Raw genomic sequence first — 72,089 nt, 5'->3', positions numbered from 1 at the left:
AACACGGCTGGAGCGCTAAGCTAGCCACCGGTAGCATGCTAAGCTAAGCCTTGCTGGCATGCTAGCAGCGATAGGCAACGTACAATGTAAAAGGTTGAACTGTTAGCCGGAATAAATTGAATGTATTAATAGTGGAATTACGATTGTGTTCTCCATGAAGCGCTGTTACTAATTTAAATTATTTTATCCCCAGGTATGAACCCGATTACCGGGCCGGTAAAGAGTCTCTTATATTAGGGGAGATGAACTCTGCACAGACCGCCTGGAGGCAGCGTTAGCTCCTTTTATAAAGAGGTTTTCCTTAGAATTTAATAAAGTTTTCTCTCTTAATACTATTCATTTGGCTTATTGTCTTTTTATTGTCACTATGCTTATTGTAGTATCACTTCTGAACTAGTTAGTATGAGTAGATTTTACACTTTTATTTTCAAATGAATAAGAAATGTATAAAGCGTGTTTTGTTTTGTTTTATGCAACTGATGCATGGCTTTCGAAGCCTCATGAAAGTTCTGAAACAATGTTATGTATTACCAACACGTAAACATTTGAGTATAGTGGCCAATTCAACTTGTATAGAGATGTAAAGCACGGTGTCGCAATTAAATACATTAAATGATGAAAAAAAAGAATGTAGCTGTTGTGTTAAGTCTTCATAATATAAACACTTATATTGTAATAATGGATAATTACCTAAATGGATCGATATTAAATTGAACTGTGAATCGGAACTTGCGAGTCAGAATCAAATCGAATCGAGGAAATCAGTGGTGATTATCAGTGGTAAATGTATAAGTGATTTTCTTGATGTTCCATTCAACACTTTTTGTGCAGCTACTGTAAACAGTATGGTTGTTTGAATGGCATGCTGGAGATTGGCGTCATGCTGGGGTCTGCACATGCTCTCATTTTCCCATGAGAAGCCCATCAGAAAGTGACATGATTGCAATCACCTAGCCCAACTGAACACAGTTGGCTGAATGGCTCCAGTTTGTACATACTGTCGAGAAGCTACAATAATAATGTGGTCATATGCGTCTCTAAGCTCCTCTAAACGTGATGGGTTTGAGTAATGCGATTATGATGCTTCTCAAGGAGCACTGTATCCCACTCACACCTGTACTTTATACTGCACACTTATGATCACATCACCCTGGAACCAGGATAATACCAGGTGTAAACAGATCCACTGAGATCAGTGCATCTTCAGCCAATCAGAAGCACAGGCCTTTAGGTGCATACATGGATACTGTAGGTGTGTGTGTGTGTGTGACTGTTTCTCACTGGTATGGCTGTGGGGAATTCTGGGGAATTCTGGCTCCAGTACAGGTTCCTCCACCACACTGATGCTGTTGTTGTGCATGATCTCCTGCAGCATGTTGAAGATTTCCTCAGCTCTCACACACTTAAACGCAAAGATTCCTGCAACACACACATATACATTTAGTTTTAGCCCCGACAACTCAGTCTACAGCAGTTTAGCTCCACCAAATCAGCCTTAAATTAAGTTCAGTCTACAGTACTTTATCCCTGCACCTTTATTCCCCAACACTTTAGCCTCACCCATTCAATTCACATCAATTTAGCTCCGCCCATTCAGTCCATAGTACTTTAGGCTTTCAGAATCCAGCCATTTACTCCCACCCGTTGGTGAATTACATATACTGTATCAATAAACAAGACAAACCCTTACCCTGTCCGGTCTGGCAGCGCCGCCCACTCTCAAAAGAGAAGAGGTTGGAGTCATACCCATAGCGACGGAGGCAGAGGTATGGCCAATTCACCGCATCCCGTTTCCGAGTGTGCAAGATAAGCTCTGCCCCTGTCAGCTCCATCACGCCCGAGCCTAACTCATTACCATCATCATCCACGTTAATCACCTACATACACACACATCATGTTCAAACATTAAAGGAAGCTATTTTCTGGATAGAAGAAATGAGAAAAGACTATTGGTTAAACTCCTGGGACTGTCTGGAAAGAGGAAAGTGAAGAATACACTGAGCAAAATGGATTATGGATATTTTCTGTACACTCAGAATAAGAGGTAGACAGACTTAAATACCACTTCCAAACATGATAATGGTAGTTTCTCACTGTTACTGTAGCATAAGGTGTTTTCATACTAGCACTATTTACTCTGGTTGAATCAGACTCGATTTGGGTGGGATTTGAGCAGATTTTTGAGCAGGTGTGAAAATAACAATCACACTTAAATGCAGACCAAAACAACCGCACTGAGACCCACGAGAGGATGTGGCCTCAGCCCAGTCCCAAACCAACTCTTGAGCAGTTCTGATTGTGGTAAGAATGTGATCTGACCATGATCCGATCTGACTATCAAATTTACTCCTCAGGTATGAGCTGAATGGCTGTTCAGGTGCAGTTTAACCTGAAATATTATCCAGATAATTACTATAGCTATTAACCAATGCATCTCTGCTGCTGCTCTATGCTATGCTGGGTCCACACTGAACTTGGTATGTGCAGCGTGCGCCGCTTACATACACCCAACTCTCTTTACTGCACAGATATCTGCACCACACATTACATTAAAAACAGTGTGTTTTGTGTGCGGTGTAAAAGCGACTTCACACTGCATAAATGTGCTGGTCTGGAAGGCAGGACCCTCATGCTTCCGGCGCCGACGCGAGTGGCTGCCTGTTATATCTACCTATCTAACTAACTAACTAACTAACTATTTTCTTGTAGTAATGGGGTGGTCATGAGCAGTCCGGCTCCAAGAATTGGCTCTTTAAAGGGAACAACAGGTGATTGGTTTTCCCTGTTAAAGCCACATTTGATTGGTCATGTGTGGAGGCATCTGTAAGTCTTCACTGACTCGGAGGGGACGAGTTACAAATACACATAACATAGGGAGAAAAGGAGATACAGAAGATTTACAAAATAATTTTATGTACACAGAAACAGTACTTTACACAGATCAGAGACTGGACCTTTTTTCTAATTTAGATTTTTTTTTTCAATTATTTATTTTGTGGCACTCTGTTCCATGTTGAGTATATTATAATAAAACCATATAAATAATAAACATTTGATGTAATGTGTGTTTTTACATGTCCAGCCTGCATTCATAAATTACTTTAATCAACAAAATATCTGAGGAGCTGTGGAAGTAAACAGTCTTACCAGATTTTGAAATTTAAAAGCATTTGAATTTCTAGCACTAAATTATTTTGCATTGAATTAATACATTTTGGCCTCTGAATTAAACTGTTGCATTTTTCAAAATACAATTTTCATTTTCATTTTTTGTTCAATGTAAATAAATTCAAAAGCAAAAATGTAAGTAAAATAAATTTAGATCTGCTCAAATTTGACATGCCACAGCGCGGGCAATCAATGCAGTCATCAATGGAACAAACAACCAGCCAATCAAATGACGCCCGGATATCATGTGACAAGTTTCACAGACCTCCTACCTAATCACCTAATACAACAGAGCAGCTGAACATTACAGCTTTCTAATCAGCCCCTCTGCTTTGCAGCAGGTGAGCTTAAAACATGATTTATTTCCAAACTTCAAGCTGAAAACAGGAGATTTTTGTCACCAGTATGGTATAAGATATCGCTAGAATGGCCTAGAAATCATAACTTTAATCATGGATTTGCTCTGTTGTTTGTGAACATTGTATGGAATAATTGTATGGAAACATAGGTGTCTGTAGGGATTTTACCACATGCTTTGTGACTGTCACAGCACCCCCTCCAGTCTAGCATGAGTTGTACATAAATGTGTGACATACTATTGGTGGACCTGCCTTAAATTTGCTGTGATGGTTGTCTGCGATGTTTTCTTTCTGTGGACAACTAATACAGATACCCATGATCCTTCAGTACACCACAGCACTCCTGAAGAGAAAAGAATATATATATATATATATATATATATATTAATAATGTTTGATGTTCTACTTTCCAAAAGACACTGAACATTCTAGTCTGCTCTGCTTGTTTTCTTTAACTGGCCACACCTGCTGTTAGCCTAGTACGTGTACAGTAGCAGACATTAATCACTGTTCAGTGCTACAGTGAGAATAAGATGTATTATCAGTGTAGTTCTCCTGCTGGCCAGCAGAGAGTGCTTACCTAAATCCAGCCATCAACGCTGCCACGCCGCTCACCAACACACACCACCTTTACATCTCACCATCATTACAACCTGTGTGTGTGTTACAGTGGAGGCAGAGAAGCTGTATGTGAACTGCAGAGAGGCAGAAATAATCAGGTATCAATAATTGCTATAACCTGGATACATAATAATTTGCTAATAAATACATTATACTGTATATTACATAAACCATAACCAGGATATTAAATTATAAACAGTTTACTGTAAAGGAAATAATTATTTGATTCCTTGCTGATTTTGTAAATTTGCCCACTGACAAGGGTAGGTTAATTTTAACAGTGACAGATAGAATATAAAAAATTAAATCCAGAAAATCACATTAAATAAATTATATAAATGTATTTGCATTTTGCAGAGAGAAAAAAGTATTTGATCTCTCTGGCAAACAAGACTTAATACCTTGTGGCAAAATTCTTGTTGTCAGCAATAAGACATTTCTTGTAGTTGATGATGAGGTTTGTGCACATATCAGGAGGAATTTTCATCCACTTATCTTTGCAGATCATCTTTAAATCATTAAGATTTTGAAGCTGTTGCTTGGCAACTCGGAGAATCAGCTCCCTCCATTAATTTATTATGGGATTAAGGTTTGGAGACTGACTTGGCCCCTCCATGACCTTAATGTGCTTCTTTTTGAGCCACTAATTTGTTGCCTTGTCTCTATGTTTTGGGTCATTGTCATGCTGGAAGACTCAGACACGACCCATTTGTGACGTCCTAGCGGAGAGACGGAGGTTGTCACTCAGGATTTTACGGTAGATGACTCCATCTATTTTCCCATTAATGTGGTAAAGTAGTCCTGTGTCCTTATACAACGTTCCCTTCTTTAACAGGTGTTCCTTGGGTGACAGTCAGCATTTTTCTTCCTAAAAACGCGGCAAGTACAGTTAAGGCTCAATTTTTGTCTCATTTAATCACAGCACCTTTCCCAATCACTCTCAGAATCTTCCAGGTGTTCATGGGCAACCTTCAGATGAGCCTGCACATGTGCCTTCTTGAGCAGGGGGACCTTCTGGACACTGTAGGATTTTAATCCATTATGGCATAATGTGTTACCAATGGTTTTCTCTGTGACCGTGGTTCCAGCTACCTTGAGATCATTAATGAGACCCCCCCCCCCCACCCCCGTGTAGTTTATGGCTGATCTCTCACCTTCCTCATGATCAAGGACACCCCACGAGGTGAGAATTTGCATTGAGCCCCAGATCGATGTTGATTTTGTATTTATTCAATTTTCTTACTATTGCACCAACAGTTGTCTCCTCACCCAGCATCTTACTTATGTTTCTGTAGCCCATTCCAGCTTATGATCTTGTCCCTGACATCATTACAAAGCTTGTTGGTCTTGCCCATGTTGTAGAGGTTAGATTCTAACTGATTAAGTGTCACAGTTTAGCCCATGTCTGTTTTGTGTTTCTCCCTCATTTGGTCTCTTGTGCTCCTGCCCCTCTGTTTACCTGTCATGTGTTCCCAGCCATGTGCTATTGTTGTGTTTTGGTCCTGTCTCCGCCCTAGCCCCACCCTGTCATCAGTCATTTGTAACTCCGCCCCCTCATTACCTCCACAGGTGTCCCTAGTGTGTGCCTGTGTATAAATACCCCATGTGCTCCTTTCTTGTTTGTCGCGCTTTTTGTCTAAACTTGTCATGTTACTCTGTCCAGATCGTGTTTATCTGTTTTGTTTAGCCACAGACCTGCTGTGTTTGTCCTCAGTGTTTCAGGTTTGCTTTATTTAGTTTCTTTGTTTGCTTAGTTTGCTTGTTTGGTTCAGTATTTTAGTTTATCCTCTGTTTCATAGTGTTTTGTTTTAGTTACCTTTTCTTTATATACTCCCTAGTGTTCTTTTCTTTGTTAGTTTAAATATGGATAATAAAAAAGCCTCCTCCTCTTCGTTACATTAAGTCTGTGGACAGGATTTTTTTTATACAGGTGATTAGGAGTGTCTAACTCATACCTGTCAACTCTCCCGTTTTGGCCGGGAAACTACCGTATTTTACTCCTCTTTCCCGCCGTCCTCCCCTATTAGTATTTTCCCGTATTATACTAAAAATTAAAAAACTTTTTTATTGAGGCGACTGACCGCTGTGTGTTTCTTAACCAATCGGTGTGCCGGTTCAAGAAGAAAGTCCCGCCTTTCAGGAGAAACAGCCAATCAGCTTGCTGGTTTTGAGGAGCGCGGAGGAAGGTCAGTGTGCCAATAGCGTCAATAGTGTGCCAATGTTTGCCAACACCTGGGACAACTATTCTTGAGACAAGGGACACAATGGGTTTTTAATTTCTAAAAATAAAATTTAGATTTTTTCAAAATATATTTATATATTTTAGTTGTCCCAGATGTTGGCCTTTTGTTGCTGTGAAAATACAATCTCCCAGGTTTAACATAAAAAAAAAAGTCAACTCTGTAAGACACAAAGAAACATAAATTAATATATATATTTCCTTTATTTTTAAATCCAAAACTTGACAGGTATGGTCTAACTGGTCTGTAGGAGCCAGAATTCTTATTGGTTGGTTGGGGATCAAGTACTTATTTCTCTTTGCAAAATGCAAAAAAAAAAATGTATACAATTTATACAATGTGATTTTCTGGATTTTATTTTTGATATTCTATCTCTCACTATTAAAATTAATCTACCCTTAAAATTAAAGACTGTTAATGTCTTTGTCAGTGGGTAAGAGCAACTGACAAGATCAGCAAGGATCAAATAATTATTTTCCTCACTGTATGGTACATATTGAAGAATTGAGAATGGATACTGAATAATTCACAGTAAAAAACAAAACAATTCATGAGAAATGTATTGTGAATATGAAAAAAATGAACAGTGAATACTTTATAATCCATAATGAATTAATGAAGGAAGTTATGTCCTTCTCCAATTTTCTTCTATGGAGTTATGAGGATTCTGTTTGACGGTGATGATCTGTGTGAGAGTTTATACGTTAGTACAAAGATTTGAAACTCCAATCTCTGAAACTCCACTGCTAAAGCTGAGCAAAGGTTTCCTGCAAATGTTGCATTCCAAATGTTTAGTAAATGTTGTCGTGGCAACAGGGCTTTAAAGAAAGACAGCAAAGCAGTGCTGCAGATCGGTTTGGAGCAAACTCTCAAGGATGTCCTGATGTATCAGAACCCTGACCCAAGTTCTACAGACTGAAACAGGGCTGTCTCAAACGCAGGAGAGTGGTAGTTGGTAGGGTATAAAGCTTCTATTTCTTGTTACCTAGATTAGTTTCATAGCTCCTTCTATAGCTTCTGGTGCACATAACTATACACACATTAAGAATTTATCACAACTCTAGGCATAAAAAAATGCTCAACTCTATGTGCAACTTAATGTTCTGCTCAGCTTTACACACATCTCAACGCTCAACTCTATGCACAACTCAGTTCTTAACTTACAACACAGTTTTCAGCATAACTCAACTCACAACTCAATGTTTAACTCTACTCTTCACACAACTCAATGCACTACACTCTACACAGTACCCAATACTCAACAGGACTCTATGTGCAACTCCTACACATACACACAATTCAGTCCGACTCACACACAACACAACACAAAGCTGGGCTCAAAGTGGTATACATTTATGAAGTGGAAAGAATTTTATGAATGATTTAAAAACGATTTTACAAATAAAAACTGAAAAGTGTGGTGTGCAAAAGTATTCAGCCCCCCTGAGTCAATACTTTGTGGAACCACCTTTTCATCAACTCTGACCAACAACCCCGTCGCTGCTGAAGAAAAGCAGCCCCAGAGCATGATGCTGCCAACACCAAGTTTGACAGTGGGGATGGTGTGTTCAGAGTGATGTGCAGTGTTATTTTCTCCGACACACATAGCGTTTTGCATTTTTTTGCAAAAAAGTTCAGTTTTGGTCTCATTTGAACAAAGCACCTTGTTCCACATGTTAGCTGAAAACAGGACTTTTTATGCTTTTCTTTTGACAATGGCTTTCTTTCTGCCACTTTTCCATAAATACATTTGTTCAGTGCACAACTAATAGATGTCCGGTGGGCAGATTCCCCTACCTGAGCTGTGGATCTCTGCCTTTCGTCCAGAGTCACCATGGGGCTCTTAGTTTCTCTGATCAGTGCTCTCCTTGTTCGGCCTGTAAGTTTAGGTGGACGACTTGTCTTGGTAGGTTTACAGTTCTGCCACACTCTTTCCATTTCCAGATAATGGATTAAAAAGGGCTTTGTTCAAAGCCTGCAAAATCTTTTTATAGCCTAAGCCTGCTTTAAACTTCTTCACAACCTTATTACTGACCTCTCTGTAATATTCTGTTAACCAACCTATGAGGCCCTCATGGAGCAGCTGTACCGAGATTAGATTACACACAAGTTGGAGGTTGGAAGTTTAAACGCTGGGGGTTTAAACCATCTGTTCCTTTTGTGGTGATGGGGAACGTGAACACTCTAACCAACAAGACGGACAAACTGGTGGCGCTGGTTCGTAATCAGCGGCTGTATTGGGAGTGCATTTTAGCATTCATACTTCACAAAAACGTGGCTGACCAGCAACATTCCCGATGCTATTCACCAATATGAGAGCGGACAGGGACCCCAAACAGAGTGGCAAAACCAAAGGTGGGGCTTATGCTGTTTGTGACCATCAGATGTTGTAACCCAGGACATGTAACTATGAAGGTGATCATCTGCTGTCGTAATGTTGAACTGTTGGAGGTGAGTCTCCAACCCTATTGGTTGGTTACTTTCACACTTTATATAGTTTTGTACTTATATATTTATTTATATATTCTTCTTTCAGCATTTTTATTTTACTTTATTGATATTTTATAAGGTATAGTTAGGCCTGTCGCGATAACTATGTTATCGACTTATCGTACGATAATTAATTTAATCACAATAATTTTTGCAGCCATCGGTAAAATCTGCATGGATATGTTTACATGAGAGCGACTGTCAGACAGCGACATCTTTCAGTTAGGAACTGAGTGCACGCAGAGTTTATGCAGCAGGGAGGGATGGACGGACGGACGCATGCACGCGCGCACACATGCAAACGTGTGTGTGGAGAAATGTTAGCTTGCAAACGTATTCGGGGCTAAAATAACTTTCTCAAAACTAAACAGTTTTAGAGAACGTTTAGAGTAGTCTAGTCTGGGATGGGCTGTGTTTTAAAGTTGCGTTTTTTATTAGGCTTTAAGCCAAATAAGTGAGGAGAACCTATCAACGCGAATGAGCTGGTATGTTTATTTTATTTCACAACAGTAGCAACAAAAGCTGGCAATACTACTAACCTGAGATCTTATTTAAAGCACACACATCCAGTCTTATTTTCCGAGCTGAATATTGAATATGAATATTGTTACCCCAGAGAGATCCTGCCTCGAGCCACACACGCTAAACATGCTGGTGTTCCTTGCTCTGAATTTGTCTGAAAGTTAAATAAAAAATACATTTATAGCAAGAGGTCTGGAGTGCTGTGCTATTTGTGATCATATGGACATGCGTGTTTTGATCATATGGACATGCGTCTTTTTTGTTAAATATATATTCAGAAAAGAGAATCTGCAAGTGTTATGTCCAGAGTTAAAAAAAAAAAACTTTTACTTTAATTTGTTGTTACTTAATTTTTTATAAGGGTCTGTTTAATATTCTTATATATATTTATATATAAAGAGTCCCAGGATGGTTGTACTTTATTTGTTTTAGTTTTTTTTTTTTTTTTGGAATAAAACCATGCAAACATATATTGTTTGTATGGCATTAGTTTAAGCAGACTGTGTTTGTGTTTATATCTATTAGCAGTCATCAGGCAACTTCTGAATGCAATTGGTTGCACTCAGAGAAAAGGGGGCTTAGGCTAATACTTTTGCACACCACACTTTTCAGTTTTTACTTTGTAAAAATTGTTTTGAATCATTTTCTTTCCACTTCACAATTATATACCACTTTGTGTTGGTCTTTCACATTAAATTCCATTAAATGTTTGAAGTTGTAACATGACAAAATATGGAAAAGTTCAAGGGGTATGAACATTTTTGCAAGCCACTGTATCTTCACGCAACTCAGTGTGAACTTCATAGAGTGAGTGAGAAAGTGAGCATGACAGAGACAGGAAAAGAGAGAGAGAGTTAGAAAGAGAGAAGTTCATGCACTAAACACATGGTTCACTAAAAAGAGCTACTCTTTTTATCAAATGTTATTTATTATCTAAGACACATTTGAAGATTTTAGATTAGCACTGGAACTACAAGGTTAATGTGACTAACAAGTAATGGAAGCTATAGAACTCTCTAAAATGAACTCCCGCTTTAAGTGCTAGGGCTGTAATCATTTTGTATATTTGTGTCTGTTGGGTTTTAATTTAGAAAATCAACCACAGAACTAAAGACTTGCTTTAAACCTACAATTTAAGCTGAGTACACGACAGACCACCCGTCTCCAGAGAACACACACTAAACGAGGTCAGCCGAGGACGGAGAGGTCGCACCCGCTAATTAAAACAAAGATTTATATCAATGCCGTCTTATCACAGACCCAAACCAGCTAACGACAGAACCAAAGTAAAACCCAGAACATCCTCAGTGCAACTCAATGCACAACCAAACGCTACACTAAATTCACAGCTCAACTCAACACACAACCTAATGCTCAACTACACTCTACACACAGCTCTCCCATTGGTTCAGACTTCACAGGTAGCACTGAAGGTTGTGAGGTTAACCCCATCATATTAGTCCAAATCTGGCAGGGTTTATCTTTATGGTTAGTGCTTAACACTACTGAATAAGGGTGGTTGACATATTTGACTAAAAAATTATTTGACTAAAAAAAGGAAATCACTGGGTTATATTTTACCAGCTCTTACCCAGTGTTCTCAAGGTACCACGCCACACATGGTATTTCTCACACTTGCCAATCCATCGGCTGTATATTATAATGTACTCTCGTTGAGCCAATCAGAATATAGATCGCTCTGTTGTTAGGCAGACCTAGTCAAAGTCAATGTGCAAATATGTTACCTTTTGCATTATTTTTAGCTATTGTTAGCTACAGGAATTCTAATAATCTTTAGTAAATCATTGAACTTTTTTGTATTTAATGCATCATTTATTTTTAAAAAAAGATAATGAGCAAAACTGTGATGATCAGAAAGCTGTTGATGTATTGTTAAAGACAGTGTGCCAATAAACATGACACATTTGGCTTCTACTTAAAGAAACAAACAGAAGAACCATGCATTTATCATATATGCCTTTCCTGGTTTTGGGATGAAACTGGATGTTCAGATGTGCTACAGTGAACCACAACTGAGTCAGATTGAACTTTTCCTTTTGCGTTCAGGAGTAACTGAGTCTGAGTGAGTGAATCTGCATGAATGAGTGAGTGTTGCTGAATTAATATTACATTTGTGAATAATATACTATCAAAATGTGTTAAAAGGATGACATATTTAACAAACTTAACTATTAGCTCTAATCCATGTATCTAAGACACATGTGTCAAACACAAGGCCCGCGGGCCAAAAGTGGCCCGCCACGTCCTTTTATGTGGCCCGCGAGAGCTTGTAAAATCTTAGTGTCTATAATAAATAGGTCAGAAGCGTTCTTTGACCAAAAACTACATTTCCCACAATGCTTGTCGATTGTATTACCCGCAAAGTTACGGCTTACTGCCACTACACGGCAGTGTAGTCATTGATGTGGAAACCCTGCCGGAGGGAAGGTGTAACTTCGCGGGTGGAATTGAGACATGTTTATCCCATAATGTCCACAAAAAAAGAAGCTGATGCAGACGGACGGCTGTGCTTCAAGGCGAAAGACCGGTATGCCTTTTGTGTTACGAAGAGTGTTACTGACCAAAATAAACGCTTTTTAGGAGAGATATAAGTTATGTGTAAATATTTATAAGACAATACCTGACAATCTGTTTTAATGATGTTAATAAACATCACTGTGACCCAGCAAAGGACGAGGAGGTGAATCACTTATCTAACCAGCCTGTACTGATTTCTGCCCCCAATACCCTTTCAATAACCTCCAATAGCCTTTAATAGTCTTCAGGAGCCTTCTATAGTCTAACCTTGCAGCCGTGGTGTGTTCTAAACTCCGTAGTTATAAACATCCTGAGGTTAGCAGCGCGCTAACTGACCTGTTTATAATGTAATCCGAGCAGTGCCTCCGGGATGGCTGTTCTAACCTGCTGCTGTTAGCTGCTTGGGCTGAAAGATGAACTGTAGAGAGCTGTATTATCCGGTTAGTGCGGTTAAAACCTTTATTTCCTATACAGAAGAACTTTAAAAACTGTAAAAACGCTCCAGACTGGCTCAGCTGAGCCCTGTAGCCCGTGGCTGGGCTGTAGCTCTGACTCAGTAAAGACTGCAGGCTTGTGCTGCTGCAGCTCCCACTAGTGGTTGGATGAGGAACTGCTAAATCTGAGGAAATGCTAAATCTGTCACATGTTCTTAACAGCTCACAATTTTTGATTTTATATTTATTAAGCCTTATTTCAGTATTAAACGTTTTGATCAAAGTTAATATAACTTGTATTTTATGTCATTTCTATTCACTTGAATAGTTTGGTTCTTGATTGGTGGAGTTTTTGGATTTCATAACATGACAAATTAAAAGGATTTATGTTAATAGAGCAACAAGCAAACATTTTTTTCCATGCAACTGTAATATTTGATTGAATAAATAATATATTGAGAGTTATTTAACATTAAGGAGTAATTACATTAATTTTATATTACATCTGGTTACATTTTATTACATTTATAAGTTACATCTGGCCCTCAGAGGACAGCCAATATGCCAATGTGGCCCTCGGCCAAAATGAGTTTGACACCCCTGATCTAAGAGCATTATTTATGTATTTAAATGCAGTTCATATCATATAGTGTGACAAAATAGTCATATGGTGTGACAAGAAAACCCTGTCACACTGTATGACATTGTTACACCATATGACGTTTCATGTTATTAACATGACTCTAAGCAAAGTGGCTTTATGCTAGCATCATAAAACTAAGCTAACTACAATACGACAATATAGTGTTAAAGGTAAAATTGACTAAAAAGTAATTTCATTTGGGCATTTTTGTGTAAAATTTGTCACATTTGACAGTGCATTATGACAATGCAAAATGGAACTGAAGAAGGAGTGCTAGATATACTAGATTTTTCAAAAAGCATAAAGAGCGATAACACACCCTGTAACTTTCAGTGTCCTTCTGAGGTGTTGTTCTTCCTCCTGAAAGAAGGAGAACCCCCCACTCCCTAAAGGTCTCCAAACAATTATCCGAATATGGCGTCACACCATATGATATTCATTTTGGGGACAAAATGTTTTAGTTAATTAAACAGAAAATAAATGAATTTGCTTGTTTTTATTCAAAATCTAACTTTGTGAAATGTGATTAGGACAGTCACGCCATATGAGCTTTTTCTAGTTTGCTTGAAAATTTTGAAAAGATTAAATGTTAACTACATCAATGCTTTGTAAATTCATTAAAAAAACAGCACTTTTTGAACAATATCATCACAGTTTTTTTACATTTTCTTTTATTCTAATTTACATATATTTGACACACTGGACAATAAAAGACCACGTTATGTCAACCACCCATTAGCACTTTAAAATAAGGCTATTATAATTAAAAAAGCAACTGTTTACTGATAACACACATTAGCTAGCAGTGTTAGCATGTTTTGGTTATTTTCTGTCAGCAATATATTTAGTTAACATAATTAGGCAGCATTATCTTTGTTAGTTGACAGAGGGTCTGATATTCTTTTAGTTAGCAAAGCAAGCTCTTATCTGTTTCAAAAGTAACTATTTATAGTCAGCTAGCATTACTAGCATTAACAATTTTTATTAAATTTTACAAATATTATATTTCTAAATACAACATGAGACGTCAGCTACTTTTAATTGGCATACACCGTAGTAAGCTAAATATTTTTAGCTAACCTAGTATTTTTTATTACAAGAGTTTTTTTTCATTTAGCAGAATCTGCTTATTTTTAATTTATGATGGCAGAGTTCAGTAGATTTATTTTTTTCCAGGTAGCAGATTAACTCATCTTTGCTATTACTGTTTTGACTCTAGCTATATTCAGTTGGAAAAATAAGATAGCATTAATTATGTACAGTTTCAGCATTCATTATTTTAGTTTACAGAGGATTTGGATTTCAGTCAGCAGGGTGAGCTAGCTAGCATTAGCTATTAAAAGCATAATACTGCTATATACAGAAAGCAAGGTCAGCTATATTCATTTATCGTATGAAGTGTTTTCATTTAGGTGAGCTAGAGAGTCTGCTAGTCTTTATTCTTCATTTCAGATAGCAGGGTTTAGTGGCCTTAGCTAGTGATGCCACCCTGTACTTTTTCTTTACTGGCATTAGGTTTTTCAGCTAGCATAATATGCTAGCATTAATTATATTCAGTTAGCAAATTAGGCAGCATTATCTGTTTAGCTTGAAGAGGGTTTGCTTTTTTTAATTAGTTAGCAAAGGAAGCAAGCTTGCTAGCATTATCTGTAGCTTTTTTAGCTGGTAAGGATTAATAAGATTAACTATTTTTAATAAACAAAACATTATATTCATATAATTACAAAAAAACACTAGCTATTTTTGCCTGCAGAAGCATTACTATTTTTTTTCTAGTGGATTACATTCAGCTAGTGAAGTCGGTTCTTTTAGCTGAGGTGTATATATGGAACATATGGAATTATTTAGTAAACAAAACAAACCATAATAAGATTCTTCAAAGTAGCACATGGTGGTTTAAAATGCTTTATAAATGGAGTTTAAAAGGTTTATAACTGAAATGTAAAAGCTTTATAAATTGAGCTTAAAATATTCACAACTGAAATTTTAAAGCTTTATAAATGGGGCTAAAAAGATCCATAACCGGAGTTTAAAAGGTTTAGAAATGGGGTACAGACAATTTATCACTGTAGTTTTAAGGCTTTATTACTGCAGTTTAAAAGGCGTATAACTTGAGTTTAAAAGCTTTAAAAATGATGTCTGTATTGATGAAACATTTGATTTTGTTCTTTGTTAAATTAATTATTAAATATTAATAAACTGATTGATTTTGCTCAATTGCTCCTAATTAACCCAGTTATTTTGGTCAAACTAATCTGTAAAAAAGATTCTCAGGTGGGTATTCTCCTTTCTGTTAAGTGATTCTGTGTATGTGATTTCTGCCAGAGCTCATTACCCCCAACTGAACTGTCCACTGAGGGTGATAATATTAGCCTTCTATAGTCCGTTCTCAGTACACCCGCGACAGTGTGGCTGGAGCACAACTTCACAAATGGAACATCCCACCCAGGGGTGGAAGTTCTGGGGCCCCAAGCAATGTTTTTTTTTTTTTTTTTTTTTTTTTCGGGGGCCCTGATCAAATAGATTATTTTGTATAGCAAAATGCAATATTGACTCTGACAACCTAACTGTCTCATGTACCTCATCCTCGTCAGACGATTAATTTCTTGCTGCTATGAAAAAAATTTTACGTATACGTATAAGATATCTATGGTAGCCGCCCCTGATCCCACCCATTCATCTACACACACCATTAGACCTCGCTACAACTCCCATAATTCACCTGCACCCACTATCACACCTAGGACTGAACTACCACTTTAAGGACTTAGTTACATACCCTGAACAACTAAGTGTGTGTGTGTGTGGCAGAGAACTGCTGAAAAATACACTGAGAGTGAGAGTGACCCATACACACTCCCACACACTCCATCGCATGTTCTCACTCACCCACACACACTCTAAACACACACTGCAGCTCTGCTGACTGCCGTATTATACTTCAGCAGGGTTTCCTCACTGTTACACTGTATTAAATGTAATGTTTCATATCATGATATACAAAAGATCCACACCACCCTGACCCAAAACTGTACACAAGTATTACATACAGTAAAAACATACACCCCCTCTAAAAAAAAAAAAAAAAATAAAAAAAAAAAATATATATATATATATATATATATATATATATATATATATATATATACTCAGCTAGACTTTGCCTCCAAGTATTGCCTTAGTTTAGCATCAAAATATCTACCTACACATCTATCTGTATTTCTCGGTATTTATCACTCACTGCTGCTAGAGTTTTTAAACACTGTGTTCTTCACTCACTGTCCACTCTATTAGACATTCCTACCTATAGCTGCTCCACCTTGTAGATGTAGTGTCAGAGACAGAAGCTCTGAATCTGCACAGTTTGTGTTGGTCATCTTTTAGTCTTTCATCAGTGGGCACAAAACTCTGCTCACAGGACCCTGGGATGTTTAAAATCTCTTGTCTGTAATTATAGGACTACAAAGTATCCTATATGATCAGTGTAGTACCACAGAAACCCCTTGGCAATACCATCTAAACCTCCTGGCTGGGATACCACAGAAACCATTTGACATCTTAGATTAATAATGCCCTGAAACCACATAGTAACACCCAGTCAATGACCTTAAACACCACTGCAACCACACAAATACTTACAAATACACATATACACACAATACACATATACTCTAAAATACACAAATAATTACACCAAAAACACAGTAACACACACACTGCCAATAAGATCAACAAAACACTGTATACTAAAAGGAAATTCTCCATATTATCACCCTTTCTAATCATATTATTAACTAATACTAATAACTATAATAACTAATCGTTTCTAAACATCAGTACAGGAACTCCTGAGATTCTGCACAGATGGCTTCAGTTATATAATACAGCTTTAGCATGGGTTAGCTGCCGTGCTAATTACCGAGCAAAACATCTAGAAATCAGCTTTTATATCACTAATATAAAGAATAATCAGATACTTACAGTGCATTTCTTTCCATACCCGCGTGGCTGCAGATCCGGAATCATTAGTTTAATAACAATAGTGGATTTAAATCAGAAGGAGCCGAGTTAAATCCCTCTCAGCCCCAAAAACAGCAGATAAACTTTTAAACCTGATCATTATTAACCCTTATAAAAAGCCCAGGGCGGAGTACACTCCTCCTCGGACAGGAAAAATCCGGATTAAAGCTGTTTAATCTGTAAATTCAGTGTTTATAAAGCGATCATCTGCGCTGTAGTAAAGTTGCTCTCCTTCAGGCGGATTCTTTTTGTTTTTACACTCGTATTCCTGTTAAGCTCCGCCCCTCCGCTGCTGGCGTACCGCTGCGAGTTACAACTATCAGCCAATCACAGCGCCGGAGGGGCGGTGCTCACAGGAAAACGGGTGGGTTACAAACATAAATAAAGCGAAAGGGGGGACAAAGCATTAAAGTTCAACATTAACGAGAAAAAATGCTTTTATCTATAAAAATATATACTTAAAAAAACATAACATAAAAACATAATTTACTTTTTTTCATAATTTAATTTTATGATTAACAAATTTCAACAGATTTTTATTTTAACTGTCTTGCATTTAATTTAAAGTCAATTTAAATGTGCTTTTAATACAGTGTTTGTGGGGCTTCATGACCTAAAAACAGTAATAATTAACTAAAATACTTAAACCATCCTTTAAACAGGCTGCTGTTATTCCCAAAATATGGATAGTCCATACAAATGTGATTTGTTTGAATGGTTTGCGTTTATTCTACTTTGTCCCAAATCAGTACAGACTCCGTCAGCATGAAGTGTTGGAGTATGTGAGTGAAGGTGAGCATAAATGAGTGGATATGGATATGTTTTTTTTGTGTGTGTGACAAAGGCAGTGAATTTACAATGAAGAGCGAAAGGGGGCGTGGCTTAGAGCTTTAAAGTTATGTAAATTAACTTCTCGTGAACACAAATGTGAAACTGGTGAGCAAAAAAAAAAGAGAATTGTGTGAGCGCTGAACAGAATATCACTCTTGAGCTTAATTTTTCTCCTCTCTGGTGTTTTTTTTCCTCTCGAATTCATAGTTCTCCTCACGCGCCATGCAAATTACCTGCTGCTGTTTTTGCTTGAGTGAGTTTTTTGCGCTGGAGTTTTGAAAGGGGTGGTTTGGGGGCGGGGTCAGAGTCACCTACCTCAACGAATGCTATTGGCTAATAGACCACTGAAGTCGTGTGGTCATTTTGTAGTCGGGGCCATGTTGTTTATGCCTATATTTTGGGCTCCTTTTGGGTTCCGTGTCTAAGCCGTCCAAGTCAATACGGGATTTGAATGGGCTTTTCAAAAACTGGCCTCTGTCACATTCTGTGGTAAATAAATATGTTCAGAACCCTGTACGTTTTATTCTGTTTACATTTACCTCCTAAATATCACTGGATCCTCTGAATTTCAAGATCGTTTAAGGGGAGTAATCAGAAAAATGCTAACTTTAAGCTAATGCTTAACTGACATCACAGTACAGCAGCTGGAAATTTCCCCCTGACTGGATTCTGCACAACACCAGTGAACTCCCATCAGAAAGCATTTTGGATTATTATGCTTCTTCACAGAGGATCATTAAAGCATTTAAACAGGTGAAAACACTTTCAGTAGTGTTGAGCAGTGTAGGCTGTGTTAGAGCTTTAAAAGGCAGATAATAAGAGAAAATGGCTCTCAGTTCGGCAGCGCTTCCCTGCATGTTAAGTATTTAATCACGGTCATCAGTTTATACTAATTACAACACCTGACCCAAATAATCAACTAACATCTAACTAATCAACTAATCAACTAACTACCTGCCCTCACTGAGGCGAAAACAAACCAGAAACACACATTTATTTCACTGCATAATAAAGAGGGTAAATGTTAAAACTTGTTACCGCTGGTTCTGGAGTATCACTGACCTGTTTTAGTGATTTTATGCTGTATCACTCTTAGCTCTCCTCGGTAAGCGCAGTTAGTTCATTAGTTGGCTCAGCTGTGTGTAAAATGCTCCTAACTTACGGCTGGAGTTCTCTGGTGTTGTGCCGAAAACAGTCCCCGGGAGTTCAGTTCACTCCGCTGTAGCATTAGCTTAAAGTTTTTTTCTCATTTTCCTCATTATGACTCTTAAACGATCTCATAATTCAGAGGATCCAGTGATGTTCAGGAGTAAAATGTACACAGAATAAAACGTAAAGAGGTCTGAACATATTTATTTACCACAGAATGTGACAGAGGTGGGTTTTTAAAAACCCCATTCATTTTTCTCATAGGGAAAATCCGCTTAGACACGAAAGCCGTACGAGCACTACAGAATGACACACGACTTCAGTGGTCTATATCTCCAGGGTTTGTAATGGACCGCCTACCTCTAAGAGCCGGAGGAGGGCACAGAAAGAAATATCACTTACTGTATACAATGTCTGCATGAATGAGTGAGGCTAAACTGCTGTAGGCTGAATGGGTGGGGCTAAATGTGATGTTGGCTGAATAGGTGGTGTCAAACTGCTGTAAACTGTACGGGTGGCCCACACTGTTTGCTGGAAAGCTGGGGCTAAAAAGCATATTCTGAATATTCTGTTTTTCCATTTTATGTTTATTTGCTTTATCGTTTTAGTTAGTGAATATATTCCCCTGCAGAGGTAAATACTTTTTGGTGTTGGCTGGGTTGAATAGACCAGTGGTGGCCTATTTATGGCTTCATTTCCTAGTTTGTTACAGGTGTGGTTGGTTGACGTATGAGCCAATGTTAAGAAATTTAGGGAAAATGACTCCTTGTGCTTCTTTTTTTGTTTCCTTCAACTACCCTCACCTATAAGCAAGGTGTGACAAGGATGGATAGTTGGAGTTAAACGGCTGTAGGCTGAATAGGTGTAATTAAAAAAACTGGATGCGAAGGGCTAAACTGCAGTATGCTAATACATGAAAGAATGAAAAAAAAAACACTTTTATTAACACAAGAACATGTATAAAAATAAAAAAACACTAACCATTGAATATATTGTTAACTGCTATAAAATAAATGTAAAAAAGGTTTATTCTTCTTTCACTTTAAAAACAAAACAAAAATGACACCTCTGCAGATTACACTAGATTCTATATGTCTTGTATTAATTAACTATATAATGAATTATACATTCATTAATTGCAGTTAACTGGTAACACTTTACAATAAGAGTACATGAATTAACAGTACCATATTACCAAACTAAAAACATTGATAAATGGCTAAGTAATGTCTCATCTAATTATTACTAGTTACATTTTCCTTCATAATTAATAACAGTTAAAACTTAAACGTAATACAGTATAAATGTAATGCTAAATTGTGACTTAACTAGTGTCAATAAATACTTAGTTAAGATATTCTGTTGTAACTACTGTTAATTAATAAGACTTTATTGTGAAGTGTTACCCTAAACCATTATTCACTGCATTCCACTGTATTATCAGAGAGGAGTCATCTGTGAGTTTAGAGTGTGTTTGATTATAAATTCAAGAAATTGTGAAATTTTACACTAAAATCACTGATTTTACACTAAATGTACAGTACATACACTCATTTCAGATCAGACAGCAGTGCTGCTGGAGATTTTAAAAACTGTGTATACTTACTCAACTGTGTCCAATGGGCAGGGTTAAACAGATACTTAAACTGAATTCGACAGAGAATTTTGAAATCTGGTGGATTTCCCCTCCACACAGGCTCTTTTTGAATTATACAGATATGGTTTCACCTGGAAGGATGGTGATTATTTATATACCACTGTCCACTGTATAAAGAATTTTCCTTTCAAAAACAACAACAAAAACAAACACTTCCTCCGGATGAACAAGAACCCAGTTCCCACTCTCTATAATAAGAGTCCTCAGTGCTCTTTAATCTGGTCCTCCTCCTCAAGTTTGCGGATCTCCTCCTTCAAGAAGTTAATGTTTTCTCTGGAGGCTTTCAGCTTCTCCTTCAGTTCAGTTATCTCCAGACTCGTCTTTTTCTTCGACACCTCCAGCTTCTCCCGCGTCCGCATCTCCAGCTCTGCAACTACACACACACACAAAATACATTATCGATACATAGCTTAAAATATGGATATTTATGTTGTAACTCCCTGGGGCTCGCTTGACTACTTCATTACTCCATGTGGTGGCACTGATCAAATGAATATGGTAAACCTGCGTTGAGGAATATTGTGCAACTGAGCCCAATAAATCCATAATTCTGGTATTTTTTTATTTAGGAATATTTTATCCTCTTCAGTAAACAGATGCTGTGAAGTATCTTAGAGAATTGTCTTGTAATATATCAAGCATCACAGAATCACAGTATTGTGTTATCGTAGGCAACGTATAGTGACATCAGACAGTGAGATGCCCTGTGATATTTATCCCTAGTGTTTATTAGATCAAAGGTTCTACTCACACTCTGTCTCATGTTTATACGCCCCCAGTGTGAGCTGCCGGGTGGTGTTCAGAAGCTGCTGCATCATCGCTGTGGGGTCTTGGAAAATCTACAAAAACAAGAGATATCAAACACACCATATTCAATAACAATAATATAGTCAGGCCCAAAAATATTTGGACAGTGACACAATCTTCATGATTTGGGCTCTACATGCCACCACACTAAAACTGAAATGAAACAAATTAGATGGAACTGAAGTTTAGACTTGAAGTTTAATTCAAAGGGTTGAACAATAAATACTATGAAGCGTTTAGGAATTACAACCATTTCTCTACAAAGCCTTCTTATTTCAGGGTTTCATACGTAACTGGACAAATCGCCCTTTCTGCCCAATGTGCCCTTTTGTCATTTTTTTTGGTATGTGTATGTGTGAAAGTCTGTCTGTGTGGCCCAAAATAATAATAATAAAAAATAATCCAAATTTAGATCTACCTTCGGTGGGTCACGTGATCCACATAGACGTGCCCGCACTGCCCTAGCGTGCCCACACCACGTGCCCTGCAGCTAGACGCTGCTAAGCTGCTAGATAAGAAGAGAGTAGGTTTAGCAGAGCAGAGAGAACTACGGTACGTAAGTACTGAAATGCTGTATCTGTAATTTACTGAAGTATTATTTTTTCCTCCTGAGTTTAATACTTTTACTCTGATACATTTTTACATGCTGCCTCTTTACTCGTTACCAGGGGCATCGCCAATCCTTTTTAGAAGTGCAAAAACAGCCAATAATAATCTATGTTCTCTTTGCTGAGCATGCACACACAACATTAAACAGTGCACTTTATTCTGCAGTTGTCTGACGTGATGTCCCACTCCTGATAGGTCCTGTGTGCGTCAGGTGTGTGTGTGTGGCCAGTCATTCAGTAAGTCAGTTGTGGATATCATATTCAAGTGTAAAAAAAAATAAAATGGTATTTCATTGCTCAGTGTGTACAGATGTCATTACAAATCCATACTGAGTTTTGAGTATCTCTCCACTTTTAGTTGATGAAACTTCAGGAGGTATTTTTTTATAGAAAAATTATAAAATGTTTTCTCATAATCTGCTGAAAATTAAAAAAAAAAGTAACACACCTGCCCCCTGTACATCATAGTTTGTGGGTACCCCTTAAACTCTGATCCAAGAATCCCCCCCCTGCTCGTTAAAATTATAAAAATGTTAGGGATCATATCAAACCCACATTAATCACTAAAGCCAGAGCTTTAGCCAGAGTAGATGTTCTACACTGTCACCGGGTTTGATGAAGCTGCTCTAATCCCTTGGTCATTGACACCTTCAGTTGATTTTACAATAGTGATAGAACAACTAGTGACTTTTATGCTGAATATGTTATAGAGGCGCACTTTGCATGACAGGGCTTTAATATTGGGTTGTGACTTAATGTACTTTTAAGAGTATATATAACATCAAACATTAAGGCTTTGATCACTATTGGGTTCACTGTTTTTTTGCCATTGCACAGCCAAAGGAATTGTGAGTGTCCTTTATCCTAAACAACTGAAATAATATAAACAATATGAACTTTTTTTCTGTAATAACTACGCAACTCAATACTTGTACTTTTACTTTTAGTTCTTGAGTATTTTTTTTAAACTATATACAATATTTAAAATACCTTAGTACTTCTACCTAAGTATGATGCATAATGAACACTTCATCTTCTACTTTGCACCTTTTTTTTTGACAGGGTACTTGTACTTTTACTTAAGTCTGGATCTCGAGTACTTTATACATGTCTGTTGCAGAGGTATTTGTTTGTGCACGTCACGGTGTATTCTTGAATTTGAATTGTGAGTTTCTCAACTTTTTATTTAAACAAATCAGAACTTGTTTATAACATTTGTATACACACAAATTAAATATAATATGCATAAATATATTTTTAAACTATTTTTTTTCTTCCCATCATTCCAATACAGGTTGATATTAAGTTTTACCTGTCCACTTCCATTCTCAATTCTAAGATCATCCACAAACTGTTGTGTTCTGTGGACATGCAGGTCATGAGTTGAGTTTCTGAGCTCATCACTGTGCTATTTTGTCCCCAGAATATATGAAACTGTTGATTTGGCATCTGCTAACATTTACACTATCTCTCCAGTAGACTTCTTTTTTTTCTTACTTTTGAGCCTCTTAAATGAGGAGGCTTTGTAGAACAATTATGGTAAATTCTAAACGCTTCTAAGAATATTTTTGTTCAACCCCTTTAATTAAACCTAAAAGTCTACAGTCAACAGCATTTTATTTACTTCATTTTAAATCAAGTGTAGTGGCATGCAGAGCCCAAACTGTGTACAATGCTCAAAAGAATGGCAAATACTAACAATCGACTTGAAAATCTAAAACAAATTAAGTAATTAATTAATAATAAAATGACAAAATTCACACTGAAAATTAGACCTAATAGAGAAGTAAAAAGAGGGTGAGGACAGTGATAGGATTAGATAACTCTTACCATTTCATCATAAAACTCTGAGACTACAGTCTTCTTGGGCATGGCGCTGGAGTCTGACTGGAACAGCTTCAGCAGATGATACAGCGTAACCTGTAACACAACCTCACACTGATCAATCCTCAACCTCTAACCTCACACTGATCAATCCTCAACCTCTAACCTCACACTGATCAATCCTCAACCTCTAACCTCACACTGATCAATCCTCAACCTCTAACCTCACACTGATCAATCCTCAACCTCTAACCTCACACTGATCAATCCTCAACCTCTAACCTCACACTGATCAATCCTCAACCTCCAACATCACACCTTACCAATCCTCAACCTCCAACCTCACACCTTACCAATCCTCAACCTCCAACCTCACACCTTACCAATCCTCAACCTCCAACCTCACACCTTACCAATCCTCAACCTCCAACCTCACACCTTACCAATCCTCAACCTCCAACCTCACACCTTACCAATCCTCAACCTCCAACCTCACACTAACCAATCCTCAACCTCCAACATCACACTAACCAATCCTCAACCTCCAACCTCACACCTTACCAATCCTCAACCTCCAACCTCACACCTTACCAATCCTCAACCTCCAACCTCACACTGATCAATCCTCAACCTCCAACCTCACACTAACCAATCCCCAACCTTTAACCTCACACTAACCAATCCCCAACCTTCAACCTCACACTAACCAATCCCCAACCTTCAACCTCACACTAACCAATCCCCAACCTTTAACCTCACACTAACCAATCCCCAACCTTTAACCTCATACTAACCAATCCCCAACCTTTAACCTCACACTAACCAATCCCCAACCTTCAACCTCACACTAACCAATCCCCAACCTTTAACCTCACACTAACCAATCCCCAACCTTCAACCTCACACTAACCAATCCCCAACCTCCAACCTCACACTAACCAATCCTCAACCTCCAATCTCACACTGACCGATCCTCAACCTCCAATCTCACACTGATCAAACCTCAACCTTTAACCTCACACTAACCAATCCCCAACCTTCAACCTCACACTAACCAATCCCCAACCTTCAACCTCACACTAACCAATCCCCAACCTTCAACCTCACACTAACCAATCCCCAACCTTCAACCTCACACTAACCAATCCCCAACCTTTAACCTCACACTAACCAATCCCCAACCTTCAACCTCACACTAACCAATCCCCAACCTTTAACCTCACACTAACCAATCCCCAACCTTTAACCTCACACTAACCAATCCCCAACCTTCAACCTCACACTAACCAATCCCCAACCTCCAACCTCACACTAACCAATCCTCAACCTCCAATCTCACACTGACCGATCCTCAACCTCCAATCTCACACTGATCAAACCTCAACCTCCAGCCTCACACTAACCAATCCCCAACCTTCAACCTCACACTAACCAATGCTCAACCTCCAACCTCATTGAACATTCCTCAAACTCCAGCCTCACACTAACCAATCCTCAACCTCCAGCCTCACACCTTACCAATCCTCAACCTCCAAACTCACACTAACCAATCCTCAACCTCCAACCTCACACTAACCAATCCTCAACCTCCAACCTCACACTAACCAATCCTCAACCTCCAACCACACAATGCCCAATCCTCAACCTCCAACCCCACACTGACCAATCCTCAACCTCCAACCTCACAATGACCAATCCCCAACTCCAATCTCACACATACCTATCCCCAACCTCACACTGATCAACCCTCAACCTCACCCTGACCAACTATTAACCTCATACTAACCAACCCCATCCTCATACTGATCAAGCCTCAACCTCCAACCTCACACTAACCAATCCCCAACTCCAATCTCACACATACCTATCCCCAACCTCACACTGATCAACCCTCAACCTCACCCTGACCAACTATTAACCTCATACTAACCAACCCCCATCCTCATACTGATCAAGCCTCAACCTCCAACCTCACACTAACCAATCCCCAACTCCAATCAAAACACTGACCAATCATCAACTTCCAACCCCACACTAACCAATCTTCAACCTCCAACCTCACACTGATCAATCCTCAACCACCAACCTCTCACTGAACAATCCTCAACCCCCAACCTCACACTAACCAATCCCCAACTCCAATCAAACACTGACCAATCCTCAACCTCCAACCTCACAATGACCAATCCTAAACCTCCAACCACACTGAACAATCCTCCACCATCAACCTCACACTAACCAATCCTCAACATCACACTAACTAATCGTCAACCTCCAACCTCACACACATCTATCCTCAACCTCCAACCTTACAATAACCAATCCTCAACCTCCGACCTCAAACTGATCAATCCACAACCTCCAACCTCACACTGATCAATCCACAACCTCCAACCTTACAATAACCAATCCTCAACCTCCAACCTCACACTGATCAATCCTCTACCTCCAACCTTACAATAACCAATCCTCAACCTCCAACCTCACAATGCCCAATCCTCAACCTCCAACCCCACTCTAACCAATCTTCAACCTCCAACCTCACAATGCCCAATCCTCAACCTCCAACCCCACACTAACCAATCCTCAACCTCCAACCTCTCACTTATCAATCCTCAACCTCCAACCTCACTAAACAATCCTCAACCGCCAACCACACTGAACAATCCTCCACCCTCAACCTCACACTGACCAACCATCAACCTCACACTAACCACTCCTCAATATCAAACTAACCAAACATCAACCTCCAACCTCACTGAACAATCCTCAACCCCCAACCTCACACTAACCAATCCCCAACTCCAATCAAACACTGAACAAACCTCAACGTCCAATCACACAATGACCAATCCTCAACCGCCAACCACACTGAACAATCCTCCACCTTCAACCTCACACTGACCAACCATCAACCTCACACTAACCAATCCTCAATATCAAACTAACCAAACGTCAACCTCCAACCTCACTGAACAATCCTCAACCCCAACCCCACATTGACCAATTCCCCAAATCCAATCAAACACTGACCAACCCTCAACCTCCAACCACACAATGCCCAATCCTAAACCTCCAACCACACTGAACAATCCTCCACCCTCAACCTCACACTGACCAACCATCAACCTCACACTAACCAATCCTTAACATCACAATGACCAATCCTCAACCTCCAACCTTACAATAACCAATCCTCAACATCCAACCTCACACTGACCAATCCTCAACCTCCAACCTCACAATGACCAATCCCCAACTCCAATCTCACACATACCTATCCCCAAACTCACACTGATCAACACTCAACCTCACACTAACCAATCCTCAACATCACACTAACCAATCCTCAACCTCCAACCTCCCACTGACCAACCATTAACTCCAACCTCACAATGACCAATCCAAAAGTCCAAAGTCACACATACTTATCCTCAACATCCAACCTCACACAAACCCATAACTCCAATCTGAAACTGAATTATCCCCAACACCGATCTCACACTGACCAATCCTCAACCTGCAACCTCACAATACCCAACCCTTAACTTCAATCTCACACAGACCAAAGCCCAACTCCAACACTGATCAATCCTCAATCTCTAACCTTACACTAACCAATCCCCAACTCCAATCCTTACACTGACCAACCCTCAACTCCAACCTCACACTGAACAACCCTCAACCTCCAACCTCACACAGACCAATCCTTAACTCCAACCTCACAATGGCCAATCCCAAACCTCCAACCTCACACTGACCAATCCTCAACCTCCAAGTTCACAATGACCAATCCTCAAACACTCAGACAGTGTAACTAACTGTAAGGCTGTAATTTGAGAAGTTCTGAGAGATAGTTAGGATAGTCAGTCACTTACCGGTCTCTCATTCGGGTCAATAAAGAAGATCTTTATGATGATCTCAAATTCTCCCCAGCCCGTCTCAGTTATCTCATATGGGGGCTTGGTGACAACTAAAAACACAAAAAACACAGCACAAACAGACTTTGTACAATCACTACTGATTTTCTTATATATATATATATATATATATATATATATATATATATATATATATATATATATATATATATATATATATATATATATATATATAATAGCTAAGAGGTTAGAGACCTAACACTACTGGATCTAACTGTATTATACAGCTTATTCTGCAAGTCACTGTTTTCCAGATCAATTCAGTGGATATGTGGCTACACTACTTGATGAACATCAAACCAATTTAAATATTAGTCAAAGACAACACAGGTAAACACAAAATGCTATTTTTTAAATGAAGGTGTTTATTATTAAGGGAGAAAAAAAATCCAAACCTACATGGCTCTGTGTGAAAAAGTGATTGCCCCCTTGTTAAAACATACCGTCACTGTGGTTTATGACACCTGAGTACACTGTCTCTAGCCACACCCAGGCCTGATTATTGCCACACCTGTTCTCAATCAAAACATCACTTAAACAGCCTGACAAAGTGAAGTCCTTAAAAGCTACACATCATGCCGAGATCCAAAGAAATTCAGGAACAATTCAGAAAGAAGGTAATTAAGATCTATCCTTCTTAAAAGGGTTATAAAACCATTTCCAAAGTTTTGATAGACAGACAGACACACAGACACTTTACTGATCCCCAAGGGGAAATTTTGGACATCCAGCAGCGGGTATACAAAGTACACAAACGTTATTAAGGAAGGATAAGATAAAACAATACTTATACAAAAAGTGCAAATACACAGTTATATAATAATATAAATTTGCAGAGCAAGCTTGTGAAATAACTTAAATAATGTAATGTAATAGGGCATCTCAGAGTGTGTCTGCAGAGATAGGGGTTTGTACGTACCATGGAGAATCCAGAGAACCACAGTGAGAGCCATTGTCCACAAATGGCGAAGACATGGAACAGTGGTGAACCTTCCCAGGAGTTGCCGGCCGCCCAAAATTACCATAAGAGCGCAGTGACGACTCATCCAAGAGGTCACAAAAGACCCCACAACTACATCCAAAGAACAGCAGGCCTCAATTGCCTCAGTTAAAGTCAATGTTCATGCCTCCACCATCAGAAAGAGACTAGGCAAAAATCGCCTACATGGCAGAGTTTCTAAACAAAAACCACTGCTGAGCAAAAAGAACATTAAAGCTTGTCTCAAAATTTCCAGAACACACCTTGATGATCCCAAAGACTTTTGGGAAAATATTCTGTGGACTGATGAGACAAAAGTTGAACTCTTTGGAAGGTGTGTGTCTCAGCACATCTGGCGCAAAGAAACACTGCATTCCAGAAAAATAACATTATACCAACAGTTAAACATGGTGGTGGTAGTGTGATGGTCTGGGGCTATTTTGCTGCGTCAGGGCCTGGAAGACTTGCTGTGATAAATGAAAGTATAAAATCTGCTGTCTAGCAAAAGATTCTGAAGGAGAATGTCCGACCATCTGTTTGTGACTTTAAGCTGAAACGAACTTGGGTTCTGCAGCAGGACAATGATCCAAAACACATCAGCAAGTCCACCACTGAATGGCTGAAGAAAAACAAAATGAAGACTTTGGAGTGGCCTAGTCAATGTCCTCACCTGAGATGCTGTGGCATGACCTTAAAAAGGCAGTTTATGCTCGAAAACCCTCCAATGTGGCTGAATTACAACAATTCTGCAAAGATCACCCATAAAAAAACAAAATTCCTCCACAACGCTGTAAAAGACTTATTGCAATTTATCGCAAACGCTTGGTTGAAGTTGTTGCTGCTAAGGGTGGCCCGACCAGCTATTAGGTTAAGGGGGCAATCACTTTTTCACACAGAGCCATGTAGGTTTGGATTTTTTTTTCTCCCTTAATAATAAACACCTTCATTTAAACATATCATTTCGTGTTTACCTCTGTTGTCTTTGACTAAAATTTAAATTAGTGTGACAAACATGCAAAAAAAATCAGGAAATCAGGAAGTGGGCAAACACTTTTTCACACCAATGTACTTGAAAATAGCATGGGTATCAGAAGGTAATATATTGTTAATCCTACTGTTTCACATAAATCTTGAGGATCATAGAAGCATGGAAGGAAATTCAGTCATACCTCGTAAAGGATTCCCGTAGCTCTCGTGAAGCTTAAACTGGATCTTCTTGACATAAGCCGACATATCCTGAGAATGATAAAATACTGTATATTTATATATACACACACACACACTTCATATTTCATAAAGAGACAGAGACACAAAGATACATTTGAAAATATACACACGGAACAGATTGCAGTGCAGATTAGTTACAACTATGCATGTGATAAAATGATTCAGAATGAAACGTAATTACATTATTAATTATATAAAGTAAATTGTATTAAATTTTACCTCATTTCTGTATGGCTTTACATAAACAGTCCACTGGTGAGTGTGACCATCTTCCTCTCTCTTCTTACCAAAATACCGGGCAACGTTTCCAAACACGATGGGCTTCACAATGGTCACTCCCTGCAGATCATCACACACACATGTATTAATAAATAATAATTAAAGATTTATAAACACAGATTCATTGCTACCAGAGAGAAAGCTCTGATAACATTAATCTACACGTTAAAAGCTTAGAAATGAACCAGTCCGAGATGTAAATTAATAGCTGTTATTAATAGAGTGTATATTGATATTGCTTAGTTACTGAAATCCTACAGTCTGTAACTGCTGATAGCACAGGCAGCTAATGCTAACGCTAAAAGTTACCTTCACGCGGCCTCCTGAATCTGGACCGAACTCAGCCATCCTCTTAAACATAGTATAAACACAGAGAATATTCAACCCGGATTATTTTTTTTACCAGATTACGAATAAACCGCTTTAACAGAAAAGAGTGAAATGGCCATGAAGCACCGAGAGCTATCCCTATCTTTATTTCAGCCGGTCTACCGTAAGAGTCCTTAGACAGATTTCAAAATAAAAGCCCCTCACTAAAATTTCATTTCAGTAGGCAATTTATTTATTTACACATTAGCAGCATATCATATCAATGTATTTACACCTCAGTTATAAAAAGATATAAAATATATTTAAAAAATAATTTGTTAAAGTTTCAAGACATTGATGTATTATTGTACATGTGAATTGTAAGTTACCCAATGCCTAAATGTCCTTCAGGATCTCATCCCTGTGCGATGAGAAACAGGCTCATAAAAGATATGCCAGTAATACAAAATTGAACTTTTAAAATCAATAAGTAATAAAATTTAATGTTTGTACACTTGCATGAATAAATATACGTTTCTGCTAAACTGCGTTAAAACACCCTGTGACATGACTGTTATTATGAAATGCACGCTTCCGTGCTGTTTTTGTGAAGTGCGCGCCCCCGCGCTGTTATTGTGAAGTGCGCGCCCCCGCTCGGCTCGCTCCCGCGCTGCAGTGAGAGATGGCGGACGGTGTGGATCATATAGATATCTACGCGGATGTGGAGGAAGAGTTTACACAGGTAACCCCGCGCTCTCTCCCGTTCTGCACCTGCCCGTCTCCCCCACAGCCCTGCCCCGCCGGTGCTCTGCGGCTCGGTTCCGGGCCCGGTTCTTCTTTTTTTCTGACCCACAGAACCGACTGCGTGTTTAGCTAATGCTAATGCTAGGTGCTAATACCAGCGGGAGCTGCGCGTGCACCTAACAGAACCCAGAACAGACGCTATTCACTAATATCGATCAGCAATCGATACAGGGAGGCGCCCGTTCCGGTCCGGTCCGGTTCTGCTGGATTGGGAGAGTTTAGATACAGACGGTACCGCGGCGGGAGGGAGGAGGCGCGTGTGCGCGCGCACCCATTGTTTGTGCTGAGGGGTGCGTGAGGCATGTAGGCCTCAGTGATTTAAACTGTTAAACTAAACTTACAGTCTTTACATAAAAGTAAATTATAGAAGCTCACGCGTTACACTTAAAAGGCCATTACATGTAACGTCAATGGTATATATGTGTGGTATATGTGGTGTGCAGATCTGACGTAGGCTGCTAGTTATAAAACATTTTTTCCATTGTAGGACTTTTTTTTTCGCACCAAACATCAGTTCATGTGCAGATTTCGGCACCGAAAGTGCATGCATCAGGAAAAAAGTGAAACATACTTTCTGTTTTAGTACGAATTATGGTCAGTTTGATGTGAATGCACCATGATGCACACTTTGCACCATGTTTGTTAACATTTTTGCCAATATTCACACGATGGTACTGAATAATTTTCTGTTAATGCGTGCACTACAAGCAGACGTATCTTTATGCACACATTTTTCTAAGCATGCACCTGGGTCAAAGTATAAAGTCCTTTTGTGCATGCATTTCACTGGAAGTCACTGGATTTAATGTGAATTGTGTTCAGTTTGATCATTTTATTCACAATTCCACTAAGCTTGCAAACATGTTTTGTACTTTTTTGGTCTTTCGCATGATTGCTTTAATGCACCAAACAATGCATTTGTCCATACCTTTGCAACAACAGTGTTGACAATGTGTCTCCCAATAAAGTGCAGACATTTAACTAAATTTGTTTTCCATTTTTCCATTCAGTACATGGAATTTTGCATGTAAAATCTTGTATACTCCTTGTAAATTAAAAGTATCGTTGATGCAGCAATCGTCAGACATGGCATAGCATTCAGATAGCAAAGCTTTTCCCACCGCCTTGCCAATGCCAAATAATATCCTAGCAACCACCTGAGATGCAATAGAGTCAGCCTAGCAACCGCATAGCAACTATTTGGAACAGTATAGAAGCCTTCTAATGATTCAAAAGCAGCTTTTGTAGATAGAAACCACCTAGCAACAGTGTAAGTCTCTTGGAACAGCATAGCAAGTGCAACAACCTTGGCAACCACTAAGCAACATCATGTCACCTGTCTGAAATACCATAGCACTCACCTTGCCACACTGTATGACACACCTGGGGTCCAATTAAAACACCATAGCAACCACTTACAACCAGCCTAGATACCATAGCACCCACCTAGCAATGATCTAACAACACCATAGCAACACTACTTTAAAAGCAATGTTAACCACCTTTAAGAAATGCACTAACCTTTTTAATCGGACTGCAGTTGAATGCAGGGTAAAGAACGTCTTAACTGATTTTTTTAAAGCTGCATTTTGTAATAATCATTCCAACTTGCAATTTACGTAATTTTCTATTTTAAATTTCAGAAACTGAATCCAGAAATATTTTGTAATGCTGAGTGTTTAGCCCAGTGTTGTGTGTTTAACGTATAACCCAGCCTTATTAATGATCACCTGACTTAAGAGAGAGGTGGTTCTACAGCATGTTTTTCTCTCCTGTTAATGTTTGTTTTTGTTTTACAGGAAGCAGATTACCCCGTTCATGAACAGATAGACCTGTATGATGACGTCATCTCGCCATCGGCCAATAACGGAGATGCTCCTGAGGACCGAGATTACCTGGACAACCTGCCGGCCCCAGGGGGCTCTGAGGGAAGCAAAGGGCCCCCATCTAACATAGTGTTCACATACACGGGCAAACGCATCGCTCTGTACATTGGAAACCTTACTTGGGTAAGTCCAGCTTACACTTATCAATCAACTGATAGCGGATCAATCAGCTAATTATCTTTTCCTTAGTCACTATCAATTAGTGATGGTGTGATTTATTTATTTAAACACATTTTTTTACATTTTACATGTTTGTATTTTAGAGTTTATCTGCATTACTTGTTTATAGTCTTCTGTTTTGGGGCTTTCTACGATTACATTAAAGGGTTTTATTATCAGTCTGCTGGAACTCATAGATCTTGTATTGTAATTTTAAAGCACTATATGCCGGCTAGCTAAGCTAATCCCCCAATGCTAACCTAAGCTTATTTAGGTTATTAATGTTTTATCATTAATGTAAAGGTGCTGCTAAAAAGAAGCTGCAGGATTTAGTTTGGCTATGTGTTTAAGCACCTTTACCTGGCAACATGACACTTGAACATGTACTATGGTAAGCAGACTGTCGTCTTTGGTGGTGATACAGTGCTTTTTTTTTTTTTTTTTTTTCTTTACAGTGGACCACAGATGAAGATCTGACTGAGGCCATCCGCTCCATCGGTATTAACGACGTGCTGGAGATCAAGTTCTTTGAGAATCGAGCTAACGGCCAGTCTAAAGGGTAAGTGATCCTGAGCTGTTCCTGTGTTAATATGAAACATATTGTTTTCTCTGCTTGTTGGTCAGGGATTGATTTTGCGAAATGTTATCAGGAGTGCAGTTTCTTATCCTTTTTTAAATGATTTCCCACTAAAAATTAGAGAATAATCAGTAGTGCTTAAGGCTTAGTATTTTTATTTAGTATAAAGCTATGGCATAATAATCAATATATAGCAAAGTAACAAATTAAACTGTGTTAAAATAAATTGCACAAGTTAGGATGTTATCACCCAGCTCTGGTCTGCGCAGTGGGCACTGCGTACACATGAGCTCCTCCACTTGTCTGTGTTATGCTCTTGACTTGCAGTGCATAGTTTAATGCTGTTTTTGCACTTGGGCTATAAGCTCAACATAAAGTTTGTGTAGGAAGTAGGTGTCATGATTTCGATATTTTATCGAAATCGATCAAAATTATGGCTTGGTCTCGAGCCTCGAAGTCAAAAAGAGGATCGGTGATCCCTCCTGCACGCTGCTTAAATGGCGCAGCACGGTGCGCAAATGGCGCAGCACACTGTAGCCCAGGGTTCTTCAACAGAGAGAGAGCGACTGCATGAGCGCAGCCCCGCCCTCCGACAAAAAGTCTTTCAACCGCAGAGGAGAAGCTGAAAACGGTTTTATAGAACTGTATCACATTATAGAACATCACAGTGAGGTTGATTAAAAATCTTAAACTTATGATTGACTACAACTGTTGCTTCATTTAAATAAAAAAAACGTCATGGATACGCCCACACAGCGAGCCCAGTCATCAGGAGTTCTGTCGAGTTGTGCTACCCTGTCAAACCGTGCTACTCCTATGTGTATATTTAAAGGTAAAAATATAAAAGAAGCACAATATTAGAGCATGTTTCCAGTAAGTTCATGTACTATATTTTTAAGGCCTAAATCAGTTATATATATATATATATATATATATATATATATATATATATATATATATATATATATATATATATATATTTAAATAAAGGAAATCGTCAAAAGTAAAAAAAAGAAAAAGAAAATCGAGGATTTAGAGAAGCGTGACACCCCTAGTATAAAGTATATATTTTTAAACCATGTTAAATATATTAGATTAGAGGAAAGTCATTCAGACATCATTCTTGTAGCCTAATTTACCAATGTTTGAGCCTGTGGATCATTGTTGATCTGTTTTTAACATTTTTCTTAAATAATAGGTCTATGCTTTTTCAGTGTTGCAGTGTTAATTAACGGAATTCTAAACAGAGTTTGCTCATTCAGACAGCCTGAAAATGTTTTTAAAAAGCTCATTAATGTTCTACTTTGGGCCGGAGCGAGGCAAGTTTAAGAAGAACGTACACGGGTTGGGCCGAGTTCGGGCTGAATTTTTTTTGGGGGCCCGATCTAAGTTCTATGCTGCCACTCAAACAACTGTTTTAATGTGATTTTAAAATGGGGTAATGTAGTTTGTAGATGTTTACATTTTAGACATAAATAATTTTGCGTAAATCAATGGATTTTAAAGTAGCGCAGCCAGTGCCTACTTTTTGTAGTCGTGCGGGCAGCTTGGTCCTTTTCTGGCATACAGTAAATACGCCAGCAAGTATATCTGTTTGAAATATTGGACAAATTGGTTGATGGTAATTTCCATATCATCAAGCTTCTTCCCTACAGTCTACATATCACAGATTAATGTAAAATAAAGGATACTTGGCAGACATAATCTGTGTTAGATATGCAATTGAAAGTGAGAACAGGGGGGGGAAGAGTTGTAACATGTTTTATTTAGATTGGACGGTGCACATACTGTATGTCTTGTGCAGTTCTGCATGTGTTATAAGTATTTCAACAAAATACGTCCATAATGAAGAATGTGATAAACTGTCCCTCAGGTACAACCAAAACAATATAGAGGGATTGTAAATGGCTAAACTGGGGGAAAGAAACTAGATTAAACAAAGCTCACCGTTTAATGTGATGTGTGTTGTGTGTGTGTGTTGTAGATTTGCGCTGGTGTGTGTGGGCTCTGACTCCTCCTCCAGGAAGCTTTTGGACCTGCTGTCGAAGCGCGAGCTGCATGGGCAGAACCCCATAGTTACCCCCTGCAACAAGCAGTCACTCAGCCAGTTCGAGATGCAGTCACGAAAGAGTGAGGAGCGTTCTATACCTGGTGACAGAAACAACCGATCTCTTATTAATCAGTAATTTTTAGCTTTAAATTCAGCAAATTTACCAATTTTACCCCTCCTTCTTACCCTGAATCTGCCCCTGGTGCCACAGTAATTTACTATATATACTTTTCGGTACTCAGTTTTGTGGACCCCTAGTGTAAATACATAATTTCTGTACAATCAGACTGGAGTGGCAAAACTACAACATTTCTAAATATCTATTTATTTAATTTTAACATTTTATAATGCAGTCTGACTGAACTTTCTGGCCTATCAGCTCCCAGTTCTTTTAAACCACTGCAGTCTGATCAGGTCATGTATTGGTTCACAATTCAGACTCTTAAAAACTTATAAAAAATGCTTTCTGTATAACTGAACAAACAGTTTGAGAACAGTGAGGTATGGGAGAAAATTGGTGAATTTGAAAATGTAACTTTTTTTAGTTCATTTTGTCTTAATAAAAATAATAGTAATCTCTCAGTTGTATTTTCTGTACATCGGGTTCTGACCTGGTTAGTAATGCTCCTCTCCTCTCCGCAGGTACCCAGTCCGGACAGATGTCAGGAGAGGGTAAGGCCGGACCCCCAGGTGTGGGGCCCCGCGGTGCCTTCCCTTTGAGCAGGGGTCGAGGACGCTTTCCGGGGCCATCTGGGCCCGGAGGGGACCGCTTTCCTGGACCTGTCGGACCCGGGGCGCCCCCGCCACACTTCCCAGGTAGTTGTGATCTGTATGTTCACCTGTACGTCTCCCCTTAATTTTGTTCATCCGTTTTTAAGAATTAATATTAATTACTCTACATTGCAGGGAGTATGCAAGGGCCACCTCGTCCTCCTCCCGGACCCCCAGGTCCCCCGGGCCCCCCAGGACCGCCTCCCCCAGGGCAGGGTCTCCCCCCACCCCTCTCCGGCCCCCCAAACAGAGGCGACCGCCCCCCTCCCCCTGTCATGTTCCCTGGTCAGTTTGGTCAGCCTCCTATGGGCCCCATGCCTCCTGGCCCTCCACCACCAGGCTATGGGCCACCCCCTGGCCCACCTCCACCACAGCAAGGCCCACCCCCTCCTGGCCCATTCCCTCCTCGTCCCCCTGGTCCTATTGGTCCACCTCTGGCTTTGGCCCCACCTCACTTGCGTGGCCCTCCTCCTGGAGGTCCGCCCCCAGCCCCCCATGTCAACCCTGCCTTCTTCCCTCCACCTGGAAACAACAACATGCCCTCGTCAGACAGAGGTCCTCCACCAAACGACCCGTACGGACGCCCGCCTCCATATGACCGAGATTACGGCCCTGGCAGGTAAACACTCACCTGTCAGATTATCACTCAGTAATTCCTCTTATTTTGCCACTGTTTTCAGGTGAAGTAAAATCATGGAACCTGCCCTCATTATTCGCAGACAGCAGGGTACAAAATCCCATAATTAACTAATTCAGTGACACAGAGCCATCTACGTAAATCAGGAAAGACAGAGCCATATTTGAAATAATGACCCCCTGTTGTTGCCAGGCTCTCCTTAGTATGTCTGCACAATCTTCATAATAATCTTCATAATTGCCTTGCAATGATTGGACAAGGTCTCACCAGCTTCAGTTTGGGCAATAGAGTAATGAGATTTATCCACCAGAGGACATTTGTTGAGGGCAAAGGCTTCCTTGAGGAATGGGGATACATCATTGGAAAGTCTTATGTTAATGAAGCTCTGTTTGGATTTTGGAATGGTGCTCTTTTAAGAGACTGAAGTGCTGCTACAACAGCAGTAACCATATTTAGATCTTAGCACTACAGTGTCTAATGTGAACGGCGGAACAGCGTAAGCTTCTCTGGGAGAAATAGCATGCATCACAAGGCCTCGAGGATGAAGCTTGTACAGGACGCTGCAATAGAGACTGCGTTGAACTCCATGCTTTATTTACTTTTGGAGGCATTGCAGCATAAAAAAAATCAACACAATTATACATCAGGCTAATGAACAATAATACAAAATTAAAAATGCAAAGCTTTCAGAAAAAAAATCTTAGCTCCACCGGCACCTCCAACGCATGTCTATTCCATGCCAAGTCAGACCAGACGTTTTAAAATTTTAAATAAAATAGCCAAAATGATTTATACCAATAAAGCATGGTCCGTTAACCTCAGTTGTTCGTACGTTTTCAGTATTTCTGTTTATAAATATATATAAATGCCTCTCTCTCTCTCTTTCTCTCAGGGATATGGATGCCCCTCGGGTTCCTCTGAGTGAGGCGGAGTTTGAGGAGATAATGAATCGGAACAGAGCGATTTCTAGCAGCGCCATATCTCGGGCTGTTTCAGATGCGAGTGCAGGTACCCTTGCTTAGTTACCCACTACTAACACTTGTACAGCAGGTCATTAGAGGATAAACAAGTATTAAATCAGTTTAACTGCATTTTAAAATCATCTGTGTGAATACAAAAAAAGAGCTTGAATAAATATTATTTTTTGAATTAACATAAACCTTAACGTTGTTTAACTTGAATCTTATTTAACAAAAATAGGTATTAGCTTTTGGCCTAATCATGTAAAGTTAACATTTTGACTCTTGTTTTGCTTTATTATGTAATAGAATTCTGTTAAAGACCATTTATTAATCATTGGTTATTGCTGTCCGTTGCAGCGGATTACGGCAGCGCTATCGAGACTCTGGTGACGGCCATCTCGCTAATTAAACAGTCGAAAGTGTCAGCTGATGACCGCTGCAAAGTTCTAATCAGCTCCCTACAGGACTGCCTACACGGCATCGAGTCCAAATCCTACGGCTCTGCCTCCAGGTACCCTGCTGCACCACACCAGGCCTCATCACCACAGGAACGGTGATGATGATGATGATGATGATGATGGTTGACTAATTGACTACTCGACTAATCTGTTGATTATGTTCTGAATAGTCATGAATTACAGCTGTACTATGCAGACGCTTGCCACGTGCAGCTGACTATTATATTGAGTGGTAAGTTTTGTGAATGTGTAAGAGAACAGTGTTCTGTGTTTATCAGCAGGCGAGAGCGTTCCCGGGAACGAGACCACAGTCGTTCTCGTGAGAAAAGCCGGCGCCACAAGTCCCGCAGCCGTGACCGCCATGAGGACTACTACCGCGAGCGCAGCCGAGAGCGTGACCGCCACCGCGAGAGGGACCGGGACCGCGAGCGAGACCGGGACAGAGAGAGGGAATACCGCCACCGCTAGGTGGGAGAGAGAGGTGCGTATATTCCTGTTTACCTGTCTCTCTAAACATTAAACCAGGAGAAGATCTGGCCCGGCTACTGCTGTACTGGTACCAGATTCACTCAGTGAACCAGGTGAGTATGCAGGTAACGGTGAGTCAGGTCACACATTCACACACACACACACCTTTTTTATTTTATTTTATTTTGTTATTTTTTTTCTCTTCTGATCCATGTTATGAGTGTTTGTGAATTTACCGTAAATGTTTCTGTTGCGTACTAAAGGTTGCCACACCCTCAGCTGGAATTGATTACTTTGTATTGTACACAAGTCCCTTTAAAACCTTTTTAACAGTGTTAAACTGGTTTAGCTTAGGGATGCACCCAACAGCCGTGCTTTTTCAGTAATGTTATGCTAATCATAAATGTACCTCAGTAGTTTTACTCTAATTACTTTAATCTTTAATATTGCAGCGCAATTTTAGTCATACATTTACGTAAACATACCATCCATGTTATTTTAAGTTTACCTCAATAGTGATGCTTAAATCATGGAATTACCTCAGTAGTGCTATTCTGATCATGCTTTTCTGATCATAAGTTTTTTTTATTCATATATTTATTTCAGTGGTGCTGTTAGAAAACTTAATATTTAAAAAATATGACTTAAATCTTAACTAGTCATTGTTCTGTGTAAATTTTATTTTTGCCATATTGCCAATTTTCTTTTACCTAATCACTGTGATTGACAAACATTAGGTGCGTCCCTAGTTCAGCCAGTGCTAACTCCTACTTTGGGTTTGTGTGCTGGGTCCTTGGTTTACAATTTTGATGAAATTGAAACTATAATAGTAAATAAATTCTATTAAGATAGATGTATTTGTGTTTCTTGAACAGTATTTTCTTGGTTTAAGCTGTTTAAAGGAGTGTGTTTTGTGTCAAGGTTTCAATGTATGTGTGAAACTGACGGACTGACAAAAAGTGAAACGTTTCGTTTTAAGTCCAGACATTGGGGCAATTGTGTAGGTCTTCTCCTTGGGAAAAGGCATATGTCTCAAAGCAACATTAAAATGTTGGCACAGAAAGGTCTTAAATGCATAAAATTAACAAATGTCCATCTGGAATTTTGAAATGAAGTTGTTTATGCCCTGTCTGGTGTAAAATTATTCCATATTGTATAGTTTGTAATTAGTAAGTTAATATTGTTGTTGAAATTCTAATTCTGTTTATCAACACGATCACATATTTAACTTTATTTGACTTACTTCAGTTCGTTTACATTGTCAAAATGGTACAAAGGTAAAGAGTAGGTAAATTATTTTAAGAGAATTTAATCTTTAAATATTAAATATTTTAAGATAAACAGTATTTGCTTTATTGGATCTTTCTGACTGTTGTGTTGTGTGTTTCCTGTGTTTTCCTTGACCCTTCTGTATAATAGACACTGTAATATATATTTTGTCGGTTAGCAATTTTGTGTTAACAGTGCAATGAAATATTTTGTTTTGTATTTAAACTTCCAGAATTGAGAATTAGCACAGTTGAACTGAAAGTGTTTAATTGGGCTTGTTCAGAGATACCTGTAGTTATTATATATGGCATTTCTCTGTTATTACTACATTGCTGTCACACAAAGCCCATCTACTTTCTTTACAGGAGAATGGCAATTTTTTTTATTATATTGAGAATTTCTGTTTGTCTGAAATTCTGTTAGAATATAAAGTACGAACATTCACATTATGGAGAAAAATTACAACAATGGTGATAATGTTTTTTGTGTGATTGCAATAATATATTGTACTCTCAAAACAAACATGTCAAACCTGACACGAAGCTGATGAGAATTGAAAACCAATTCATTTTGAGTTTTAGACCGTGTAGTCTTGATTGTTGAACCTGTGGTTAAGTTCTGGGTTCACCATATTAGATTGATTAGGTTTTTAATTTGTTTGTAATGCTGCATTCAAGTGGTGTTTGTTTTTTCGGGAAAACAAGGTTCCAACCAGGAAGCTCCACGTGAACTTCTCTAAAGTGGGACCTTAAAGTCAGGCACATCTACATTTTCAATGCAGCTCGAACAGACGTGACATAAATGCTTTCAAACATGATTGGGCATGTGAACAACAATACAATCAAATATTAACACATGCTCTTTGTATTTTAATTTTAATAGTAGTGTTTTGATCTATGAAAATGTATTAAAGAAACTAAATTCAGTTTAAATTTTCATTCATTAACTGAAAGAATGTGCCTAGTTCAGGTGACCGAGAATTACCTCGGTAGAAACATACCACCTGACATGCACTTGAATGCAGCATAAGCATCATGTTCTCCTGTTTTCCTTTTTTTATGTGAGTAATATTGAAATTATTCGTTCTTTTCAAACACATGTGATTCCCTTTTTATTAATGTAGCTTGTTGTAATTTTTGTGAGTTTTTTTATAGCAGTTGCCCCAAGGCAGTTTAGATCAGTCATTTTTAGTATCTGATTCTAGGTTGAGTAGCAAATCTAAATTACTACGATTTCTTTAGATTTTCTTAATTGCATATTACTTCATACTTTATTTAGTTCATAGATGGTATGAAGACTTTTCAAATTGTACTTTTTTCAAAAAATTTAACCTTATCCATTAGTACATCAGTACAGAAAAATAATCAGTCATCACCTATCAGATTCCTAATAATCATACTTTAAACTCTGTATTTTCAAGTTTCTGTTGTTCCATATATTGTAAAGTTCTGACCCTGCTGGTGGGGGGGGGGATTTTTCCGTGCTGTTTTGCAAAAAAATGATTGCTTTATATATGGCTTGTGGCAGCTTTAATGACCAGTGATTTGCTGTAAATTATTATAGGTGTAATATTGTTTACGAAATTGTCCAAATATTGTAAGCTTTTTTCTGTGAAAATTCTGAATTAATTTAAGTAACTAATATTTAAATCTCAGTACACTGACAGCAAATCAACTGTAAGAAAAGGATGTATTTATTAAAATGAATTCTTTTTGAAATCTAAAATCTGTATATTTGTCAACTTCTGCAGACGTTAGCAAATTTGCTGTTATACTGAACATTTTTATTTTTACAACTTGAGAATTCCACTCTTACTCTTACAAGTAAATTCTTTAAAATTGTTCTCTTTAAAAACATTTGAAAATGGCACATATGGTTCTTGTCACAAACAAACTTAAAGTAGTGTAATGTGTCGTCAGCTGGCCCCAGTAAGATTACAGTATCAAATCATATTTCTGGCTTTTTTTGTGATCTAAACTGCTGAAGCCAAGGATGGTTTTGAGTCAAGTTGCTTCTTTTTCGTTTTTTTATTTATTTATTTATTATTTAATTTCCTGGGTTTTGTTTTAACCTTGCTGCTACACACATTCATAGGTTTGATAGTTTTTAATTAGTTGATCATTAATATTTTTTTAGTCTGTGTGGAAAATTTTTTCCTGTAGGGAGGGAGAGTGTGGTTTCCTGAGGGTTTGATATTAAACAGTCTGGGTAGTTTAATCTAGTCCTGGGCGGTATACCGGTTCATACAGAGGGGAATTTAAAATCGGTATGCTGTTTGTCGTTTTTTTTTTTTTTTGGCCAAAAAAGCAGACTAGCAAAGCTTGTTAACTAACACTGTCCTGCCTGGAGAGCTTTTGCTGCTGCTCCTTACAAAATGAATAACTATAGCTCTGTTTCAATATATTAATACTGTAGAGCAGGGGTCCTCAAACTTTTAAACTAAAGGGCCAGCTCACTGTTTTTCAGTCTTCTGGGGGGCCGGACTAAAAATAAACATTAAAAACTATTTATCATGTGATACTGGTTGCATAATATATGCGATATGTGTAATTCACAATGCAGACATTTTAATGATTTATTAAGTAATAATTTCCATTATCCTGCCTCATACAGTGCTTTTCCATAAGTTAATGTGAACTGTGAGCCTGCTTCTGGCTGACAAGACCGTCAATGTCAGGTTCCATGTTTGTTACTGTCAGTCGTAACAAGTGATGCAAATGTTCATCAGAGAGTCTGGATCTCGTTGGACACTTGAGCTGTTTCATCCTGGAAAAAGTCTGCTCACAGATGTAGGTGCTCCCAAAAATTGTTGTCATTTTGAGTGCGTGTTTTTTTTTAGATTTGGGTACGTCTCACCGGGAAGAGAGGCATAGAAATCAACCAAAGTGCTGGACTTGAATGCGTCTTTAAGGCTGTCAAAATTTTGTAGTTCAGCCAGTTCCAGCTGGTAAATTGGATCGATGCAGTCAATGTCTGCAGCAAAGGGATTCTGGAAAAGACGAATGTCTTTGGCGTGGGCATGAAGCTCTTGAAATCTCACCTGAAATTCGCGTTGCAAATTTTCCAAGGCCTCCGCACATTTTTCAGTCGGGAATCCAAGTGAAGGCTCCTCAGCTGCCCGTTTCTGTGTAGTGGGAAAATGGCAGAAATTTTTCTCCTTCACATGTTTAAGGAGGAGACCCAGTTTTACTTCAAACGCCTTTACATACGAATGCATGTCACTGATGAGTCTTCCCTTGACTTGGAGCTGCACATTAAGACTGTTGAGTAGGTCGGTTACATCTGTTAAGAAAGCAAGGTGCCATTTCCATTCTTCATCGGTGAGTTCTGGCACAGCTTTGTTTTTGGACAGCATAAACGCGTTGATCTCGGGGAGCAGGTCGTTGAAACGTTTCAAAACTCGCCCTCGACTCAACCCGCGGACCTCAGTGTGGTACAGCACATCTTCGTAATCAGCATTTAGCTCAGACAAAAAATCCTGAAGCTGCCTGTGGTTAAGAGCATGAGCTCTGATGAAATTAACACAGGACACCACAATTTTCATGACAGAATCCCACTTAACTGCTTTACAACAGAGTGCTTGTTGATGGATCAAGCAGTGTATGGCGATCGGACGAGGATGGCCGCGTTCACTTATTTCTCTGTTGATACGCGCTATCACTCCTTTCATAGAACCCACCATGCTCGGCGCACCATCCGTGGTCACACTCACTGCCCAGTCCAGATCTAAATCCGCCACCGTTTGGTGAACTTTCCTGTAGATGTTTTGATGCTTTGTAGTCCATCAAGCTCCTCTGTGACTTCGAACTTATCATTAGTTCCGCGGATGAAAATCAACAGTTGCGCCGTGTCACGCACATCGTTGCTTTCGTCAAGAGCCAGTGAAAAGGAGCAAAGTCTTTTTGTCTGAGTTTGCAGTTGAAGGTGCAAATTGTCGCCCATTTCTTCTACTCTCCGTGTAACTGTGGGTGCGGATAGACTCACCGCGCTGAACAGGTCCGCCTTTTCTGGGCACATCTCCTTGACAACCGCCGTCAGGCACTGTTTTACAAACTCTCCGTTGGTGAACGGCTTTCCACTGCTAGCTATTAGCTTGGCCACTTGAAAGCTAGCTCGAACTGATGATATATTTAGGTGTTTTTGCTTTATAAAAGAATTTTGCTGAGTCTCCAACACATGTTTCAGTTTTGCTATTTTGTCTGTCCTCACTTGCCCCGTCAGACCGCCGAACTTGTCTTTATGGCGCGATTCATAATGGCGGCGCAGGTTGTATTCCTTAAACACGGCAACTGACTCCTGGCATATGAGACAAAGAGCCTTTTCTTTACATTGCACAAAAAGGTAGTCACTCTGCACTCATGGTGAATTTACACTGCTCCAACGCGAAAACGCACATGGTCGCACTACCCCCCTCCAACCGGTCGCATGTGGGCGTGGCAAAGGCTTTCCCTGCGTTGTCCAATTAAATCGTTTTAATAAATGGGAAATGCTTTTTATATAAGCTATTATTATTTCCAATACTTAATAAATATAAATGTGTCTTTATAGATATAAATGTTTGAATGAGCTTCATTACACTGTCTAGTGAGCAGTATATAAGCTGAAAAAAAACTTTTCCAATTAAATTACATATTAATATTTTAAAAACCCACCAGAGACTCCAACAATCACAGCAGCCTTTCTCCTCGCTGACAGAGTCCCTGTGAATCAGCAGGGATTTTATAAAGAACAGGGAAGCTTGAAACTTCTCTTCCAGGCTTCTCTGGACGCTTGAAAGCGGAACTAAAATGTTTTCATGCGCTGCGCTGAGGACGCGTTACAGGCCAACACCTGCTCTCTGATTGGATAGACGCATTGCGTTGGACGGACTCATTTGCATAAAGTTCAGCTCGGCTCAACTTTTCATCGCATCGCATCCCCCGCTCTCGACGCGTCGGACCAATGATGCACCGCGCGACTGCGTCTGATGGATGCGGCGCTTCCCATTGAAAATGAATGGGATCCGTCGCTGTGCGTTGACGCGTCGGAGCAGTGTAAATTCACCGTCGGAGTTGATTTTTCTTTTCCTCGACATTCCGTCAGATGTGAGTCTCAGAGCTCATGCGAACAGCACAGAGCAAGTGGTAGTATGTTGTCTGATTACCGTGGGAAATAGCCTTCTGTTTTTTTTCCTCTGTCTATGGAGACTCTCGATGGCCAATTGTCTTTTTTTTTTTTTACTTTTTTTCCCGTATAGCTAATGCTGCTTGCGCGAGGGGCCAGGGAGCAGGTACTGCTGTTGTAGCTAAAGGGGCCGGTCAAATGAGCGCAGGGGGCCGTATGCGGCCCGCGGGCCGTAGTTTGAGGACCCCTGCTGTAGAGTGTAATACTGTAGATTATTAATGCACACTGAATTTAATATATTTGTTAACTAGAGAAACAAGATAATTGTGATGAACTGATGAACAGCTGCTAAAATACTTTAATCTCATGGCTTCAGTAATAACATATTGTAATTTGATATAAAACTTGTGCAATAGAGCTTTTATACAAAGAAATATCTCTTTTTGAATAAACATTGAGTTTTTTTAGGTCCATTTATTGTGTTTATGGTACTTTTTAAAATATTTAGTTTTGTTAATGAAGCCGTTAAGTTGATGTCGTATCTCTTTTTAAGGTCTATTTTTAATGTTCTTCAGCTGTTTTTCTGCTAATGAAGTGTGATTTCTCATATTTTGGGTAATTTTGTGGGACAAAGTAAACCCAATAATAAATTAAAAGCCTTAATTTAAAGCTTTAGTGTTTTATATATGTACTCTAAACAGTACGGTACATCACAAACCTATATTTAATAATAATATACCATGAAATTTGCTAAATTCTTGCAAAAATATCATGATATGCATTTTTGGTCATACCGCCCAGCACTAACTTAATCATTCCCCCCCCTCCCCCCCCCCCTCTTTCTATCGTTTAAAGTTTTTTTCTTTTCTTTTTTTTTTGGTAGAGGGTTGGCTAAATTACGCATTTTTGTTGTTTTGTTTTATAACAAAGGACTGCTCTGACTGAAGACCTAGTACAGGTATTAATTTCTGTTGTAATTATGAATTTATGTCAGCAATGCATTTTAAGTCATATTTACCTCAGTATAGCTATTTCTAAAATGCCTCAGCAGTGCAATGTGTTATTTTACATGCTGGATACGCTGTATATCCGTAATATTAGTGTTTAATTTAGCCTTTTTAAATGCTTAACTTTTATTATTTTTTTAACTCTATATAGTAAGTGAGCCTACTGCCTATAAAGTGATTTTTGGGTGGGGGTCATTTGTCCAGCCCTGGTTTCTGACTGAATTGTTGGGACAGGTGCATCTCTACATCAAACATCTCACTTTCTTATCATATCGTTTTATACATTTTTAAATAATGTTACCATTTCAGATTATACACTTTAACATTTAAACATAATATCCACTGAAACAAGGTAAGGGCATTCTGACAACAGTACTGTAGGTACTTCTTGTCTGTTGATGTTTTCTGATTGTACCTTTTAAAATTTTTCTCTGAATGTGTGAAGTTCATGGATGAATTTCAGGATCAGGTAAATGAAAAAAGATTTAATCTTGCTTTCTGAAAAGGTCATGTCCAAACATTTTAAAATTGATTGGTAACACTTTACAATGAGGGTACATTTAATTAACAGTACTTAAGACAATGTCTCAACTAATAATTAACTCGTTAAGACATTATTAATCATTACATTTTTTAACTAATGTCTGAATTCATTATTATTTACAACATTCTTAAGCATTGAAATAAAACAATGATTAATAATGTCTTATCTAGTGTCAAATAATAAGTTGACATTGCTTAACTATGTAACAATGTTTTGCTGTTATTATTGACCCTTATTGTAAAGTGTTACCAACTGATTTGCATATTTTTGATTTTAAATTTGAAAAGTCAAACTTATTCTGATTGTCTGTTAATCTGATTGACTCTAACTTAAAAAGTGACTTCATGTGGAAACAAGTTAAAACTTTTACATTAGTTCAAATAACTTAATTTCTCTGAACCCATTTAGATTCTTGTTGCTGCATGAAGTCAGAGTTTAGGTTACTGTTTCTTCTGTGTAGTAAGATGTGTGTTGAATTAGATTTGTAAATAATGTTTTTGAGGAAAACAGTTTAATGCAAAAGTTTGAGCACCCTAAACCAAATTACAAATTTTTGTTTTTCTATGTATAAATTATATATACATAAAAAAAGTGAGCATAACATTTTATTTAGTTAAGTTTTATACATTTTAAAAATTTCAGTGAACATTTTTTTTTTTTTAATCTAAAATGTTCATTTTCTGTAGAGGAATTATTGACTGACTTGCACTTGGAACATTTAGCATATTTTTTTTTGGTTAGAAGTGCTCAAACATTTGCTTGCAACTGTAATTGATTAAGGGCTACACTGATTTTACCAACTTCACATAAAGATAAACCTCTTCATCATGAGCTTTTAGTAAAGTTCCAAAACAATTGCCTGTTTAACTGAGCCATACTGAAATATTCATGTTATAATGATGTTTGTGTTTTGTCTGTAATTTTACTGGGTATGCGATCAAATGCAGAAGTTTGTACGTCCCTGGTTTAACTCCAGTGTTCTTGTTTGCAAATTACCTCTACAATTAAATTTACATAAATCTATGGTTGTTTCCGCAGACGTGTTATCAATGACTAGGCTTAATCTCTGTTTGAGAAACTGCCTCTTAGGGTTTTCAAATATTTAGCATTTTAAAACTAAAAATGTAGACTAGATTTGTTTATTTTTTTGGTCAGTCTGTTCAGTAAATAATTAAATTTGCATTTAATTTTTCTGTAGAAGATTTATTTAGATATTTAAAGCATGGAAAAGTACTCTGGAGTTGATTGGGATGACCAAAGTTTTCTTCTTTATATTTGCAATTTACAGTTTTAAGAAACTGATGTGCAATTTCTGTGCTGTATGATTTCCTCATCAGTGTGATATGTTTGTGTGATGATGCAGCTGCAGATAGCTCTGATTTATTCATAAAAAAAAAAATAATTCAAAAAGATTCCAAATCAGGTCATTAAAAACAATTCATGTTCGCTTCAGTGCACTGTACAGGGAGTAGTAGGAGGAGGGTCAGGTTGCCACTTATTGTGAGTTTAAAACTTTTAGCATATTGGTTGTGTTGTCTGTTCATGCGACCCACTCTTTTACGCTATAAAAAAAATTCAAAGCGATTTTACAAGATGTCACTAATTTAGCATAAAACAATGCCCTCCGGGTAACAAGTGTTAGTGCAATATAAATGATATTGTAGGGAGGCACAAAAAATATATTTTTACTTCAGTAGTGCTATGCTTAACATAAATTCTAGTTTTACAGCAGTGCTGCTTTTCTGACGACATATTTTAGCTCAATATTGTTATTCTAATCAAATTTATCCCAACCATAGTATTCAGTTCCTTAATTTTACATCAGTGGTGCAATGTGTTATTAATATACTTCAGCAGTGCAGGTGGTGTAGTTTTGCACTTTCTGCCTCCCTGTTTAGTGTATCTGTATGTTTTGGCATTTGGCACTTTGGTTATTTACATATAAACTGTGCTGTAGGTGTAAATGTAGCTCTAAATTGGTTGTAAGTTTGTGAATGTGTGAGAATGTATGCAAGTTGGGAAATAAGGATCTGTGTGTGTTTCTGGGTTTAAACCCCCAAACCAAACTGCCCCCTCCGTTCTGACACCTTTCAGCTGAACGGAAGAGGATGAGGAGGAGAACCATCGCAAGCGACACACACTCATCCATCAGCACCCTTCATCCTCCATCTACAGGAGGACTGGATTGGCGGATGCCGGACGGCGCTGCGGTATAGGTGTATATAAAGGAAGAGAATGCGTACACTCTTAATCCCACAGCTTTTTTTATTTTTTGATCTTTTATTTGAGGAGAAATGCCTGTGTGTCCTGACCCCATCTATCCTCTGCCCACATCCTGAACTGTAGAATGTAATCTGTCACACTTGTTGTTTTTATAGGAACTTTTGGTTTAAGCCCCTCCCCCTTTACCTTTCCCTATGCAGTGTGTAAGTGTTTGCTCTGATTTATTAAATAGAATCTGTGTTGTAATAAAGTGTTTACTGGGGTCGCCGTGTGTTTATACTCTTATTGATGCTTCAGCAGCGACTCTACAGTCGAGTGTTTTGGGTATGTCTTACATATCTAGCAAACACTGTAGACAAAATAATAATTGCCTAATGCCAGGTTTACACTATGCGTCATTTACCACACACACTACATGGCTTGTAATGGGAAATGTTTGAGTGGGCGTGGTTTTCATGTTGCATGACTGATTTGCAACACAGGTTGCAATATTTTAGCTGGAGGAATACACGATAAGTCTGTGTTCTCTAAAATCCCTTTTCTTACAAAACGCAATTCACCTTTAGAAATGGATGTTTAAGAAACTAGCAATTGTCCCTGAGCTGATTTGCAACAAAAACACACTGAAGAAAAAGAATAGAACATGCATTTTATTGGTTTCTGATTTCAGTCCTACATTGCTGGATTTGGAGTGGCCGATAGGTTAGCTATTTATTGAGGGCTTATACAGAGCAGGGCAAAATCGTAGTGTGAACCTGGCATAATGGCATTCCAGCCAAGTACACTGATGCGAGTTGTTTTAAATGCTACATTTTGTATTTGCATAAGCACTATGTTTATATCAAATATCAAGAACAAGAATATAAATATCAAGAATATTCCATTTGATTGCTTTTAAAATGAATAATCAGAAGTTGTTTAGGGACCCAAAAGTGGTTGTTCTGTTGCAATATTGTTTTAAAAAAGTATTAGTTGAAAAGCTTAATACAATCCAGGGCAGATTTGTCCATCATTCCTCAAAACAAAATTCTCACCTATTAAGTTTTTTTCTTGCTTTTGTATGTTTATTTGTGTTTTTTTTTATTTATTTAATGCAGTAGCAATACTACATAGTTCACATTCCCTCTGTGTTTGGTATTGTATGAAATAAGTGTATGGGGGCAGCATGCTTGATCAGACACTTTGCTGTACAAAGTGTACCAGTATTTATGAGCTGTATGTGCTTGAGGTTGGGTGCTGTGTTAAACAGTTTGTAGGGGTCCAGAAGCCTTAAATGTGAAATGTGGAGCATGAGAAAAGTGGCGCTTTAATGTGTGGCTGCCCACACGAGGGTAACTTGAATTATATTTTTTATAGAAATTTGGACAAAATGTGTTTTTAAAAATGTGCTAAATTTTTCACATTAGTTTTCAATTTCATTTGTTTTTAATATTTGTCAATAACTTGATGTACTCTGGGTATATTATCATGGTAGGTGTAAGTTAACATTAGGAGTATATGCATAACAAATTGTTGAAGATCCATTTTTTAAATCAAAGTTTTCAGGTTTATGTTAGAAGTTTGACCCTGTAATGTTATTCAGTTTCTTGGTTATGGTTCAGACATCAGGTTTATTAACAGCATGTGCGTGTACTAGTCTTCACATTTATTTGTAGGTTTTAGAGGTTATAATGTAGCAGCAAAATAGTGATACTTCATGAGGACTTGGTTCAGGTGTGGGACATTTGTAATTCCAGTCAAAAAACAGTGACACGGTGTAACAGCATTTTTGTTTTGTTCTTTTTACCTTGTCTGAGCAGTGTGTACTACATTTCTGACTGGTGCCGAGAATCACCTGAACATTTTCACCTAGTAATGTTAACAGCTGCTAGAATTTTAATTGAAAATTGCAATTTGGGCAGGAATTAAAAAAAAAAAAAATAACATTTGCAGACAAAAGTTAAAGTCTTTACACCGGATTTGTTCATGAATTTTAAATGCAGGCTTTTTTGTATTCTAATTTGGTATGTGTATGTAATTGACTTTAATCTGGACAACAGTTTGTAAATTTTGTGACCACTTTGTGATTCACTGGCCCGAACACAGAGGACACTGACTGTGATGTTTTTGTATGTGTATGGATTTTAAATATTCATATTGAAAAAAGATGTCCTTTTTTACTCTGTGAGGATGTATATAAAGAGAGAGAATTTGTGTTTTGGACAAAATTGATCCTTTATAAAGATAACTTAAAAGGATTGTTTTCCAGCATTTGTCCAAATTATGTCATGCATGCTGTTTGATATTTTTAAATACATTCAGAACACTTCTGTTTTGAAATGCTCAGTTTTTGTTTAAATTTATGTATTAAACATCTTGAAGTATTTCCATAATTTAATTGAATTGCCTTAAACATCTGATGGGTAGTTGAAAATTGTCATTTGGGACTTTTTATTGGACGACTGATGGCCAGCTGAAACCGAAGGCAGAGTGTGGAGGCTGTTCACTCGCCGACATCCAGGAGCAGGAGGTAAGTTTGTTGTAAAATTTAAATTGTGCTGAAATCATAAATTTAGATTAAGTCATAGTGTGTGAACAAGTACTTAATAACTGCTAGTTGTCTAAAGAATTTGAACTATAATTAAATAATTAGAAATAATATTAGTAACTTTTATTAATAATTCATCAAGTTTTTTTTACACTGTAAAGAAATCATTTTGTATTAAGTAATTGAACTTGATTTATTCAACTAAAAAATTAAATCTAAATATTTTGACATTTAAATTTTGTAATTAAAGTTGAATAAACCTGTTCAGTTGCTCATTAGCGTATGAACCACTTTTTACAGTTTAATTATGATCAGGTTTTTGTTCTTCTAAAATGACATTAAAATCATTAATTGTTTTGTACCTATACATTTTGTTTGTTTTCTGAAATTTGTGACCTAGCTGTTTTCTGAGTCGTCAATAAATTTTTCTAAAACATTTTGATGCGTTTCTACGTTTTTTTTTTTTGTTTTTTTTTTGGTGTTTGCATGAAACTTATTTAATTCACGGCTTTCTGATTTTGAAATATGTGACTTACTTTAAGCCTTCATTTCTAATCTGTAATTCTCTTCATACATTCCAAGATGTAAACACTAATCAGCATTTATTTGTCAAATCGTACAGTTAGCTTTTTTAAATATATTTTAAGTAAATCCTAATTGAATAGTTAATAAATAATGCAGTTAGGGGAAAAATATTGAGTTGTGTTATTAAAAAAAAACATTCATAAGTTAACTGCTGTGTAAACTGCATACTCCGATTTCTAAAGAGTAAGGTATTTTGGGATGTCTCAGTGTGCATACACTGGATATTCTGGAATATTTCATTTCATGTATACACTTAATCGGAGTATTCTGGAATGTTTCAGTTCATGTTAACTCCTAACCGGAGAATTCTGGAATGATTCAGGTTATGTATTTTCTTAAGCCAGGCGGACACTGTGCGATTTTAGCCCGATTTTAAGCCCGATCTGGTCGGATGCGACTGAATTTCATAATCGGGCCGAATTTTAGCTTGATCGTGCGTCGTTTGTCGTGCAGTGTGAGAGGGGAAGCGATGTCCGATTAATTGCCCATAGGAGCTGCGAATGAGCAGTCGGACGCGACCAGGGATTTCTGACATGCCAGAAATTTTGGTCGCTTGTCTCACAGTGTGAGCTGTTTTGCGGGCCGATTTCTTAACGTCACGACCTGTTTTCCCAAAAATCTGCACAGTAACTATAATATAATTATTAGTCATATTTATTTCTGTCAGTTATAAGGATTTATATTTATGTTCGGTACACAGACTTATAGCTTAATATAGCAGACACAGGCATTCTGCTGTTTAAGAATTTCAACAGATGCTTATTCTCAGTCAATAGCTGGAGTTTTTGAAAAGAAAAATTAAAAGAGAAAATATCTTCGACAAACATAAATTTATTTTATTTCACTTTGCTATTATATCTGAAAAATAAAGCACATTGTCAGCCTCTGGTGCTGCCCGTCAATTATATAAAACTTAAAACATGCACAGAAATATAAAGCTATATTTTATAATTCGTTTCTTTTCGCCAGGGCAAATTTATTAAAATTATAAATATGTTAATTTATTAATTAAAATCTCATCCAGTGCTCCAGAATATTAGCCACGCAAAGCCAGCTTAGCGCAGCGCGTGGCATTGCGCGCGGCATTGCCCGCATAACCTCTGTCTTCTAAAATAAACGTTTTAATAAATAAGGTCGGAGAAGTGTAGTAAAATTAGTGCTATTAAACTTACTAAAGCTAATAAATGTACTGATAATTAATCAAGATAAATCAGACAAAATGCGCTGCGCCTCTCTCTCGCTCTCTTTCGCAGCGCGGAGCTGAATTCAGCGCGAGGCTACAGAAACTCAGTTCAGTTGAATAAAAATAAGTAAGGGCCTGTAAGTACAAGCAAAGGACCTGTAAGTAAATATAGTCAAATATAAAGAATAGTTTGAGGTTTTGGTGAGCTGTTTTCATGATTTGAAACTGAAACTAACTGAAACTTTGATTATTCTGCAGAAAGCCTGGGTTATTTTAAACGAATTTTTAATGAGTTTATATTTTATATTTTTTATTTATTCATTTAAATTATTTTTCTTCTTTTATTAATCAAATCATTAAATATATATCTTCATAAGATATAATTTTTTTCCCTTTTATGTCAATTTTTATGATCTTTTTTAAGGTCCTATTTTTCCTTTTTTACGTATATATTTTATTCGTCTATAATAAATGTCAGTTTTTATTCCTATTTTTTATATATATTATTAATCCCTTTTAAACTGTTAATGCTCAGCGGCACTGTAAATGAGGGTCCCTATCCAGTGTGAATAACCGATTGCTTGTTTAATATTCAGTGTTGCAAAACCAGTTTTTACATAAACAATAAACAGAATAAAAAATAAAATTATTTTATTTTATTTAAGCTGCTGGTGTTTCTTTCGCAGCCTGACGCGCAGTCATTTTTCTATGCGCTCTCCTTCTGTAAAACGGACAACCCGTAGAGTCCACGTCGCCTCAGCCACCTGCGAGTCCATGTACGTCTCTTCCGTGGACTTTCAGCGCACAACAGGGCACAAATAAGCAAAGCTAAGCGCTTTCTTTTGCAAGGCGTTGTGTTGAAGCGAGAGTTTGTACGCAAAGAAAGCTCCGCCTACGGGCTGCGTTTAGACGTGCAGTGTAAGCTCCCCAGTCGCAGCAGGTCAGTCGGACCGTACAGTGTGTGCAGATGAATCGCAGGCGTTGTTCATACACGACAAACGATTCAAACGTGCTGTTTGAGCTCTCCAGAACGCATCCGATTAAAAAAATCGCACAGTGTCCGCCTGGCTTTAACTGGAGTATTCTGGAATGATTTGGTTCATATATATACCTTTAACCGCAGTATTCTGGAATGTTTTAGTTCTATACTCAACTGGAGTATTTATGGAATTATTCAGTGCGTGTATACTCTTAACCGCAGTATTTATGTAATGATTCGGTAATACAGTGTGGTTTGTTTACATGACCAGTTTCATTACATTACATTTGCATATTTTAGAAAAATATAACGTGCATGCCTATAAAGTAGTTTTTGTCATAAATATCAATTATTTGAAAATGCAGTCAATCATTTCTTTCAAATAATTTCTTGAGTTTTGATAACAGGACTGAGAAAATGGAATCTTCGGATTAGAATTAAAGTAAACTACAGCTATAAGGATCCTTAAAAAGCAGCACGCCCTGGAGTTAGCATATGGCATCACATCTAGCTCACTAGAGGGCTCTGTTTACAAATTAGTGTTATTAATCACTTATCTCAGGATAATTCTTAAACAGCAGCAGCTATTTCTTATTCCTTTACACTTCTGCAGCAATGTAATCATCCAAATATCACAGATAAACTTAAATATTCATGATTTACTTTCATTTATACACTTTCCATCAAGTCATACTCAGAGTATGATCAGTTTAATTATTTTAAATTTTTAATTTCTAATTAGGTGCTTTTGCATGGTGAGCAATCAAAGCTAAATCATCAAACTAAGCTACGTTTCACACAATAGTAAATTCATACACAGCTAATATATGTTTACCTTTTAGTTGTATAAAACAAAACATGCTTCATAAATGTCCTATTTATTTGCTGATAAAGGGTGAAATTTACCCATATCCACTAGTTCAGGAGTGATACTACAATAAGTGTAGTTACAATAAAAACACAACAAGCTAAATTAATAATGTTTAAAGAGAAAACTTTATTAAATTTAAAGGACAGTTCTTTATAAAAGGAGCTAACGCTGCCTCCAGCCGGTCTCTGCAGAGTTTATCTCTCCCATTATTAGAGCCTCTTCCCCGGCCCAGTATTCGCGTTCATACCTGAAGACAAAATAATCTGAATCAGTAACAGCGAAAACACTAGCATAATTCCTATAATAAACTATTAACACTTTAAATTTAAAACTTTTACACTGTACGACTGCCTGACACTACTAGAGGGAGTTACCTTTGCGCGTTTGGTACTCTGGCTAACATTTTAGCTTCCCTGGTGAAGCAGCTAACCTGCCAAGCTAATGGTAGCTTCACCCAGTCAGGTCTTAATTTAGATTAGATTAAATTTTTTGCCTTCTTTAATTTAAACAGTGTTAAATGTATTAGTTTGATAAACACAAGCAGCAGTGAGTGGTAGTGCTGTGCGATATGACGATACATATCGTGGGGACGATAGAAAAGTGTCTATGGTGCTACTTTCCTTCTATTGTCCCTATCGTTTCTACAGTAATTTCATCAATTATTCATGCAAACATAGAAAGTAGGCTATGATGAAATGTATTGGCACGGTCACTTTGCATGAACTTGGTTCATATAAGTGATAAAGTAATCTTCACAAAAAAAGCTTCATAATGTGGTTTTGCGACACGATGCTGCTTTACGTTATTTGACAGACGCGCCGGGACGTGCTTTACTTCATAAAACTCAGGAGAGCTGAACAATGGAGACGCATTGTTCTTTTGAAAAAAATAGTTACTGCATCTACCCCATCTATTTTCATTTGATACATATACATTGCTGCATTTAAAGTTAGTAATTCTCATTTGTGAAAGTTGGGTTTGATGTCACTTTGAAATAAAGTTGGAAAAAAGTAAGCAATTATATTATTTTGTCATATTTTTCGAAGAATAACTGAAAACATACTTAAATGTGGTATAATGGGGTAAAATAATAACCCTGCCCATGAAGGATCATATGCTGCCTACAGAATGGGACAGTCCTTTTCTCAGAGCGTGAACATGCCTCCTAAAAATGCTGTCCAGCTAGGCATCTGCCTTTAGAATGGAACACAGCTATTGTGTAAAAAGATATACAGTGTTCTGTTGGTTCTGAAAAGGGTCAGGATATTTCGGAGAACCACATGTGTGTAAATAACACTTTTGCTAGTTATTTTGTCTGGTACTATGTTTGTGTTGCAAACAGTAACGGCCGAGAGCTGACTTTTTATTTCTGCTCCTTACATTTTCACACAATTATCTGAACTTTATACTCTTTACATTTTAAAAATTGTTTTCATTCTGGCTTCTCATCGTTTAAAAAAAAACGCCTAACCAGATAAATCTCTCCATCCAGATAAAGTACATTTGAATTTCCTAACGGTCAAATGACGGCATAATGCCATTACGAAGCAGCCATACAGGTATTTGAAGCTGCTGGTGCCTCTGGAGGTGTAGGATTCTCCACGTTGTGCATAAACCTATCCCATGATGAACATTGTGTAACCCTGGATGGTCCAGATGGGTGAAGTAGTGGATGGTTGGTGGATGGATCCAACTTACTTTTGTAGTTTTTCTTTGTTTTTGTGTTTGTTTGTCACTCTTTTTGCACTAAACGTTGCTGGCATCATCACCTATGACCGACAGACACTTCTGGATATCAGATCGTTGATCACTCATCGCATTGTGTTCCACAAAGCTGCTATTTTGTTTGAAACATTGGAGAACCTCCATTCACTTGGGGCGCCTGGCCATGCACGTGCCGGTTTGACATATCCAAAGAGCTCTCTGGGAAAAGCAAGGGAGGTGGTGTATGTTTCCTGATCAACAATGCTTGGTGTGATCGGATTAATGCACATTTCATTGAGTCTTTCTGCTCGCCGGAGCTGGAATATCTGATCATCTCCTGCCGGCCAGCATGGTTACCCTGCATGCTTACCCCTATGCCGTCTATGTACATCCGCTCACAGACTAGGATTTCGCACTCTGGAAGCTACACGAGGCCACTAAAAAGCAGATGACTGTGCACCCGGAGGCTGCACTGATTGTTTCAGGGGACTTTAACCGGACAAACGTTAAAACTTTTTGTCTAGCACTATTTCAGCACATAACATGCTTTACACGGAAATGCCGGACACTGGATCACTGCAACACAAACATCTGGGATGCCCTCCCGTGACCCCCAATCATACGCTACGCTTCAGGACAGTTTTGATCACGCGGACTAGAAAATGTTCCGTTATTCATCAAGCAGCATTGACGAGCCTTTATTCTGAAGCATGTAGATGACGTAGTGCTCTCCAGATCAGTGTATGTCTACCTCAATCAGAAGCCTTGGCTGAACTATGATGCCCGCTATGCTCTCAGCATACGCAGTGCCACCTTTAGATCTGGGAATACGGTATAAGCAAGCCACATACGCTCTCTACTACTTCTTCTTCTTCTGTGCCGTTCAGACGCTTCTCTGCTTAGCTCTGCTATCTTTCATACTTTTCTTTATTTTTAGATATTTTCGAGCTAAAGTGTCTGAGCTCATTATTTAGATTAGCACTAGCACTACCATATTTTGTTTCTTATTTTATTTTTTTCTAGTTTCTTTTGGACATTTTATAGTAGAGCCATAGGCACAGGAATCAGAAAAGTTCCTGTAGAGTACTTAAGAAGAAATCTGCAAGATGCCTCCTTGTGTGGGTTCAGAGCACCTGTGCTGCCAGAACTGCTACAATCTTCTACAAAGAATGACTGTTTTGGAAACAAATTTTCGGTCCTTGTTATCAGAGTTTAAGGACTGGCATTTCTGCGCTGTTCGAGGACCAACGGAGTGTGGGAGTGCTGCCAGCGGACAACGGGCAGGGATTTTAACGGAGCAGCGAGCAGTGGAGACGAACAGAACTGGACCAGCAGATCATGTGGACATCCCTAATGTGAGTACAGCTGAAAGATATGGGCAAAACCAGCAATGGGTTCGCATTGGAGCTAAACCCAAATGCCATGCCACATACAGCTCTGTAGTATCCTCCACTCCTGCTAAAATAGCACATCTGGCTAATGCTAATGCTAAAGCTATTGCTCGGAGATCAGAGCACAGAGCCAGAGGAAATCAGTTCCAGTCACTTAGTTTGCAAAATAGATTTGAGCCACTGCAAGACCTCAATGACTTTCCTAATACCAGCCAGTATGATACAGAAAGAACCAGAAGATTCAGCCATTCAAAACACCCCAGGAGAGCCACAGGGCTCCAGGCTGGGGCCACAGCAGACACCCTTGTTTTGGGGGATGACTCTGTTCATGGCATGAACAATAATCAGAAACTCATTGTTCGATGTGAGCCAAACATCACCGTTTCTGAACTGAATGAGAAGCTTCCAGCACTACTGGCTGAATACAGAACAGTGAAACGGATCATTGTTCATGTTGGAAAGAACGATACAAGGAAAGAGGAGTCTGAGGTGTTAAAAAGGGACTTTAATGATCTTTTTACCACACTGCGCAAGTTCAACATCCAGACATTCATTAGTGGTCCTCTACCTGCAAGAGGCTGCAATATGTTATCTAGGCTGTTGGCTTTAAACATATGGCTTCAGAAAACCTGCAGGTCAAACGGACTGAACTTCATTGACAATTTCAATCTGTTTTTTTGGGAAGAGAGAGTTTTTCAGGAGAGATGGACTGCACACCAACAAGAGGGGAGTCAAATTCCTGTCAGAGAACTTAATTTTTTCTCTGTGCAACTTCTCTGTTCCCACTGGTGAAGACACGTCAGCTTTAACACCCAAGGACACTGTCTGCACTACAGAGACACAACATCCTCCCCCCACAGAGACTGCGGAGTTATCGGACGGGAGCCATGTTCTGCTGTATCAGCTGCCGGAAACACCGCAACTGCATGAACACTCCACACCATCCTCCATATCCACCTCATCATCATCATCCTCCATCTCCACCCCATCATCACCCCACCTGAACTTCCCAGCAACCATGGAGAAGCTGGTATCTGCAGGGACAAGACTGACGCTTTCTCTGTCAGCGAGTCCTCAGGTACAGCGGAAAATCAGCACAACTTCTCCTCCACAGTCACCTACTGCCTCACGGACCCAGCAACCCCCATCCTCACCACCACTACACTCCCCAATCAAGGAGTTAGAAAAGTGGACCAAAATGAAGCCCAGTGAACATGACCTTGAGGAAGTATTAAACAAACTCCCCCCACAACCCAAAAAGAAGAGACAAGCTCCTAAACCACCGGACAGACAGCTCCGCTCTCGACTTCTTCACCAGCAGGAGCCCCTCCCACCTCCCTCCACCATAAGGGAAGAGGCCGCCACAAGTAATCCAGCAAACTGATATATTTTGGGTCCGTGCTGCTACAATGGTGAAGTCAGCAGTACATGTTTTCAAAACAAGTACGGACCCTGTGTGCCAGTTATCTCCCCCATTCCAGTTCTTATCAGAAGTAGAAAGAACAGAGAGTATAGGTCACATGATGTGAATATATCCAACTTGCAGTATATAAATTGTAACCCACAGTCTTTGGAACAAAATGCACAGGTTATTAAGTTAGCTCTACTAAATATCAGATCTCTTACAAACAAGTCCTCTCTAATTAATGATTTTATTACAAATTATGGGCTTGATTTTCTGTTTTTAACAGAGACATGGCTAAATTCTTGTAGTGCTGAAAGTGTATTAATTGAGTCGGCTCCACCAAACTTTAACTTTTTAAATGTCTCACGTACCGGCAAGAAAGGTGGAGGTGTAGCTATGCTGTTTGATGATACTTTCCAATGCAAGCAGTTATCACTTGGTGATTTCACATCTTTTGAATATTTAGGTGCAGTTTTAAAAGGGACACCAAGAATATTACTAATAATTGTCTACAGGCCTCCAAGGTACAATGCTGATTTTATTGATGATTTTACAGATATGCTGTCTTTTATTTCTACTGAATTTGATCATTTTATTATTGCTGGTGATTTTAACATTCATATTGATAATTCCAAGGATAATTATGCCAGAGAACTCTATGATGTATTTGACTCTTTTGAACTCTCTCAGCATGTGACTGGAAGCACACACTGTCATGGTCACACCCTGGATTTGGTTATTTCGAAGAGTCTCAACATATCAGCCTCTATTAAGGATGTTGCACTGTCAGATCACTACTGTGTCTTCTTTGAAATGTGGACTTCAATACACAGTGAAACCAGACAGATTAGGTACAAGAAAAGGCAGATAAATGACATGACAGCTGAACTTTTTGTGAGCAAAGTGTGCTCTGCACCATGCAAACCATCAGACTCTGTAGATACTCTGCTGGATAGTTTTAACTCAAAAACTGCTAGAGTTTTAGATGAGATTGCACCAGTTAGAGTTAAAACCATGCCATGCAAGCAGAAAGCACCATGGAGAAATGATGCTGCAGTTCAGCTCCAAAAGAGAGAATGCAGAAAGGCTGAGCGCAGATGGCGTAAAACCAAGCTTCACATTCACAAAGAAATTTTTAAAGATAGATTGCGTGATTACAATAAAATAATGTGCACATGTAGACAAACCTACTTCTCCAGCATTATTAACAATAATATTAACAATAGCAAAGTTCTTTTCACTGTGGTTGACAGACTAACTAACTCACCTATATATATGACCCCTGAGCTAGTTTCAACTGAGAGATGTAACGAGTTTGCTAAATTTTTTAATACTAAAATCCACAATATCAGACAAGCCATCAGTACATCTCTATCCACCAAGGAGCCCATGTGCTCTCCAAAACCATGCAAAAGCATCATAGTCAACATGTGCCAGTTTAGCACTATTAATGAAGAAGTTTTAATTGATACAGTGAGTCACCTCAGATCATCCACTTGCAGTCTTGATACATTACCAACCAAGTTTTTAAAGAATATTTTTTACTCAATATCAGAAGACATTCTTCAAATTGTAAATACCTCACTCATGTCAGGTGTTTTCCCAAATGCATTAAAAACAGCCGTTGTGAAGCCTCTCTTAAAAAAGAAAAATTTAGATACAAACTTATTGAACAATTACAGACCAATCTCTAATCTACCATTCATTGGAAAAATAATTGAAAAAATTGTCTTCAAGCAAGTTATGCACTTCCTGTCCATAAATAACTGTCTAGACCAATTTCAGTCAGGTTTCCGGCCCAATCATAGTACTGAGACTGCGCTAATTAAGGTTATCAATGACATTCGCTTAAACACAGACTCAGGAAAAATGTCTATTCTACTACTGCTTGATCTCAGTGCTGCTTTTGATACCATTGACCACAACATTCTCATAGATAGACTTGAGAACCGGGTTGGAATTTCTGGAACTGTCCTAAAATGGTTCAGTTCATACCTTCAAGGAAGGAAATACTTTGTGGAAATGGAAAATAATGTTTCTGAGACTGTGCCAGTGACCTGTGGTGTACCCCAGGGTTCAATTCTTGGGCCACTCTTATTTAATTTATATATGATTCCTCTGGGGGAAATCATGCGTGACTATGGGATATCTTACCACAGCTATGCAGATGACACTCAGATCTACATGGCCCTCTGCCCAAACAACTATGGTCCCATTGACTCACTGTGTAAATGCCTTGAGCAGATAAATAAATGGATGGGACAGAACTTTCTGCAATTAAATAAAGATAAAACAGAGATTATTTTATTTGGGAATAGTAATGAGAGGCACAGACTAGCTGCCTATCTGGATTCAAAAAGCCTGAAATCTAAAGAACTAGTGCGTAATCTTGGTGTACAAATGGACTCTGATCTCACTTTTAACAGTCATGTCAAAGCAGTCACCAAATCAGCATTTTATCACCTCAAGAACATCAATAAGATCAGAGATTTTCTGTCTAAATCAGACCTGGAGAAACTCATCCACGCCTTTATTTCTAGTAGGATTGATTACTGTAATGGACTCCTAACTGGACTCCCAAAAAAGACCATCAAACAGCTTCAGCTGATTCAGAATTCAGCAGCCAGAGTTCTGACTAGGAGTAAAAGAAGGGAGCACATCACCCCCATCCTTAAATCCCTACACTGGATACCAGTATGTTACAGAATAGACTTTAAGGTTCTGTTACTGGTGTATAAATGTGTTAATGGTGCAGGACCAGCATATTTATCTGATGTGCTCCAGCAGTATGAGCCGAGCAGAACTCTCAGATCATCAGGAACTGCTCAGTTAGAGCCGCCTAAAGTAAAAACTAAACACGGAGAGGCAGCGTTTAGCTACTACGCTGCTCTTAAATGGAACCAGTTAACAGAGAGCATTAGAAGAGCTCCAACACTAAACATGTTTAAATCTAGACTGAAAACCTACATGTTTGATCAGGCTTTCAGCTCAGCTTAAAACACTGCAGCTCCACACACTTTTATTCTGTAACGGCACTTTTATATTATGTTTTATTCATGATTTATTCTTATTAATTCCTTGTTGTTCTTTTACATGTTTTTAATTTAATCCTCTTTGTTTTAATCATGTTTTAATCAATCATGCTTTATTCTTATTTTAGTTTTTATTTCCATTTTTACTGTTAATCTTTTACATGTTTTTTTTTATTTGATTTCTCTGTGTATTTTCTAACTTGTAAAGCACTTTGAATGACCGTTGTGTATGAAAGGTGCTATATAAATAAACTTGCCTTGCCTTGCCTTGCCTTGCCTCTGTAGGACCATAAAAGCAGCCAAACGTGGGTACAGAGAAAAAGTGGAAGCACAGTTTAACACAGCCAACACCCAGAGCTTGTGGCAGGGCCTGAACATCACTGATTACAAGAGAAGCTCTCACACTCTGACCAGCACTAAGCTGCCGGATGAGCTGAACCATTTCTACTCTCGGTTCGAGGCAGATCACCCTGCGTCGCTGGAGTGTGCCCCGCCCACCACTGATCCCAACCCACCCTTCATCGCCGACGTGCGCAGGGTCTTTCAGCGGGTAAATCCACACAAGTCAGCTGGTCCTCACTCTCAAAAACTGGCCACCATTGTGCCATGAGATGAGATGAGATGAGATCCCGAGGGGAAATTCTAGGAATATCCTTAGGATGTAAATAACATGCACACTAGACGTGTTTAGTAGCACAGATACGATAGATAAACGTAAAAAAACTAAAAAAAAAAAAAACACACACTAAGAGACGGAGCTACTGGAACAGGCAGCCACTCGCGTCGGCGGAATCAGCCCACACCACCTATCTGAATGACTGGCGTTAGGGATATCATCTGTTCCTCACTGCCTGCCACTCCAGACCCACTACAGTTTTCATACAGGCAGAAAAGATCCACTAATGATGCAATTGCCCTGACCCTGAACACTCTCTTTCCCATGTAGAAGGACACGTATGTGAGAATGCTGTTTTTGGACTACAGTTCAGCGTTCAACACCATCGTTCCTTCGAGGCTCGATGTCAAGCTCCGGGATCTGGGTCTGAACAGCCCACTCTACTTCCTCAGATGGCTGCACTTGCACTGTGGAAAGCATCCTGACTGGCAGCATCACCACCTGGTACAGGAACTGTACTGCTCTGGAGTGGAGATCCCTGCAGAGGGTAGTGCGTACAGCGCAGTACATCACCGGGGTTCAGCTCCGTAACCTTCTGGATTTATACACCAACCGCTGCCTGAGGAAATCTAGAACAATAATAAAAGTCCCCTCCCATCCAAGCCTCTCCCTGTCCTCACAGCTTCCGAGTGGAAGAAGGCTCAGAAGCTTAAAGACCAGAACCAGCCACTTCTTCCCCCAGGCGACCAGGCTGTGGACCAGCCAGTAGAACAGTGTTCTGCCCAACCCACCCCACTGTCATCTATACAAACTCTGCACCCTGCACTTTACTTTACACTGCACCTATCAGACTTTCCCATATGATCCTACATACAGCATTCTGCCCCCTGTACTTCCCACACAACTCATTCTGTACCTGCACTTCACTCATAATTACTCTGTCACCTATTGGACTATTTCCTCACTTCCGCGCACACACTCTAGATATCTGCACATCTATATAGCATCTTATATTTATATATTCAGTCTTACTTAGCATATTTCTGTGCAATACCATTTGTCAGTATGTCTATAGTGTAAGTTATTGTGTGTACTGTTATTGTGTATACTGTAAAGTTATCTGTTTATTCTATTTTATTTAACTATTCTACATGTTGTAAATACTGTTTTCTGCACAATTGTGGGAACCTGCATTCAAGTTTTTTCACTCACATCTGTACTCTGTGATGTGACAATAAAAATCCTGAATCTTGAATCTTGAAAAACTTATGTTCAATGTATGCGAGAATTGTGAAGGTGATATCAAATAAGTCGTCCTATGTTAACTTGTAGCTTGGCCTGTTACGATTTGTTTGTTTAAAATAGATAAAAAAAATTAAAATAGAATATTTTAATGCTTAATGCTGCAAAAAAACACACACACACACACACACACACATATATATATATATATATATATATATATATATATATATATATATATATCAAAATATGAAAAATGAAAGTTAATGCAGATGGAAGTTTACTCTTATACAAACAAAACACATGTTTATGGTAGGATTATTTTAGCTTAAGAGAGACAGAATATCATTAAAAAAAATTCAAACAGTTTTTTAATGTTTAGTTTTGTTTTGCTTATTTTATTGTTCTGGCTCAATACGCGTGTTCGTGTTTAAGGTGGAGAGAAGTCAAGTCACACAGTCTCCACCTGCAGCCCATGCAAACTACAGCAGATCTTGCATTGTGGCTCTTATAAAAAAGAAAAACAAAGTAGAACTTGATTTTGTTCTGATATTATAGCATTAAACTGCATGGATATGAACTAGAATAACAGCATGGATAACAGCAAGGTTACTATTAAGGTTACTATAAATATATATACATATATGCTTGATGGTACTGGGCCCAACGCAACCGTTTCTGCTTGTGAGCTCTGGTTAGTGGCGATCGAATAGTAGGCTTATGCACCACAGCAAATCTTTGAAGGATCCTACACCTCGAGGTTTGCGGCACTCCAGAGGCACCAGCAGCTTCAAATACCTGTTTGCTGGTTTGTAATGGCATTTTAGCAGCTGCTCTCTTAATCTGATTAACTTGCCTGGCAGAAACCTTCCTTATTGTGCCTTTATCTGCACAAACCCGTCTGTAAATCAGCCACAGATCTCTTCACAGTACGATGATCACGCTTAAGTTTTTGTGAAATATCTAATATTTTGATACCTTGTCCAAGGCATTGCACTATTTGATGCTTTTTGGCAGCAAAGATAATTTTTCTTTCCCATGTTGCTTGAAACCTGTGGCCTGCTTAATAATGTGGAACATCCTTCCTAAGTAGTTTCCTGTTACAAAAATGAAGTCAAGGAAAAATAATAGATAATAAGAATGGATATATCTCACAGTGATAAATATTAGGTAGAATATAGAACACGTCATCTGTTACTGAGACATTTGAAAAGCTATGTTATGAAAAGGTAACAAAAGGTATAGTTACTGAGCAAAATAACCAACTTTACTATATCCTGTCATAATCACCCACATAGGCGGAGTCTTCCTATACTCAACACTGATTGGTTTGTAGCATGTTGTCAATTCAGTGAGTTGAATGGTAACTAACTAAACACGACCTTAAAATATAAAATACATCGTTAAAAATGCACACACATTTAGAAGTACACACCTTTAAAAATGTACACCCTCAAAAATGTACACTTTCAAAAATATACATCCTTAAAAATAAATCCCATAAAAAAACTCTCAGTTTGGCATAATAAAAGTTCTTAAAAACCTTACACCCTAAAAATATTGTTTTCAAAAATACATCCTCAAAAATATACATGCTCATAACACACACCTCTAAATGGAAACTTTTGAAATGTTCACGCACAAAATTGTATGATCTGACATGGCTACACTCTCTATGCTGTCCTCACTAAAAGTTGTTGCAGGCAACGTATTTTCAGCTAAACAGCTAGTATAACATAACAATATTTTCCAGTCTTGCATCCTCCAAGGAACAGACACATTGTTGTATTTGGCAGGATTTAATGTAGGAAAATATGTAATTTCTTTGTAAAACTGCAAAAAGGAACACAAAATACAGGCTAGTAAGGACTAGAGCAACACTGTAAAATATGTCTAACACAGTTGTATGTAGCTAACAATGAAAAGCATATCATCAGAAACCAAGAACTCTAATACAGAAAATACTAACTAAAATGCATGAATATAACTTTTAACAGTGCAAAAACTTACAGATGAAGCTGTATTTGTGAATTTTAAGGGAGGATGGGGAGGATTGCTCTGCAGATGCTCATTCCATGAGGTACAAGGCAAAACAGGACTTCCTGAGACTGCTACTTCCTGCTAGGTCATATACACCTACTTACCACTAGATGGTGCTAGCAAACTTAAAGAAACAGTATACTAAACCCAATACACTCTCAGTTTAGCATAATAAAAGTTCTTGGTGGAGCATCCGGGTGTCAGGCTGTTGGTAGACCGGGTGTTATCTGGATGTGGGTGTTGGAGGACTCGGATGTTGACGACTGTATTCAGCAGGGTGCAGCGATAGCAGAGTGAATATTTGAAAGGTCATGCTGTTCTCCTCCGCCTGATGTTTACACAAGAAGCTGATAGCAGCTCAGCCACCAACTCACAGCAGGGAAAGAGTATGTGAAAAAAACTTGCAACTGCCAGCCTGACCTTTCCTTGGGCTAGGGTTAAAGTGAAAGCCAAATTTATATTTATATTATGATGGGTCCTAAAAAGTAGCAGGACAAATGGACAAGCGTAAGAATCTGACAGTTTAAAAACGAGTCAGAACATCTCCAGGACTTCAGGCAGGTCTTGCTGGGTGTTCCCTCTGGTATGTAGTGCTCAGTATCTTCCAAAAGTGTCCAAGGTGGGACAAACAGTGAACAAGCACCACCAGGGTTATGAGGTCAAGACTCAAGAATTATGCTTATGGAGGCTCTGCCCACCTCACAAATTACAGGACTTGCTGATAACCTTCCTTAGTCTTGATACAGATAGAACAGAACACCTTCAGAGGTCTTGTGGAGTCCAGGACTTAATACTTGGTACTTGATTTTTTGTGTATATCAAACATTAAATAACAGCACATCTAAAGGCAAAACTTGATAACATGCAAAAGGAACCTGGACGGAACTAAAATCGCACCATAATGTTGCATTTTGCCTCAAAAACTAGAGGTGGTGTGATCAGCTCATGTCCAACTCCCCAACTGATCCTATCCAGAAGTATTAAAGGGATTGGTAGGAGAGGCAGGGTTGAACACAAATGGAGATACAGGCTTTTATTTGCTCTGTGGAGCACACTGAGGTCATGCGATCTGCCTCTGACTGACCACTTTTCTGACATTCTTTAACCACTGTAACCACTTCCTCTTCTGTTGGTCAGGGCAATGGTTCCAAGAGTTAAGAAATCCCCTTCTATAACAGTAATAACACCACTGCTGCTCTTTTTTATACATATATTATATACATTATACTGTCTCTAGCGGATATGTAAATCATTACAGGTCTGGAATGATTAGACATTGGGTCTTACCAGAAGAGGGCGTAAAAGTGCTTCTCCCACTGTTCTATAAAAAGGCTTTTGGGTAGTGTACCTTTTGGTGAGAGATCGTTGGATGCTACACATTCTTCTACAATACACTTAAAATGATGGTGTCGTGAAGCTTGGACTGCTACAGACTGGAAATGCATCACCTTTAAGTGATGAATTCAGGTTGTATTTGGGATCAACCAATGGTCAGTTCTGAGAATGAAGGTCTCGTGGTGACGCTTCCTTCCTGCCTTTAATGTGGAGCGACACACTGTCTCAACTGCTGGTGTGATTAATGATCTGTGGAGCATCACATACTAGTAGTGATACGAGGAACTTTAACAGCTCAACGATATGTGCAGGGATATATGATACATCCTGCAGACATGTGTTGGTGTCTCTCATGGCAGGACGTCCAGATGGCATTTTTTAGCAGGATAATGCTCGCCCACACACAGCAATGGTTTCCCAGGAATGTCTCCAACAGATTACAACACTTTCTTGTCCTGCCTGTCTTTAGATTTTTCATCAGGACTAATGGGAGCAGCAGGGACGTCAGCTTCTTATAAATGCTTGACTTACAAATGAAGAGCAGGATTTACAGATGAGCTGTAAATGTGCTGCAGGATGCCGTACAGAACCTGTATACCTCCATGCCCAACCGTATCTCATCTTGTATCCAGACTATAGGCTCCAACATGAAAATGGACAGTTTCCCTCAATAAATGTATCCTTATATATTTAAGTTATGAGTGTAATGTGCACTGAGATAAGGTTATTTTGATCTTCTTTAGAGCACTGTGTATTGTCTTCTTTTGGTTTGTGTTATGTGCCAGGGTTGTGAAGGTTGTGAAAGGTCTAATTGTACAGAAAGTAATGAGACACTTCCTTAGAACCCTAACCCAACTGGTTTCTCCACATCACCATCAGCTTGGTTGGCTCCATGGGGACGAGTGTTTCAATCTGTTATTAAAACTAATCTCTAAACACTAAACTCCGGAATCCACACCGCAGTTTCTCAAACGTAAGTTACATATTAGCTTTTCACTGGATAATTCATAAAGTAAGTACTGAATCATTTGTAGTAAATACTTCTAGATTCTGGGTCATTAATAGTGGATGCTGAATAATTCTTATGTATATCAAGGTGACTAATTCTTAGTAGTTAAATAATTATTTGTGAAAGCTGGGTTATAATCTGGGTTATAGTTAAATCTAATTGGTGAGTGTGGGGTTTAAGGGGTTATCCCTTAAAACCTTAGACCTATGTGTTTTAATTTTAAAAACAATGATCCTATATTTATGATGAATCATACAGTATCTATTTTAAAATATTAATTTACCACTATTAATAACCCATCATATTTTGAATAACCTAGCATTGGAAAGGTCCAGTATGAATTAGTTTTTTTATTTAATTTTTGAGTTATGATTGTTGTTGAAGCTGTGGACTTCAGTATGGAGAAACATGGAGACATAATCTATACAGGAAGATGATCAATTCTGCACCTAATAACTGGGCTTAGACATAGGGTCCATTCCCTTCTCCTATACTCTACTCTCACATTTACTCAATATGAACTACACAACTCTAGTAAACTCCTCCACCTAGGTTTAAGCACCCCTGATCATTTTCAGGATTTATAAAACATTGCTTGTTTGGGTCAGCAATTTCATATAAATATATCATATAGCAGATGAACACAGTGATATTTGAGAAGTGAAAGGAAGTTTATAGGATTTACAGAAAGTGTGAAATAATTATTTAAACAAAATTAGAGAGATACATAAATATCGACACCCTTGTCATTTTAATTGATTTAAATACCTTTAGCACTAATTATTGGAACACAACATTTGTTCGATAAGCTCATTGACCCTTGACCTACAGACACAGGTAAATGCAATTTTTAGAAAGGGTTAAGGTGACCAATTGCAAGTTTTCGCATCTTCTCTGAAGAGTGACAACATGGAAGCATCATAACACAACTCTCAAATAACCTGAAAACACAGATTGTTCAACACCTTGGTTTAGGGGAAGGATACAAAAAGCTATTTAAAAAAATTTAGCTGTCAGTTTTTACTGTGAGGAACATAATGAGGGAATGAAAGACCACAGACACAGTTCTAGTTAAGGCCTGAAGTGGCAGGTCAAGAAAAATCTCAGATAAATACCACAAACAGAGTTGTGAGGTATGCTAAAGCACATTTGGACAAACAAGCTTCATTTTGGAAACTAAAATTGAGTTACTCGCAGGGCTGTATGCATGACGAAAAAAGAACAAGACTAACACTTGCTACCAGTGCAAGTACTGGTAATCTTGTTAACAACAATTTTCAAGAATCAGTGAGAAAGTTGAAATTGCACCGGGGATTGATACTTCAACAAGACAAAGACTCTAAACACTAAACACTGCTCAAAATCTACTAAAGAATTCCTACAGAGGAACAAGTACAACATTCTGGAATAATCATCTCTGTCCCCAGACCTGAATATTATTGAAAATCTGTGGTGTGATTTAAAGCAGGCTGTTCATGTTCAGAAACCATCAAACCTGACTGAACTGGAGATGTTTTGTAAAGAAGAATGATCCAAAATACCTTCAACCAGAAGCCAGACTCTCATTGGAACCCAAACAAATGTTGTTTATGTTGTGGCTGTTCATATAAGCAACATTTAACCAAACACAAAACACCACTAAACTACATGCTTTTTAAAGGGTTATCAGGTAGGCACCTCCCTTCATGAGTGTTTTGCTGGAATAGGCCTACAACACCTCTGGTAGCCTAGCAGTGAACTCTGGACTCCCAGTGTTGCCCTCATCCAAGCTCACAACATATAACATAAAAAATGACAGTACCAGTCAAGCATTTTAAAACACCTTCAGTTTTTTTTGTCCTAAACCAATCTGAGACGGTGACTAGGGATGAGCTGGAGCTACACAGGGTGAAAGAAAAGCTGCAACTATTGTTTAGCACCTCTGGAAACTCCTTTAAGACGCTAAAAACGATTTCAGGTGTCTCTACCTCATAAAGACACTGAGATTAAAATACCAAGAGTGTCCAGATCTGTCCTCAAAACTGAATGTGGTTGTGGTAGTGTGAGTCTTGTGGTTTGGAAGAACCTCGTATAAATAGCAGGCTGTAGTGGGAATTATGGAGTTCCACAACAGACATGAGATCTCAATGGGATTTAGTTTTATTTTCTTTACAAAAAATAATACACAGTATACTGACATTTACACTTTTTGCTCAAGGTTAGCAGGAAGAAGTGGCTAGAGCTACCACTAGCTAGACTGAACAGTAAGACATACGCAGTCCATAGCAGAGTCCCTCAAGCTCATCAGCTCAGTAAACAGATCAGATCAGAACAGAAATTCATCCAGTCTCTCACGTCCCCTGAGCCAACCTCCGAATGTCCCATTTACCCCCTTATATACCCCTTTAGCCTCCCCAGACTAAACCAAAGGGATATACCCCTGGGTAAACCCGACCAGAACAAAATACAACATATAAATGCAATTAACTATTTACATAACCGGTTATTTAGACATTACATTCCTAGGACAGAAAAGGTAAGTATATAAATACAAGAGAATACAATATGTTAACATTTCTTTTTTTTCTTCTTTTACAGTTCACCTGAAACCCCCCTGCACCAAAGAT

At 38.5% G+C, this 72,089-nt stretch overlaps 3 protein-coding genes and 2 long non-coding RNA genes across 13 annotated transcripts in view; 1 reads left to right on the top strand and 4 right to left on the bottom strand.

Annotated features, from left to right (window-relative positions):
• frs2a (fibroblast growth factor receptor substrate 2a) overlaps positions 1–17,468 on the bottom strand; it is a 22,585-nt gene extending 5,117 nt beyond the window's left edge. Inside the window, exons 1-5 of one of the 2 annotated variants that reach the window (XM_007241429.4) lie at positions 16,997–17,468; positions 4,108–4,222; positions 3,780–3,870; positions 1,691–1,877; positions 1,282–1,419 (exon numbers count right to left, since the gene is read on the bottom strand). In XM_007241429.4, the coding sequence (XP_007241491.3) occupies positions 1,282–1,419; positions 1,691–1,877; positions 3,780–3,845 (391 nt within the window). In that variant the 5' untranslated portion in view covers positions 3,846–3,870; positions 4,108–4,222; positions 16,997–17,468. The remainder of the gene's footprint in view (positions 1–1,281; positions 1,420–1,690; positions 1,878–3,779; positions 3,871–4,107; positions 4,223–16,996) is intronic. The other variant, XM_022674291.2, reaches the window with a different exon arrangement.
• A 2,557-nt stretch (positions 17,469–20,025) lies between these two features.
• On the bottom strand, positions 20,026–30,850 carry yeats4 (YEATS domain containing 4). The gene is made up of 7 exons (XM_049474066.1): positions 30,647–30,850; positions 30,278–30,397; positions 30,001–30,067; positions 27,790–27,884; positions 23,918–24,007; positions 21,424–21,511; positions 20,026–21,045 (listed from the first exon to the last, which is right to left on the bottom strand). The coding sequence occupies exons 1-7, from the start codon at positions 30,695–30,697 to the stop codon at positions 20,876–20,878; spliced, it is 681 nt and encodes a 226-aa protein (XP_049330023.1). The 5' UTR covers positions 30,698–30,850; the 3' UTR covers positions 20,026–20,875.
• LOC125797565 (uncharacterized) lies at positions 24,245–25,224 on the bottom strand. Its single transcript, XR_007436394.1, has 3 exons — positions 25,210–25,224; positions 24,847–24,861; positions 24,245–24,467 (listed from the first exon to the last, which is right to left on the bottom strand). It is a non-coding gene; the product is annotated as an uncharacterized LOC125797565 (long non-coding RNA).
• Positions 25,352–27,780, bottom strand: LOC125797558 (uncharacterized). Of its 5 annotated transcripts, XR_007436385.1 has the most exons (4): positions 26,985–27,780; positions 25,962–26,105; positions 25,455–25,527; positions 25,354–25,424 (listed from the first exon to the last, which is right to left on the bottom strand). It is a non-coding gene; the product is annotated as an uncharacterized LOC125797558 (long non-coding RNA). The 5 variants fall into 5 exon arrangements; XR_007436392.1 differs by lacking the exons at positions 25,962–26,105; positions 26,985–27,780 and adding an exon at positions 25,730–25,868 and having other exon boundaries at positions 25,352–25,424; XR_007436389.1 differs by lacking the exon at positions 25,962–26,105 and having other exon boundaries at positions 26,329–27,780.
• A 437-nt stretch (positions 30,851–31,287) lies between the features above and the next one.
• On the top strand, positions 31,288–49,826 carry cpsf6 (cleavage and polyadenylation specific factor 6). Of its 4 annotated transcripts, none has more exons than XM_022674292.2 (10): positions 31,288–31,388; positions 33,250–33,459; positions 33,951–34,054; positions 36,057–36,202; positions 36,765–36,938; positions 37,029–37,512; positions 38,423–38,538; positions 38,850–39,003; positions 39,232–39,431; positions 49,436–49,826. In XM_022674292.2, exons 1-9 carry the CDS (start codon positions 31,329–31,331, stop codon positions 39,416–39,418), a joined length of 1,635 nt encoding a protein of 544 aa, XP_022530013.1. In that variant the 5' UTR covers positions 31,288–31,328; the 3' UTR covers positions 39,419–39,431; positions 49,436–49,826. The 4 variants fall into 4 exon arrangements, with proteins under 4 accessions (XP_022530013.1, XP_049329997.1, XP_049329986.1 ...); XM_049474040.1 differs by having other exon boundaries at positions 39,229–39,431; XM_049474029.1 differs by having other exon boundaries at positions 36,057–36,223; positions 39,229–39,431.
• The last annotated feature ends 22,263 nt before the right edge of the window (positions 49,827–72,089 follow it).

Source organism: Astyanax mexicanus, chromosome 2 (genome assembly GCF_023375975.1).
Source record: "Astyanax mexicanus isolate ESR-SI-001 chromosome 2, AstMex3_surface, whole genome shotgun sequence".
In the NCBI taxonomy this organism is placed as follows: domain Eukaryota; kingdom Metazoa; phylum Chordata; class Actinopteri; order Characiformes; family Acestrorhamphidae; genus Astyanax; species Astyanax mexicanus.
Note: the sequence above shows the minus strand (reverse complement) of the source record. Positions and strands in the feature narration are given on the sequence as shown.

Coding starts and splice junctions, on each gene's coding strand:
- cpsf6 (XM_049474021.1), top strand. CDS start 31,329: ATGGCGGACGGTGTGGATCATATAGATATCTACGCGGATGTGGAGGAA. Junction 34,055..36,056: donor GCTAACGGCCAGTCTAAAGG/GTAAGTGATCCT, acceptor TGTGTGTTGTAG/ATTTGCGCTGGTGTGTGTGG. Junction 38,539..38,849: donor TGTTTCAGATGCGAGTGCAG/GTACCCTTGCTT, acceptor TGTCCGTTGCAG/CGGATTACGGCAGCGCTATC.
- yeats4 (XM_049474066.1), bottom strand. CDS start 30,697: ATGTTTAAGAGGATGGCTGAGTTCGGTCCAGATTCAGGAGGCCGCGTG. Junction 30,068..30,277: donor TAAAGCCATACAGAAATGAG/GTAAAATTTAAT, acceptor TATCATTCTCAG/GATATGTCGGCTTATGTCAA. Junction 24,008..27,789: donor TTGACCCGAATGAGAGACCG/GTAAGTGACTGA, acceptor GTTGTGTTACAG/GTTACGCTGTATCATCTGCT.